This window comes from Brachionichthys hirsutus, chromosome 5 (genome assembly GCF_040956055.1).
Source record: "Brachionichthys hirsutus isolate HB-005 chromosome 5, CSIRO-AGI_Bhir_v1, whole genome shotgun sequence".
In the NCBI taxonomy this organism is placed as follows: Eukaryota; Metazoa; Chordata; class Actinopteri; order Lophiiformes; family Brachionichthyidae; genus Brachionichthys; species Brachionichthys hirsutus.
The window spans coordinates 12,137,345-12,209,433 of record NC_090901.1 but is presented as its reverse complement, the minus strand read 5'-3'; the positions used below and the strand labels follow the sequence as shown (position 1 = coordinate 12,209,433).

The 72,089-nt window shown below is 45.9% G+C and overlaps 1 protein-coding gene across 1 annotated transcript; it reads left to right on the top strand.

Moving 5' to 3' along the window:
• The first annotated feature begins 20,378 nt into the window (after window positions 1-20,378).
• Window positions 20,379-70,138, top strand: cspg4 (chondroitin sulfate proteoglycan 4). Its single transcript, XM_068739788.1, has 11 exons — window positions 20,379-20,454; window positions 50,564-50,727; window positions 51,854-55,399; window positions 56,684-56,872; window positions 57,009-57,284; window positions 59,763-59,939; window positions 65,837-66,035; window positions 66,107-66,238; window positions 66,377-66,537; window positions 67,871-68,054; window positions 68,274-70,138. The coding sequence occupies exons 1-11, from the start codon at window positions 20,379-20,381 to the stop codon at window positions 70,136-70,138; spliced, it is 6,969 nt and encodes a 2,322-aa protein (XP_068595889.1).
• Window positions 70,139-72,089: the final 1,951 nt, after the last annotated feature.

Sequence of the window (72,089 nt, the reverse complement as noted above, 5' to 3'; positions counted from 1 at the left end):
CCAGATCTTTTTAATATAAAAGGATGGCATTAATCAACACCGCTGCAGAATGTCGGATGGAAGCAAACACAAATTGATGCCTCCTAATGAACTGATCTCCGGGTTGAAATGTGCATCAAATAATAAATGTAGACGTGAAGCAGAATAAAACATACAGCCGGGTTTAACCGAGTTTACAGCCATCAGCGATAGATGATGCTTGATCATGCTATAAAAAAGAAGAGTGCAATCGCACTTTCTCTCACAAACCAAAGCGAATGGATGGAATCTAGCTAAGTCACAACGAATTGTCAAGGCTGGAGTGCTGATTGTCCAGACAGATTGCTGTCGAACATGAGCCTAGGTTCTGTCGAAGGTTTCTGCCTGTTAAAGGGAAGTTTTTCCTTGCCTCCGTTGCCAAAGTGCTTGCTCATGTGGGACAAGTTGGGTTCTGTCTCTTCCTGCAGGTCTTTCCCTGTTAATCCTGTAAAGTGCCTTGAGATGACTTTCTGTTGTGATCTGGCGCTATAGAAATAAAACGGAATTGAATTGATTTTAATTGATTGTGCCTCGCCTCTATTTTACAGGAGCCTTTTTGTCCCGAATGTCTCATGGCCTCTTTCAACAACAGCAGAATCGCCTCTGGGGTCCGTTTGGGTCTGTTTGGTGACAATAGGAACCTTTTGTCTATTACAGCACATAAAGAAACAAAACACTTTAGTGATCTCCCTCCCATGAAAAGGCTTAATAACGATGGAATGAGCCGCCTGGTGAAACCAGAAGTTTGAAACCGCCTGTTTCGTCGGTGAAAAATGGCAAACTTGTGATTTATTACATGACGGCAACAAAAAAAAAGGGAAAAATAGGCAAGTTGGAAATATTAGTAGAAAACATTCAGTGTGTCTGAACTGTTGGGAACAGATGCTAAGATTGTACCGGATGCAAGGCTTAAATATTTGTCATTTACATATTGCGTTCCACGTCACAGCAGATCTGCTCCGGTTTGACTCTCTTAGGCTGCAGCATCTCCGGAGTGTCTGGGAACGCCGCTGCCTGCCGGAAAAACATGTTCCACCGTCGTCTCGCTTCAGGAGCAACGTTGACTTCTTCATCTTGCTCATATGGCCGTTGCTATTTCACCCGACCATTAATTTACAGTGCTGAAGTGTTTAACTGGAGGGCAGAGGTCAAAAAGAATGGCGGCAGGGGCGCTGGTTGAGATTCCATGTCTCACTCAAGGACACTTTGGCACAGCGGAAGTTTGTGTTGGAATCAAAGTGGGTCTAATAAGCTTATTTTATCTGGTTCTAATGAGCAATCTTTTAAATAAATGCTCTTTTAATTCAGCTCAGCATCAACTGAAGGAAGGTTAACGCCGATCAGATGGTCAATATTTCCTTTGCCCTCAGTCAGCAGATTAATTTGTGAATGAACTTTCACATTTCTGTGAAAGTTCAGAAAATGTTACAGATGTCAGACAAGTCGTTTATCGTTCCTGAAAGCGGCGAGTCTCTGTGTTTAGCTTCTTAAATGCCACGAGGCCTAAGACGACGGCGTGGATCCGGCGCCGTGTTCAGACGCGTTTATGATGACGCCGCCCAACCTTTTCACAATTCCAGAATCCAGAAGGATTCGGACGGATGCCTGCGTCTTAATGATAACGGCGATGATGAGGAAAATGCAGAATAACATGATCGCAATCCTGGTAACGGATGACAAGAAATCAAACGAATCCCGCAGCTTTGAAGGGGAACGAGGCGAGCAAAGCAGACCAAAGGCGGGCTGCCGACCCGTCACTGTCAGCCGGACTTCAGGCGAGGTCCGTGGAGGTGCTGGAATGATGGTTTTTCTTTGACGTCGAGTATTAATAACTCCTATTTCTGACTTATGATCAGCAGTTTTTACAGCAAAGGGTTCCACGAGAGCCTGGCGCCAGATTGAAGCGAGTTGCTGAGAGTTTCACCTGTGCGTTATCCACAATGCGTTGTGATTGTATCTGATCATTCCCAGCCGGCGCTGATAGGAAGCTGGGAGGCAGCAAAGGGTGGATGCTCCATTCCGGCCCAGGAGAGGCGAAGAGCTGCAGTCCCACTCATCCCAGCTGTTATCGGTTCAAGTCCCAACCACCTTTATTTAGACTTTATTTATCTGGTTACATAGAAATTAATAAAACGTTGTTTGTGCCATGAAGGCAGATTCTGCTCAGGAGGTGGGTGTGGTCTCCTCCATCCCCACCCCCCTGTGATTTGCATGCGGTCCACTTCTCCCTGCGGACTGAGCGGAGCTTTTATGCTGCACGCCCTTCCTGGTGCGTCCCCTTCCCGGGTTTGGGACCGCCATCCAAACCACAAGTGTAGTGTTTGAAATCTCTTTCGTCGTAATCTTTACTTACTCAAGCTGAATATTTCAGGCAGCACGTGTCTGCGTTTCTAATCTTAGCACATCTGCCGCCGCTGCTGCGGAATCCTTCACAAGTGACATGAAGGTTTTTACGCTTGAGCATCCAACATCGTGCAGAACATCCGGCCTTCTTTGTGTGCTCTTATTGCCCGCCGCGTGCGGAAAGGACTCGCTGTTTGTTTTCAGCCTCCACTCCACAAACATGGTCAGACAAGCTGGCAGGGATGAAGCTGCGATCCAACCCAAGGCTGTAAGGAACCCGACTGGGGCAGACATGAGCGATGCACCTTAAGGACATTCTTATTTTCCTTTTACAGTCGGACTCTGGAGGCGCGTCTCTACGATTGGCTGCAAAAGTCGTTTCACCTCTTCTCGCCTGCAGCTGTTTTCTCTCCATCTGCAAAACAAGTTCTATGCTTGAGGGATGGTTAAGGAAGTCCGGTCAATGGTGGGGTGCTTAAAGAGAAACTGAGCAGTCGATTCTGCTGCACAGCCATTAGAAGGTGAAACAAATCCTCCACACTGGACGAGAAATGGAGCCTGGAAACGCAGGCATGTTCGTTTCTGGGCATCTCAACGACAGAAAGCAGAGAATTCCGGATAAATCTCCGTCCAAATTAAGGAAAAGCAAAGCAGCCCCTGAAGTGCAAGCCGCCTGTTCGCGGGAGGACAATAAAGATCCTCCTCTTTCCCTCTCCCTCTTTCCTCTTAATTGTCTTTCAAGTCCTTCCTCAGAAGACTCCGAGCAAAGAGAAAAGGATTAACAGAGGAGTTATCGACCAGTTTCACGTCGAGGCGGAGAGTCGAGGCCGACCATTTGTCTCCAGCTCGGTTTTATCAGGCGTAAAAAGGCCAGCAATTACTTTTCCTCTGACTTCAGGGAGATCAGGAAAGAGGGCTTTGTAATCCTCACCGGTGCACAATGGAGGAGGCTTCTGGTTCTAGCTGCAGCGGCTTACATCGGAGTTCACTGCTCGTGCTGTCGGAGGCCAGTCAGCCCGACCCACGGCGAGATGCTCGGTGCAGCGAGGATGAGTTCGGTGCATCTGCTGAAATGATGGCTGCAGACGGCTTCATTTCACAACCGGGCTTGAGACGCAAGTCGTTCCTGCGTTGTTATTCTGGGAGTGAACGGTGGTGATGATTGGCTCTGCGATGAAATTGATCGATTGCTGGAGTCAGACTCGCAAAAAACGAGCCTCCGCCACTGATTTGAATGGAGAAGGCTGTGTTGTCAGGAACGCCACGGAGAACCATCTGGAGCGACGGAACCGAACAGCGTTCCCTGTTATTGCTTCTAAAAGCACCACATAAATATGAGAACTGGAACCGAATACATCCTGGTGGGGGGGGGGGGGGTTAAGCATAGCATGATTTATAAGGAAATGTCATAAACGTGAAGTTAATGATATTTCCTTCATTACTCGTGTGTCCGTGCTGGAGTTACAAACCTTGACGTAAAACCATCTGATGATCTTTTCTCATATTTTGACGGGGGGTTATTTTATCTTCAAATCGGCATCTAGATCTGCAACTTTTTTTTAATCTTGTCGTACACATACAGATGGTGGAAAGATGTCTCGTACATTTAATGTTCATGTTGATGCTCTGGCATTAGTGTCGGGGGCTGCAGCCATGAAAGCCTGAATCTCCTCACTCACCGTATTTTGGTTTATTGTTTGTGTGTGTGTTTCTAGTTTCCACACAGGTATAACTAATCTCCTGTTGAGTTCATTTATTTCGAACTTTCAGGACAGTTGAGGAGCGTTAGGAGTTGATGTTAGATTTATATTATCTTGATCACATTTAAAGCAGATATACTTTTTGACGTGAAGAGAAATTCTGCATCATGATCGCCGCCTTTTATTGAGAGGTGGGAGAGAAGATTCAAGATTCAAGATTCTAGATACTTTATTGTCATTATGCGAGTGTAACGGAGTAAATATGGATGCAGTTAAATCCTGCATAAACGGGATTTATTTATTTTCTAGTCATGTATTTGTCTTGTTTCCCTTTTTATAATTACACACGTTTTTTATTTCATTTGTTATAATGTACATCTCGGGGTGTTTATGATTTGGAGTATTTTGTCCCTCCTGGCTTGCCGTCCTATGGTTTTGGCCCATTTCCTGCTTCCCCTCCCCCAGCACTTCATTCGAACACGCTGGACGGAGCAGTACAAGATCCCGAGATGAACGAATGTATTTTTTTTGTATAAATTCAGGTGTGTAATTATTTATTTCTTTGTGATGCTGATGTTACGAGTTTAATGCTAGTCAACTCTGCTAGCATGGTTTTCATTTATTTTCTGTGGTTTTCATTGTTGGAGCTTTGTGCTAACTCAGTCCGCTAGCATGAAGCTAAGGCTCCGCTTAGCTTAAAATGCTAACCTGTGGTTATATTGAGTTCCAATACAGTTCGTGTTGAAAATGTTTAATTTTATTGTTCTGTACAATATGGGCACTTCATTCGAACACGCTGGACGGAGCAGTACAAGATCCCGAGATGAACGAATGTATTTTTTTTGTATAAATTCAGTAAAAAGGACGACAGAACCAGCTGTGTGTGGACCTGCAATTCTGTTACACAACACAACGCAGAGGCAGAGAGACAACCGTAACATTGGTGCCGTGAATCCCGTGCTTCGTCTGGTCGAAGATCAGCGCCGGACCGGTGGGCCTGTCGTCATCCCTTCGTCGCTATTCAACTGATCAGCTGAGTGTACTTCAGGGTCATGGACACAGCGTGTGAATTTCTAATTTATTAGAAGCATTTGGAGTGGTTGAACCATTATACTTGCAGTTAATTTTTTTATGCATTGTATAGTTTTTCTTTTAGAAAGTGTGGTACCGAATATCGAGTACATTTAAGTACATGGTGTGTGTATGCAGTATACATTACATGATTGAGTACCCATTTTGCTTTGTTTTAGTGTGTTAAGAGTATTGGAGCAGAGTGTGTATGGTACTCTAGTTCTTCGTGATCTGTTTTTTTTCTTCTTCTTTCCTACTGCCCTTATTTGCCTTTCAGCTATCATGGTTGTCCCGCAGACTAATGGCTCTCAGGATTTTCAGTCACCGAGCAGTGTAGGACGGGGTAGAGGATTGTTGGGGACGCCTATTCCTTTTCCTAACGTTAATGCCTCGCTAGGTAGGGGTGTGGGGAGGGCAGTTCCTGGTCCAGCAGTTCATAATTCACACACTCAGCAGGACAGCTTCCCTACTCCTCAGACCCCCTGCACTTCTACTCCCGACGCTACACGTGACATGTTAGGTCAGATGGGTGGCATGGTGCAACACATTGGTCAACAGCTAGCTGACAGCTTCCTTGCACATTTAAGTAGGTCCAGCCCAGCACATGTCTTCAGTGGGCGCTCTGACAGTCACACTCCTGCTCAGGACCTGTCAGGTTCATCTCAGCTCCACGTGGTGAGTCAAAGAAAAGTGAAAGACCCTCCCACATTCAGAGGTGACTCGACAGACAGTGTTACACTTGAGGAATGGATTGAACTCACGCAGAACTTCGTGAGGAAAGGGGGGCTAACTACTGCCGAGCAGGGTGAAGAGATTCTCATCTACTTACGGGGCAAAGCCAAAGATGTTGTCAGAGTGGGCGTTAAGTCTAGTGGGATTGATGTGCGTAGTAACCCAGACTCAATTTACAGCCTTTTGAGGAAGCACTTTAGTTGCGCACAGTTTTCACCTCTCCCTCTACAAGACTTCTATACAACTGTCCCTCGGTCACAGGAAGACCCTTACGACTTCTGGCTGCGCCTCAACCATGCTGCTGATGTCGCTGCAGAGTGTCTCAAAGACCAGGGTAAGCAGCAGAACAGCCTGTCCACTGAGGTCACACGCATGTTCATCAGAAGCTGCCCGAGCGCCGACCTCGCCCTCACCTTCCGCTCTAAGACGATCGACAAGTGGTCCGCTGCTGAAGTGCAGGAGATCCTGAATGAATACCACTCGGAGAAGATCATCAGGGCGGCAGGCATGAGGGATAAGAAGGAAGTGACTGTGAATAGGATGGAAGTTAAGTCCAGCTCAGAGGCTCTGTGCGATGTCCAGCCTGCACTGCAGCCCCCGCGTGCTGCACAGCCCACATCACAGCCCCTCTGTAATGCTCAGCCTCCAGCGCAGTCAACCTCTGCAGACAGCTCTGCCATGGAGAGGATGCTTACTATGCTGGAGAAAGTCCTCATGAGCAATACTCAGTCCAGACCTGTGAGTAGAAGGCCTAGTGGCTTACCTAGGGTTCAGGGTCTTAGCAATGTGCCATGTTTAGTCTGTGGAGATGCCAGTCACTCTGCTTTGTCACACTGCATGCAAAACAAGTTGTGCTTTCAGTGTTTTTCACCTGGCCATGCCAGGAGCGGATGTCCGCAGACAGGGAGGAGTGCAACAGCAGCAAACCAGCCGTTAAACTGAATGATCTGCGTGTAGGGGAGGACCGCGTGGATCTTCAGAGTGAGTCTCCCGCCTCTAGCTTTGAGGCTTTTTCGGGCACTGACACTTTAAGTCAGCTATGCAGTAGTGACATTTCATCAGACAAAACAGTTATCTTTCAGAGCTTTCAGGCAGTCCCTAAGGCTGACAGTTTGTTTTACACATCGGTTTCAGTTGAGGATGGACCCGCTTTTCGGGCCCTCATTGATAGTGGATCCATGGCGTGTACCCTTAGTGAGTCAGCTGAGGCAAGTTTAGTGAAAAGCATCCCCAGCATTGCAAGGCAACCGGCTCAAGATATTGTCATTGTTGGTTGTGGAGGCCATCGGGTCACACCTACAGCAATCTACAACCTCAATGTTACTGTGTACGGCTGCCCCATGTCTGTGCCTGCCCTAGTAGTGCCAGGTCAGACAGAAGAGTTCATCCTGGGCACTAACGCAATCAAAGAGCTGTTGATGCAACTAAGAGGGACGAGTGGCTACTGGAGAGTCGTGTCCACGCCCAGCCATAACCAGAGTGACGAGTGCCGCGAGTTCCTGTCCCTGTTCTCCAACACTGAGAGGTGGAGAGGCGAGTCTGTGCCTGAGAGAGTGGGTACTGTAAAGCTCCAGAGAAGGGTGACGTTGGAGCCGCAAACGGAGCACCTGGTGTGGGGGAAGTTGCCTGTGTCTTCAGTCCTGTCTGTGGGCAGCACAGTCATCGTTGAGCCGACAAAGTCGAGGTCAAGGCCGAAGCAGATAATGGTTGGCAGAGTGATCACGCCACTTTGGGGAGATGGTTCCATCCCACTGAAAGTCATCAATCCAACCAGTCACAGAGTTGTACTTAGACGGAACACCAAGATAGCAGACGTGTCACCTTGTGTTGCTCTGGAAGACCTGCCACACCCTGCAGAGTTCAAGTCACATGTGCAGTGTGCAGAGAGTGGTTCTCCTTCAACACACAGATCACCTGAGGAGCTGCAACGTGCCCTGCGCGACTTGAATCTCTCTGACATCGACTTAGAGTCCTGTGAAGTGTCACCACAATGGAGAGACAAGCTGCTGCAGCTCATCGAGTGTCATGAGTCAATCTTCTCCAGAGACAGAATGGACTGTGGTGAGGCTAGAGGTTTCGTCCATCGCATTCATCTCACTGACAACAAGCCCTTTCGTGTGCCATATAGGCGCATTCCACCCAGTCAGTACACTAAACTAAAGACAGCACTGAATGAGATGGAGGAGAAAGGGATCATTCGCAAGTCGCAAAGTGACTATGCCTCGCCTCTCGTCCTAGCCTGGAAGAAGAATGGCGATTTGAGAATATGCACTGACTTTAGGTGGCTGAATGCACGCACTGTCAAAGACGCTCACCCACTGCCGCATCAGGCCGATGTCCTTGCAGCTTTAGGTGGCAATACATTCTTCTCCACCATGGATCTCACATCAGGCTACTACAACGTGCCCATGTATGAGGATGACAAGAAGTACACTGCATTTTCCTCACCATTTGGCCTGCATGAGTACAACAGGCTACCTCAGGGGTTGTGCAATAGCCCGGCCACATTCATGAGAATGATGATGTCCATCTTCGGGGATGAAAACTTCAGTAGTGTGCTCTGTTACTTGGATGACTTGATGGTGTTTGCCCCCTCAGAGGCTGTGGCTCTCCAGCGCCTTGAAATGGTCTTCTCTCGTCTCTCCAGGCACAACTTAAAGCTGGCCCCTAAGAAATGCTTCTTCCTCAGACGCTCTGTCAAGTTCCTGGGCCACGTCGTCTGTGAGGAAGGCATTAAGACAGACCCGGCCAAAGTTGATGCCATCTGCAAGGTGCAGCAGGTTGATCTGATGGAAGCTGACGGACAAACACCGTGTCCAAAGAAGATAAGGTCGTTTCTTGGAATGGTGCTGTACTACCAACACTTCATTGGGGGATGCTCTGCCAAGGCCAAGCCACTCTTCCAGTTAACGTCGGGGTCCAGCAAACAGACACCTGTGAAACAGGGGAGGAAACCTCGGAAGAGGATGTGTTACGCCAAGCTCACTCCCACTGACTGGACACCTGCATGTCAGAATGCATTTGAGATCCTGAAGTCTGAGCTGCTGCAGAGTGTAGTCTTGGCTCATCCATTCTTCGACCAGCCTTTCATTTTGGCCATTGACGCATCCTTTGATGGGGTTGGAGCTGTCCTCTCTCAAGTCCCTCCTGGTGAAGAGGTAGCGAGACCTGTAGCCTTCGCCAGCAGAACACTTTCTCGCTCTCAAATGAACTACCCGGCTCACAGACTGGAGTTCTTTGCATTAAAGTGGGCTGTCTGCGAGAAGTTCAGCCACTGGCTTAAGGGACGTCACTTCACGGCTTGGACTGACAACAACCCCCTGACATACATCCTAACTAAACCCAGACTTGATGCATGTGAACAGCGCTGGGTGGCTAAGCTTGCGTCATACAGCTTTGATCTCAAGTATGTTCCAGGTCCCAAAAATGTTGTTGCTGACGCCTTGAGCAGAGAGCCGTTTGTTCAGTCTTGTATAAGTCATCGCGTCATCACAGAGCCTTATCTCGCCCTCCTGAAGAATGTCAGTGGGGTTGGTGATGACACTGTCCAGGACGCGTTCAAGCTCAGCAACAACCACCAGATGGTCCTGAGGTCAGGCAAGCAGCCATGCAACACGTCCAGCAGCTGCAGTGGTTCAGTCGAAGCGGATGAGATTTCAGCTGTTCTCGGTGCACACTCCACTGGTGGGTTAAGTGAGGTAGCGAGTGTGGGCTTCACTGTCCCTCAATTGCAGCAGGCTGGTAGCCCCATCCCTCGTAGCAGTCTGGTGAACCAGCAAGGCCAAGATGGAACCATCAGTCGAGTGCTCTACTACATCGAGAGACGTCGGAAGCCTTCAAAAAGGGAGAGGGCAGAGGAAGCCTCAAGTGTACGCCAGCTCCTGAAGTACTGGGACAAGCTGACCATCCGCGATGGCGTGCTGTGCAAACAACGGAGGGATGGGAATATGAACAGACGCCTGTTCCTCTTTGTGGTGCCCGACACGCTCAAAGCGCAAGTACTGAATGGGATCCATGATGAAGCTGGGCACCAGGGAAAGAGTCGAACTCTGTCACTCGCAATGCAGAGATTCTTCTGGGTCGGGATGAAGCAAGATGTCGACGGTCATGTGACAAACTGCCGCCGCTGTGTTGTCGGGAAGACTCCTGAACCCAATGCCTGTGCACCGCTGGAGAGCATTCGCACATCAGAGCCGATGGAATTGGTCTGCATCGACTTCTGGTCAGCTGAGGTGAGCGATGGCAAGAGCATGGATGTCCTGGTCGTTACAGACTGCTTCTCCAAGATGGCTCATGCGTTTCCATGCAAGAATCAGTCTGCCAAACAAGTTGCTCGAAAGCTCTGGGAAGAATTCTTCCTCGTCTATGGCTTTCCAAAGAGAATTCATTCTGACCAAGGAGCGAACTTTGAAAGCAAGTTGATCAAGGAACTGTTGTCTCTGGCAGGTGTCGACAAGTCTCATACTACGCCTTATCATCCCATGGGCAACGGCATCGTCGAGAGGTTCAACAGGACCCTTGGGTCTATGATAAGAACTTTGCCTCCAAAGTCTAAAGCCAAGTGGCCTCAGATGTTGCAGCTTCTCACCTTCTGCTACAACTGCACAGAGCACGAAACAACTGGCTTTGCGCCTTTCTATCTCATGTTTGGCCGAGTTCCTCGTCTCCCAGTTGACATGCTGTTTCAAAGCGCCCTCTCTGACGAAGTGGTGGTCGATCACAGTGAGTTTGTGTCTCGCCTGAGGAAAGACATGCGTGAGGCTGTACAGATAGCACAGAGGCACAGTCAGAAAGAACAGACTCGACACGCAAAGCTCTACAACAGGAAAGTCAAAGGCTCACCACTCGCCATTGGAGACAGAGTGCTCGTTGCAAACAGAGGTGAAAGAGGAAAACGGAAGGTAGCTGACAAGTGGGAGTCCTCTCCATATGAAGTTGTGGCTGTGAACCCTGGCATTAATGTGTACAAAATCAAAGACGTCCACACTGACAGGGTGAAAGTAGTCCACAGAAATCTGTTACTCCCTGTGAGCTTCCTTCCGTTAGACGATGAGCAGGATCTTCAGTCCGCAGACCCCTGTCCACCGCTGTCCACGGACCTCCAGGGCCCTCCGTCTAGTTCGGCAGTCCCGGTAGGCAACCCTCTGGTTGATGATGGCGTAAGAGATCGAACTGCAGACTGGGTGCTCAACAGTCCTGACGACTTGGAGAGGGAGGGGCATCACGATGACCCAGTTGACGTGCCTGACTTGTCTGATCGCGCGTCGGAGCCAGGTGACTCAGCAAGTGGCGTTGCAGTTGGAGGGAGCGACCAGCTCAGTGTTATTCTCCCTGTGCCTGATGACATGCAAAGTGCTGAACCCCACCCCGTGGTTCCCACCCATGATGACACAGTGTCGGATGAGCCTGTTGTTTCCGCTCAGCCTCAGAGTTTAGATGTTGCTATTCTGCGGACAAGACGAGGCAGAGCCATCAAACCACCCAAAAGACTCATTTGTGAAATGAATGAACAGGTCATTGACACTTCACGCACATCCACAGTTGGCTCTTTTATGTCTCTAGTTACCAGCTTGTTTTGAGCTGATGATAGCACCTGCCAGTAGTGCACGTGCAGTAGCAGGTTGTTTTTTTGTTTTTGTCAAGCTACAGGTGTTTTTAGGAGTAGACCTCGCAGTGTAGTTTTCGTTATCAGTTGTCCAGTTTAGCAGAGTTTGAGGTGTAACAGGCATCTCTGTAGTCTACTTTTTAGTATGGGATAGGGCGCCTTCCCGTTTAAGTACTCCCTAGATCGAGGATTTTTTAGTCGACAGCTTTTGACGCTCTTAATGACAATAGTACACTGCAGGTCTTTCTTCTTTTAGCTTTCTAGTGACCCCTCTCTCCGTCTCCTGCTTCCCTCCTCATTCTTGTCTGGAACTTCTTGCTCTTCTTTGGGCGGTTTTGGGTGTACATCCCCGATTTAGCAGGATTTAAGGGGGGTGTATGTAACGGAGTAAATATGGATGCAGTTAAATCCTGCATAAACGGGATTTATTTATTTTCTAGTCATGTATTTGTCTTGTTTCCCTTTTTATAATTACACACGTTTTTTATTTCATTTGTTATAATGTACATCTCGGGGTGTTTATGATTTGGAGTATTTTGTCCCTCCTGGCTTGCCGTCCTATGGTTTTGGCCCATTTCCTGCTTCCCCTCCCCCAGCACTTCATTCGAACACGCTGGACGGAGCAGTACAAGATCCCGAGATGAACGAATGTATTTTTTTTGTATAAATTCAGGTGTGTAATTATTTATTTCTTTGTGATGCTGATGTTACGAGTTTAATGCTAGTCAACTCCGCTAGCATGGTTTTCATTTATTTTCTGTGGTTTTCATTGTTGGAGGGTTATTTTATCTTCAAATCGGCATCTAGATCTGCAACTTTTTTTTAATCTTGTCGTACACATACAGATGGTGGAAAGATGTCTCGTACATTTAATGTTCATGTTGATGCTCTGGCATTAGTGTCGGGGGCTGCAGCCATGAAAGCCTGAATCTCCTCACTCACCGTATTTTGGTTTATTGTTTGTGTGTGTGTTTCTAGTTTCCACACAGGTATAACTAATCTCCTGTTGAGTTCATTTATTTCGAACTTTCAGGACAGTTGAGGAGCGTTAGGAGTTGATGTTAGATTTATATTATCTTGATCACATTTAAAGCAGATATACTTTTTGACGTGAAGAGAAATTCTGCATCATGATCGCCGCCTTTTATTGAGAGGTGGGAGAGAAGATTCAAGATTCAAGATTCTAGATACTTTATTGTCATTATGCGAGCATAATAAAATCGTGAGAAGTGCTGCTGGTGGCGGTGGACAGCATCTAGATGAAGCAGGGGGGGGGCAGCTTTGCTGCTGTGTTTTCTTCTGGCAGTGTGTGCAGCCTTATTATTGCACCAGAAGCAAGGAATCCTTAATCCACAGGGGTCTCAGTGGGAAGGAAAAGCTTCTCCAACAATCCCCGCTCTTGGAGCCGGTGGTGAAATCCGGCGATCAGTCAACCGAGAGCCTCCTGAGGCGCTCGGGCCTCAGTCCAGTGTTTTTACAATGCCCCCCCCCCCCGATGCTCCGAGGAGAAGGAGACGAGGAGACTGAGAGAGGGGATGAGAGCAGGAGACAGACTATGTGGTGATAAAGGAAGAAAGAGACAGCTGAGATCTGCTGGGAGGAAAACAACGTAACTCTCACAAAAACACACACAAACAAAAAAGGTTTGGGCGACGCCTACGCACCCGTGCACACCGCCGCGTCACGCCAATGTGTTTGTTCACGGATAAGAGTGCACGTGGGAGCGTCTTTGCCCCCTTTTCATTTTAAAAGTGTGATTGAGGAGGCACTCGTGCTACGCTTAGCTCCGAACATTCTGGGACGCCGGCTTGTAAAATCAAGAAGGGACCGCCACACGCTCTTACGTTCACTCTCTGAACAAGGTGCAAAAACACCTTCAGCAGGTGGATTGAAATCAGGTCCATGCGCCTGCAGCAGTCCGGCTGTTCGCCTCAGACGAGCATTCTGTGATTCATTCCTATGCCCTTTGTGACGATGGCCCTCGACCTTTCAGTAATTCCATTCACATGCATAACTCGTCTTTTTCGAGCGTCCTCCACTGTCTCGTTCCCAGAGACCGAGAGGACTGAAGTTGCTCTCTCGACCAATCTCATCTGACCTGCATGTAAATGCAGCGGCGTACAGGAAGTGATCCTCCGCTGTGTTTGTTGACGTTGTTGATGTCACTCGACAACGCTCAACCGCCTACGCCGAACCGCAAGAGTTCATCCTGAGAGGTTTCCTCCCATGGAGCGGCTTCTAGTGACTCCATTGGACTCCTTCAGATTGTTGGCCCTTGTCACAATCTATTCATTATTGAAAATTGTCTTTATACAAGTGTGTGCAGGCGAGGAGGCATGAGGGGTGGGCATCGCAGCCTGTTATATCCTCCACCAGGGGGCAGCGCTCGATGCTCTGTGAGGCTCCCCGACGGTTCAGCGTCTGCTTCACATCTCATGTTGAACCTCAGGGCTGTGGGTTTTTGTAATAAAGTCATCTTGCATGACAAGATTAAGTTTAAAAACACACACACACCTACTCGTAGAAGACCGGCGCGTTCTTGGGATTTCTGCAACATACAGAGCGATTTAAGCAGCGCTGCTTTGCCTTAGCTTTCTGACAATGCAAGATGAAACTTATCTTGGCATTGACAATGCACATTTTAAAACCTCATTCCCTTTTCCCACAAAGCGTGGATGGGACGTTCTTTGGATCTGTGGCGGCACATCTAAAAAAAAAAAAAGGCGACCAAAGAGGATAGAATAGAATCCCAGAGAGTTGGAAAAGGAGCTTTATGAAAATAAAAGGACTAAGATTTGTGTCTGAACTGCTTTTTTTTGTGAGAAGTAAAAAGGCAATAAAAGATCATTTTAAAAACTAAATTATTCTGTCTTCCTCAAATACGATTACAGAATGGAAAATAATTAGGTCGTGTAAGTCTATGAGCGCTGTGACACTAATTCCTGCTCTCGATAGGAAAGCCTCAATCAATGAGAAGCTGAAGGAACTGAATGCTGCTTTTTTCACAAGGAAATTCACATTTAATAAAAAGCTTGCTAATAGTCTGTTACATGCGCCATGTAGCGCCATATATAGCCGGCTACATATGGCGCTCAGGATCAGCACTGGACAGCTCCATAGGTAGTCGGCTATATGTCGAGCTGTCCAGTGCTGATCCTGAAAGTGACGTCTTTTCCGTGGCATTGACTCAGGGAATGTTCTTTATCTTGCACACTTTGGTTGTTTTTTTTTGGTTTGCGCATGTTCATGACAAGACAAGGTGGTGGTTTTTTGGTTTTGCATTGATTTTATTATTGATAATCTTTGTTCCTGTGTGCTGATTGCATTTGAATGGAACTTTTCCACATTATTAGATGTGTTAATTTATTCCCATCACAAACTTTGGTTCATAATTATGATTTTTCTCATTTACAGTATGGCTTTATCTCCAACAATTTTTAAGTTACAACCTATTCAAAAAGTGATATCAAAACTGAATATTTTATTGTAATTACTGTGGCGGCTAAAGAGTGAAATAAAAAAATAGTTATTTAACAGCATGTTAAGGAGTAGTTACATTTATTTAACATTAAATGACACTACATTTAGTTATATTTTTTACTGTGTTACGGTTTACATTTGGCCTTTGGAGGGCAAACATAATGCTAATGTGGTCCTTGGAGAAAATTAGTTTGACACCCCTGCTGTAGGTAAACACACGTTCCCATTTGTCTTTCTGTTTGATTTGTTTGAATAATAGCTCAAACGATTCTTCGTGAATTTCCTTAAAGTTTTGCAGAGAGCTTTGAGAACAAGGTGACTACGTTTTAATGTCTCGGTATTAAACTGCAGCCTTGGTGAAGCTCTCAGGGTGCCCATTTTTATGCGCCTCAGACCTTCATCAGCTAAAAACAAAGGCAACCATCCAGCCAGGAGCCCACCGGTCCAGCAGCTGCAGCTTTTTGGCTCTAACAAACAAGATTTATAGGTTTAATTAGAGAATGTTTGACTTGTTATTACCTTGAAACAGTGGTAATTGTGCTAAGCTAAGCTAACCCACTGCTCTCCTGCAATAAAATGTAAATTTCACACTAATAATAAAAAAAAAGAAATCACAGCACTTTGTCAGAATAAATGCATCAACCTGAGGAACGCTTGCAGACGCCGCAAAACTGCGGGTTTGTCATGATGAAAGTTTTGCATTCGCAGCAACTTCTACCAGCATCATGTCATTCAATCGGTGCACCAATCAAGCCGCTCGCTGATACAGATTTTGAGACATTTCTGCAAAAGATCTGTCAGAAATAAGCATTTTTTTTAATATATTAACAATGGGAGGAAAACACCAAAGCGCTGCATCTCTGTATCAGCTTCATGCTTCACATTTGCTGCTTTAAAGCTTCATAATGTTCAGAGCGCAACGGGGGGGGGGGGGGGGGACCTCTACAGTAATAATGTTTACCACACACACACACGCCCATCCCTCCTGCCATTTAGGAAGTTAGGGTTCATATAGCAACGAGCACAGAGGCTGACATTCGTTTCGTTATCGAATGAAACGACGCGTGAAATTCTGAATTTAGTTTTGTGGCCATGCCGACTCTGGCGCACAATTGATTGTTGGAGAGATTTCTGTCCCACTGTCACACTGATGATCTGCCGGCTTTGAAGGAGGGAGAATCCAGCTTTGTTATGCCTCGCAGCGTCTGTCAAGAAAATACGATTGGAAAAGTTTTTTTTTCTTCTTCTGCAGCAAACTGGGCAGATTTGGTGGAATTTAACCTTTAAATTGATCAAAGTCATCATCAATTCATTTTGGAAGGTTGCAACGCAACACCTTAGCTGCAGTGAGCGCAGAAAATTAAACCGACGTTACGGATAGATGCGAATAAAGGAGCGTAATAGCGCAAGTACCTAACATTAGCATCGCCTAACGATGCAGCACAGTGTCAGTCGTTGATTATGACCTGTAGAAAGTCAGGAATGCAACAACAACCCGCTTCATTCATCAATTAAACCTCGTAAATGTGAACAGATGAATCCTATGGAGCGCCATCTTGCTGCATCTCAGCTCTCTGATGGCGTTGAGGGCGTTCTGTCCCGTCTGGCTCCATTCTCGCAGCTTAAAATGCATTTATTTGCATCAATATCAAAGTTGCCAAATGCAAATGGACTCTAATCTTAACACTGTGTGTGACAAATTCTTCAAACACATTTATAAAACTCTGCTATGTATCAGGACACAGCCGGTGAGAGTAGAATGGTGATCAAAATGACCTCCTCGACCCGTCTAGAATGGAGGTGATCATTGAGGCGTAGCCCGGCGCTGTTAAAGACCTGCCCAGCAAACACACACCAGGCATCGATGCCACACTGGGAACGCTGACGTTACACACAATATCGTGAACTTAGTCCTGGAAAAAGGAGCCGTGGTGCTGCAATAAACTCACAACAGGTGAGCGGGTTCATGTTTACTGCAAAGGCAGAGAAAAAAGATGAAAATCCTTGTTTCCCACAGCAGGGCCACCGCCAACGCCGCCGCCAACGCCACTAAGGCTCTTTGTTGAGTAGCCACTGGATTATTACGCCGTACTTTAAGCACACTAATTCATGCTGATCAAAACAGACCGCTGCCATTATCAGCATTTGGCTCCAGTTCTAATACCGAAAGTAAAAAAAAAAAAAAGAATGCTGACATACTTGCTGCGGTTTAATAAAGTCTGCAGCTCTGAGAGCACGGCAGCGGTCTGGCCAGACGGCCGCGGCGATGAGATGATATCTGAGACCGCCTGATGAAAACTGAGAGACTCCTCTCGGCCCAGGACAACCGAGGAGGCGATATTTCGGGTAAAACGTCCCAAGTTATTGCTTTGTGTGAAGATCAACCGGGAGAGAAATGAGGATCTGATAAGAATGTGTGAGCTCAGGAGAGTGACTGAGTTGTGATGCACTGTGAGATAAGTGATGAAATGCACTCTTTATGGATAGAGGTCTTGTCCTATAAAGCCTCATTTCGATAGATAGATAGATGGATAGATGAGGTATCATTACATGGGGAGTCTTTCCTTACTAAAGAAATAGAGCAACCAAAGAGGAAATGTAATACTAACGAAGCTCTTATTTTGGAATACACCACTAGGATTCAATTTTAGATGAACAATGTACAATGTTTCATGTACAATGAAGCCTTTCAGCCTATTTTAGGTTATAAACTTAGCCGTTCTCAGCTAATGACCCTTCGCAGCACCAAATGGAGGCAGTTGGAGTTTTTCACCCAATCAGGGGCTTCTAACTGGACAAGGTTCATGAAAATATGTCATTTCATTCATGTTCTCTTGTTACCTTCTCCAAGGAGGTTGTGTTTTTACCGCCGTTTATCTGTCTTTGTTAGCAGGATTATGAAAAAACTGCTGGATGAATTTTGATGAAAAGAAATCTGAAGCTGGGTATTGGTCATCACCTCGCTGGGATCAAAGTGGCTCCACTTCACGTGCATCAGCTGAAGCGCTTATGTTTAAACGGCGTTGCAAGTTGCGTAAGACTGCCTGAGCGCTCCCCTCCTGCATCAGCCCATTCACACCAGTGGGAGCCTCCCTCCAGGGACAATTATGCATCCCTCGGGAGGTACGCCGTCGGTGGAAACGTTCCGCCAGGGCTCAGAGCATTTTAATTGTACCCTGTGTCATGTTGAAATAATCAAGGAGGCGGTGATAATAAACAGCGTTGAGTTACTGATGCCATGTGTTATTGGCCAGGTTTTCTTTCAGCTTCAACCACTTGAATCCTTTGGTAGAGTAAAAAAAAAAAGACGAGAGGACCGCTTCGCTGGTTGTTTTCCTGGTGACTTAATGCCACTTCAGTCTGTTTTTTTTTTGTTTTTTTTATCAAGGGTAATTCAGAGAATAAACTAATGAATGGTTTCTTTGGAGAAGGATTTGCTCTTTTCTTCACAGAGCAGATGATTGAATTTGAAGTTATACAACAGTGAGATGATTCTTCTGTGCAAAGAGAGGTCTGTAAAGAATGGAGTTCTCTTTCCACCAGCAGGCAGCGCATGTGTATCCATTTAGGATTGTTTTTTCTATTTAGAGTTTGTGAGGAATTGTTCATTTGAACAGAAATGCTGTTTCTAGTGGACGGACCGTCGTGGATTTATTCCACACTGATTGCGAGCCAGGTGGAATCAAAGATCCAGGCCTTCCGAACGAACTTTGAATTCACTCAGCCTCCAATCAGAAAACATTCATTCTTGAGAGACATGCGAGGATCATGTTCATTAGAAAAAAGGAAGGTAAGAGCCGAATGGAGGACAATCAGGGACACGACTCATCACGATTTAAAATCTCCTCCGAGTGTCTTTGACAGCCTGAGACACAAAACGTTCCCGTTGTCCCTGCATTGACACAAATCAAATACGAGTCGCTTCGGCACCAAGTTGAGGTGTGAGCTTAATGATCCGAGCAGGTTTGTTGAACACAAACATAAAGATCGAGTCAATGATCAAGGGAACGACTAAAGAGGACAAAAGGAGAAGGTTGATTCTTGTGGAAGGCACAAGGCAGCCTCTGGTCTCCAAAGGCCTCTCCAATTACAGAGTGAGACAAAAGACAGGACGTCTACAAATCCAGAAGTGCTGCAGTCCGGCCCCCCACGTGTTCCCGTCCTCCCCAGCGAGGAGAATAGATACAGTTTATTACACACGGCTAAATAAATGTCACTTCTGAACATCAGGAAACTATGACGCTTTCTAGGGCATAATGAGTCGCACTGTTTCCCTGTTTCCACCCAGCAACAAGGTCCTGGGTTCAAATCCACCTCGGTCTGTGTGGAGTTTTCATGTTCTCGCTTCACCTTTGTGGGTTCCCTTCCGGGTTCTCCAGCTTCCTCCCGATACCAGAAACAGTACAGGCGACCGGGTGACTTTAAGGCAGGGGTCTCAAACTCGCGGCCCGCAGGATGGTGATTTGTGGCCTGCAGAACAATATGAAAAGTTTAAGGTTAAATATGCGAGTTTCATATGATTTTTTTTATTTTCTTATTCAATAAATTGATATCTCAAGAATGTCTTTTGAGTTTTCGATTGTTAAAAATGCTGAAAAGAAGATAATGTTTAAAAATGTTCTTGAAGCCCCTTTTTTCATAAAAGTAAGGTGTGCTTGTTTTGGGCGAGAGGTTAAGCCGCATTCATCTTTCTTTTTTTGTGGAATACCTGACCTCACCCAGGCTTGGCCTCCTGCGGGCCCCCAGATAATTTGAGTTTGAGACCCCTGCTTTAAGGTACCCCGAGGTGTGATTGTGAGTGTGATTGGTTTCCATTTTGCCGACTGGTCCAGGTTGTAACCCGCCTCTGGTGATCGGCTCCAGCTCCCTGGCAACCACGCACAGAATAAGCAGCGGCAAAAAATAAATGGATGGATGAATGGATATTTTGTTCTTGTTTAAATGTGCTTTTACAAACTTTCACTACATAACAGCTTAAATCTGTGTGTTTGCATGAATGTATCCTGATACTACTGCATTATTATAGACAATAAGCATGTGAGCATGGCAAAAGATGACCCCATGATGATGATTGAGACGAATACCTATACAGAAGTAAACAAAGATGGACGTCAGCAGCTCATCCAAGGCTGAATTGGAAGGAAAAGAACTGCTTGAGGGGTTTCCACGTGTGCATCAAGTTGTGAATGAGTAAGTGCAGGAGCTGCAGGGAGAGGCAGGAGGCGGGATATGGTTTTCCCGTCAACGTCTGCCGGAGGAGAGTGGGGGTGGAAGGAGGGCGTTCCCCTCCCATGATCCCTCCCCAGTACTGCCCCTTCACAGAGAAGAGTGTCCTGTAGCTGGTCCCAAAAACTGGAAACTCATTCAGTCTCTTCTGAATGGAGTGTCTTTAAAGTCAGAGAGGAGGACTTAACTTTCAGCAAGAAACCATGAGAGCCCTGCGTTCGGTCCTGGTCGGCGTCTTCTTGACCCTGCTGCTCGGCCTCCCCAGCCCTGGTCACGGAGGTAGGTGCCGCTATAAATCAGCCCTTTCTGCCACCACCTTCTGCCTCCCTCGGTCAGAGATGCCCATGCAGGGGGGGGGGGGGGGGGGGGGCTCAGATCAGGGCCCATCTGGGGATTCTCAAATACCCACGTGATGAAAACCTTTACTTTTCAGCTTTGCACTGAGCAAAATGAATGAACGCCAGATCAGTGTTTCTTTCTTTTTTTGACTTTCTTGTCTTGTTGTCAGGCCTCACGGTGTTCAGACCATTGTTGATCAGTGGAAGCTTCATTTTCTTGGATGAAACTCTTTACATGAGGGGAAAGATCTCAGCCTAGGCCAAGGTCTAAAACGACATCTGCTGATTTCTTATCCAGTGCAGGGTTTTTTTTTTCCTTACGGTTTCTGCTTTGCTGAGAGCATTTTCCATCAAAATGTTTGCACTGAAACCGATTGACTTAAAGCCGCAGGCAGCGAATTGGAAGCCCTCCGTGGTCGGTAGGTGAGCTGACTGCAGGCAACGATGAATGGTTCTTTCAGAGGGAAGTGCACGGTGGCAGGAAGGGTTGCTCCTTATCCACCCGGAGAGGAGCGATGAACGTGAGAGAGGGAGAAGTGAGGGAGTGAGAGAAGCAGTGTGTGTGTGTGTGTGTGTGCACAGGGCAGGAGGGGATGCTGGGAGGCCAAGGTGTGTACAATGGCTCCATAGAGCCCCGGTAAAGTCGCCAATAGATGCAGCTATGTGTGTGAGTACAGTGGTGATGTTGGATCTGGTGTGTGGACGTGAAAATAGCTTCACCGACTCAACTCTTCGCAAACACTGTTCATGTGGCGACTCGGCGGGATCCGCTTCAGACTCCGAGCAGCAGCTGGGCCCGTTGTCTTCGGCCGGCTGTCCGAACTATACCAGCAAACCCCCTGCATGAGCGTCCCAGTTGCAAGCAAGGGTGGAGAAAAAAAAAGCTGGCACCTGATCTGAACGGCGGAGGAGAGCTTTGTTTCTGTGGCGTGGAATCAAAGCTCAGCTGGAGCGCTGAAAGTCAGTTCTCTGATCTGTTCTCCACGAGCGTGAACAGAGTCATCTGCCCTTCTGTGGGCTCGTCGATAGATGAACCCCAGTGACCACCGTGATGGAGAAACCTCTGCTAAAGAGATGCACGCCGAGGCGTCGCGTTTGCTAACAGCGTGAGGGTCTGCTTATACAGTGGAGTTAAATGTCTTTATCCTCTAATTGAAACGATGGCAGAATGATTGGTTGAATGAATGATTGAATGGTCCGTTTGTCCTCAGCTCTGCTGCGCCGGTGCAAGCAGCACCTCGCCCACTGACCCCGGAGAGCTGCATGCTAATGCTGACCAGCTGTACAGAGAGGCTGATCAGATCCCGGACCCCCTTCCCGCCACAAAATGCCTTCCTCAAGCTGCCGGGGGGCGACTCTTGAAAGCCTGACTGGAGGTTTAATTTCTTCCCCGTGTTTACAACTTGAAATGTCACAGACGGCGCTGCATGACGTCCAGACGTCTGGGAGTTGATAGCTTTTCAGAATTATGGAAGTAAAGGCGTGGATTTGAGTCAAGTGATTCAGACCCGAGTCGCAGATCTGATGACTTCAGAAGACTTGTGATTTCACTTGAGTCTTTTAAAATCAAAAACGCATGATACGTTTCACAAGGCTCAAAGAAAGAAAGAAAGAAAGAAAGAAAATAAATCATGCCGTGAAATTTTACATTATTTCCAATCATTTCTGAATCCACAAAGATTTTTTTGTCCGGTGGGTAAATCTGTATGTCATTTTTTTTTAAAAAAGTGTTGAATAAAAATAGTTGCTGAACTTTACAGATGTGCAATAAATTCATTCGACATTTGAAGCTGCACAGAGAACGGTTGAGCCAAAGTTCAGCGTTTCGGTTTCAGACTGGAGCTAAAGACGTACGTCCGCCCTGTGAGACAGTAACTCAGTCCCAGCTCTGCAGAACGGTGAGGTTTCCCATCCACTCTCATTTTCCATGAGTTTCCCTGCAGCGGAGCAACCAGCCCGTTTACAACGTGATGCTTCTTCTGCCCACATCGCAGCCTCATCAACGATTACCATGCAGCGTGAGCCGAGTCTCACTGAATCGATGCTCCAACCTTCTCTTGATGCGGATCGGGGACGTCAGAATACTGAGGGTTTCGGGGTCGATACATCTTTGCATTCCCAAGCCAATAGCATGCCCGCGCCGCGGCCGTGGATGATGATGACTCCTTCGGCCTACATATCGGGCTCAAGGCTTTGCCGGGGAATTTAAAAGTCTCTGAGCAGCCGCATGACGGCGCTTCTTCACAAATCAAAGGGCGACTAATCCATCACAGCTCTATTGAATTTTTGGACGTGACAACTTCCTGTGCGGCGTCTATAAACCACCCGCAGCTCTGTATATCTTCGGCGGCCGGGACAGCTGCTCCTTAACGACTGCTTTAACCAATGTTTGGAAAAAATTGGCCCGCGTAGTTATTTCCAAACCATAAATCGCCCTCCCATGCTTACATGTTGTTTGGTTGGCCTGGCAATCGGGTTGTTGGTTGCTTTGCTGATAGGAACACAAAGTTTGATGATGTTGTCTGTCGGGGAGTTACGCTCCAGACCACCAGCGCTCCCATCTGTCAGTCAGAGAGCGTGAAAGGTTACCGGGTTTTTTGGGGGGGGCCCTTAAAATAATGGTACATTTTACAAACTCCATATTCCACCTGGCAGATGAAAACGTGTGGCGGTAATAAAGTCAGATGCTGCCAATATGCAGGAGAAAGTGGCTACGGGTTAACAGCAACGGCTGAGACGCACATGTTTTCGCATGCCACATGAATGTCGCCGTGACGGCATCCTGTCGGCGCGGAGCCACAGCAGCAGGAGACGTCTGAGAAACATGGGCAGGATTCTAACACTCTGTTAGGGAACGGCAGCTGGGAAACCAGCCTTCATGCCGTCAGCATTTATCTGCTCTACATCTGTTCGCATATTTCTCTAGAAGCTCGGCTCAAAATGTGCTCGATTCGCCACGAGAACAGTCGGTTTATTATTGCGGCCAGACACATGTAAGTCATGTTTCTGATAGCTGTGCATGAACCGATTTGCACCAACGTCACTGACTTGAGCTGCTCCTATAATAATGGCACACTTGCAAACCTCCTCGCTAATGTTTGAGTGTTTTTTTGCAACATCTCGCCCCTGAATGTGTTTGCATTTTCAATTGCGACGCTTCCCGGAAGGATTTGCATCCCAAGACTTCGTATGAGCATCCAATCTCCCCGGGAGTTTAATGTGTCCATGGCAACAAAGGAATATAAATATGAAATTTGCCTGTGTTTCGTGAAGTGTCTAGAGACAAGGCCTCCTTGTGTTCCCCGAGACTTGGCTCAGAGAACGGTGCGACTACAAGTGTCTGCGCTGAAGATTAATACGTCCAATATTTGCATGGGGAAATGGATGAGATTAGTGCTTCTGCTGGTTGCATCGGTCCCACGGACACTTTGTGACCCTCCTCTCACCTCGTAGTTTAAACACAAGGCAGTGTCAGGACAGAAAGATATAAATGGGGGCATTTGGAGGAAATCCAAGCAAGAAAATCAGAGCGTTTATAAATGCGGCACCGAATGCACGGCCTGCATCCCTGCTCTCTGCCCACGGAAATCCATCCATGTGAGAATGAAGCGTCCATGAGCGAGAGTGACATGCCGTTCATATTTTTCATTCAGCATGCAGATTCTAAGTGCACAAAAGGCAAAGGAGAGTTCTTCCTTCCTCCCGATGTCCATGTCGGAGTTCACATCCGACCTGCAGCAGCAAGGCGGGCAGCCCCGTCTGCCCAGTGATGACAGTGTCGGCCCCATAATGTCAACGTGCCCTTGAGCTACTGAGGCCATGTGGGAGTGGGCGCCTCTTAGAGGTGATCATCTCATCCTTCTTTCACCTTGGGCACAACGCGGGTCTTATTTTCTAGTTGTTGATTTTTTGCAGTTATTTAACTGCCGCCCTTAAACGCATCACGTACCCTTCAAAAGAGCGCAATGGGGCAGGAGAAGCCGCCGGTCCAGGAACCATACAGCGAATAAACAAGTAGTGATTGCTTTTGTAGTTAGAGGCAGGAAAGACGGGCCAAAATTTCCAAAATAAGGCTGCAGCCAGTGGCGAACCCGGGCTATGTGAGGGACAGGGGCAGTAAAAGTGCTGAAGGGCACCAGCTGCATGCGGTGGTGCAGAGTCTGAATGCATTCAGGATGAAAGCCTGCCACAGATTGAAATAGTTTTATATGTGACTCAGATCTTTCAACTGCTGCACATCTGTAATTAAAGCTTATATAGCATTTTATCGACTGGAATTTAGCCTCGAGAACATTTCATTGCATTTTCTGTTCATTAAAACGTGGCCGGTGTAATAATGTAATAAATAAGGGTCATTATTTAAAGCCAGACCAGCATGTGAGACTGTTTGTGACGGACCAGATGCACACAAACACCTCAGCTCAGTTTCGCATTGTCGTTCCCACGTCACATTTAGCTTGGGTGTTTACACAAAAAGTCTTTCCGTACGTAAATACAGACCCAGATTCTGTCCCTAGGTGGGAGGTCAAAGGCGCTCCAGTGTGGTTTCAACCCCCCCCCCCCCACTGATAAAATTGATGGAGGTGGGAGGGGTTGTTGCAACACATTTGTGACGGATGGCCTCCACCCAGATTTCAGGTCTGCATGCAGCAATTTGGGATTTGAAGTTGTTGTTGAAGTGCGATAACGTTGTCGCCGGGCGGTTTTAGAAAAGCAGGAGGGTGAGGGTCAATTTAGCTTTTAGCATTCCTTGTAGTTTGTTTGTGTTGCAGCTACAGGTTGCAGCGATCCTGATGAGGTTGTCACATTTTATCCGTTCATGGTACAGAAGTACCTCAGAAGAGAACTGTTTAAGTCACAAAGTACAGAAATATTCAGTCTTCATCCATTAGAGGATGCGTGACGACCGCTAAAGGCTAACTTCATCATGCTTCCAGAGCTTCTCGAGCTCCATGTCCCTCCTCTGCCCAGTGTGTGTGTGTGTGTGTTTGTATGACATGCGGTGAAAACACACAAATCCAACCATATTGCACCTTCCTGTCGGTTACTGAGGAGGTGTGAGAGCATATCCATAGTGAAACAGGAGTCAGGAGACTTATTTCCTCGTTTCACTTCTTTGTTTCAGCTTCTGCTGCTCCCTCTCTTCATTCTCCGTGCAGCTCACTCGCCCACCGCTGCCGGGCAGCACAGTCCAACCCGCAATTAAACCCAGATCATTGAGGATGCGATTCCGGTCCAATTCAAATTTTTACAAGTTATTTCTTGGCACATGCATTGCAGTTTCTTCACGTTTCATTACAATCGGCCCAGTAGACCCCCCAAATCCAAATCCAAGCAAATCAACAAACCGAGATAAAAACATAATAAACACAAAGTAAAGGCCAGGCTGGTGGGAACGACGCTGGTTTTACAGGCATTTAAAAATAATTGCAGCCGAGACAAAAGGATAAATAACCTCGAGTCGGTCGTGATTAATCATCTGGAGACCATGACTGCCTGCAGAAAGTTGAACGGGAATCCATCTGATTGTTGTTAAGATCTTTAAGCCGGGAGTGGTGGCGATCCTCGACATTCCAGATGATTACAGAATATAGAGAATCATGAGTTGAATTCAGTTATTATCTATTACGATTACTATGAATTATAAATAATAATAAAAACAATCCAACAGAGGAGGAATGCCAAAAAAAATAAAACCTGATAATATCATACCCAATATACCTGTGAGGCCTGCAGTGGGATATTAAAAATCAAAGCGTGCGCCATGACCCTGAGACACACAGGCTTAACCCCCCCCCCCCCCAAACACACACACAAACACCGCAGCAGCTGAACACTGAATGTTTATTTTTGATAAGAACTGTTGGGGAGTTTAGTGCCCAAAAAATTAAAACTCCAGAGAAAATTCTCATCATCACAGAACAGCCCAGCTTTCAATAAGCAGGAATTATGCATGAGCAGATGTCTCCTCCACGGCGTCCACGGCTCCATTTTCCTTTTTTCATCTTTCCAGAGAATGGGCTCTGTTATCGTTTGTGACCAAATGAAGAGGAAATCAGCTTTTATCCAGTGAAAAGTGAATAGCAGAATATCTCCCCCCGCACCCCCCGAGGGCTTATGTGAAATTACTTTTCATCCCAACAACAGCTCTCAAATGATTTCCCTCTTCATCATAAAAATGATCTATTGCTAAAATCATCAGTATTATCTTATTAAAATCCATGTGACGTAAATTCCGATGCAGGAATAATGGGTGCCTTGTTTCACGCCGCATCACATGTAACTCACATGTCCCAGTCAATGGAGCTCAGACTGATGCAGCCACTGGGATGGCACTGGGAAAAGCAGAGGGAATCATGGGAAATGATTCCAGTGGGTTATGTCAGCAAAAGACTGTGGTCTCCACTCCAACATCTTGAGACGGCCCGGTCGGCTAGCAACGAGCCCAAGCTGGAGGATTTCATCGAAATCCCCCCCCCCACCCTGCTTCTCTTTCCTAATATAGTCAATAAAGTTGCGGAGAATGAGCGCATCGAAACTATAGCCAAGACTTAAAGAATGCTCTTCTGCAGCGACCAAGAGGCCAGATGTGTTTTATGATTGCTCTCCCGGGCTCCGGAGGAAGCTGGATTTCTAAAGCATCTTCCACGTTCATGCGATGCATGTCGTATTTCACACGTATTTAGTTTCGTTCGACATACCAGCATCCCTCGTGGACGCCGGTCTGCCGCTCTGAGTCCGTCAGGGACAGCGGCGGCTCTCACATGAATATGACTCACTGTTTGAAATACAGAGGGAAGCAGTGAGTGTGGGGACTCCCTCCAGCCAAAAGGGTGCATGACTCATAAGCACAGGGCTGAAGAGGTTCATCATGAGACATCAGGCTAACTAGTAGTTGTATTGTGCTTCTAATTAGGCTTTGACTCTGATATATCGTTCGACTCGACGACAAGATTTCGTTTCAGCCTCAAGCTGCTGTAATACTTTATGAAATAGAAACGTTGTGACCCAGTCGTCTCACAGATTCGAGCAAGCTCCTGTAGAATAGACCATACTGTTTTTAATTATTCTTTTAAAACAGCTCCCACTGTCTATTTTTTTTATTGCACCAGTTAAATGGATGCATTTTAAGTTCATACTTTTGAACACATGATCATTTTTTAAAGAAATTAAGAGCGAAATGTGTTTGCAGACGTACTCCTTCACTTTCACTTTGGCAAAGCACTAGAAAAGCCTTCGGGGAGAGCAGACCTCCACCAAGCAGCTCATTCCCCTTCAAATTTAATTTACACCGTCCACGTGGTGATCTGGATCATCATCAAAAGGTTCTAAATTGTTCTTGGTATCTTTATACGCTAACCATGAAAAGTAAAAGTGAATCGGAGTTGATTTTTGAATCCATAAATGGAGTTTTAATGTTAAAATGTAATATTTTTTCCTGACCTCATTCTGGATCAGATCCAGAAGACATTGGGCATGGTAGTGCATATTGGATTTTTTTCTTTTTTTTAAGCCTCCATTATAAGTAAATGGGAAAGTCCTGATTTTTTTTTTATCCGGATCGCTCTTTTATGGGATCTAATTTAGACCAAGACCCATTTTCAGATATATATTTTTTTCATCAAGCAGTTTTTCGGTAATCTTGCTAACAGACAGACAGACAAACACCATCAAATACCATAACCTCCTTCGCCGAGGTAGCGACCTCTTTTACTAAATTGTCTGAACTTTGTTTCGGTTGTGTTTTTAACCTTTCATGAAATCACCAAACCTTGTTATTCTTCTACTTTCACTGGCTCATCTTGAATTTGAATACATTATCTAAAAATAAAAAGGAGTCCTTGTTAGGAGTCCTTGAATGCCCCAAAAATGGACTCTCAAATCATCAACGACTAGATTGACTAGCATTCTCTAAATCTTCATCAGTGCCGCTGACGGTGTGGTTCTGGGTCTATGCCAGACAGCCTCATTTACAGTCCAGATTCTGACAGAATCGAAGGGGGCTCGGGGGTCGGGGGTCGGGCCATGCCTGGGGGCAGGCAGATGACAGACTGGAATAGGTTGCGCCAGATAAATATAGCTAGACGGGTGGACAAGCAAAACATGTTGCTTCACATGAGGCTAACGAGACCTCGGAGGGCGAGGAAAGGGAATCCGGGGTGGGGGGAGTTGTGTGTCTGTGTGTATGTGCTGTGGTTCACGCACACACCCCAGCCAATGTCGTCATGCCATTACATGAAGCCTTAAAATAACCAGAGGAAATGATGTGTTATCATGAAGTTCGCTTTGACTGACTGTATGACCTCTTGCGTTTGCATGAAGCTGAATCACACGTCAGCAGGCTGTTAGGCGACCACGAATCATGTGTGGTCAAGAGGTGGAACAATCCAGCGTGGAATCGACTTTAGATTCGCTACATTTGCAGAGTCTCATGTCTGGATATTCAATGTTCAGCTAAAGCTGAAAATATTTGCTTACCAGCACCTCTCAAGGCTAAAAAAACGGTGCTGCCTGAGGTGGCGGTCGCCTGGCGATCGGCTGAAGGAAGAGGCCTGCAGGGGTGGAGAGGTTGAAAGGGCTCCGGCGTTGGCGGTCCCCAAAGCAAAGACGGAGGGATGGGAGGTCGGAGAGGCGCTCAGTCAGCCGTGAGAAACTTCAATTGGCAAAACCATCTGATCACTCAGGAATTAAAGGCTTGATATTAACTGTACGGACAAACGGGCACCAATTTGTCACCTACAGCTTTTAAGGACTTTTACTTTGGTCCTTCAGCGTTAGACAATCCTTAGAGGACTCCACCGCTAAGTCTAGCAGCTCCTTGACTCAAGCTTAGCATGTGTCAATCAGATAATTACTGGTATTTATTCTGGAGACAAGATGTCCTGAAAAAGATCCACAAAAATTAGATTCTTTAACTGAATTCTGGCTTCAACAAGCAGAAAGGAAAACATCTAGACGACCTTGTGAAATAAAGACGGACAATCTTGTGAAATGAAGACAGCCGGAGAGATGAGTGAGGTCCGAGGACGAATAGCAGTTTAATAGTTAGCTATGGAATCTGGTGAGGCACGCTTGTCCCATCAAGGGTCCTGGGAACAGACCCCCCCCCCCAGAGATCAGCATCCTGTCACTTTACAGCTTAAACGCCTTCCTTTACTTCACTTCAAAACCATTGAGTTGATTTGAACGTGCCTGCATTGGTCTCAAGTTCGTTCTTTTTCTACGGTCTTTTTATTTCTTTATAAATGACTCTAGATATCTCCACCCTTCATCGCGCCCTAATGATACTCACAAGCAGCTCAGGTGTTCTGATTGAACAGGAATGCAGTTCTCTCCTTGTATAATAACCTCTAGAGGCTGTAGAGCTCATTTGCAGTGAGAGGGAGCAGAACTGCACCAATAACCATTGGATGGCAATTAGTTTAAGGCCAGCCTGAAACTGGCCCGGCTCTTTCTGGCTGACTGGTTCTCCAATGTGCTTTAATTTATTAGAACAATTAGCAGGCTCCTGGTGTTTATTTGTTTTCCTAGCATTAGAATGCATAAGCAATGCTAAAGCAACAATTTGTTGCACGAGGGGTTACGACCATTATGGTGTGGATCCTTTAACTCGGCGTCACAACATGGACTTTCTTTCGCACCCATCAGTCCCACTTCGGACGACACAGTCTTTCGTCAAGGTGAGTTAAAATGGGAGGAGAGTCTTTATTCAGGTCGTAGTTATGAGACATCATTAAAGACTGTTAAGAAAAATAAGAATTGTGAAGCGAATGATTTCTGCACAACTCGATTCATTGGTCATTCGGACTGTTTTGGTGGAAGTCTCAACTCTAAATCGCCCAGCAGCTGTTGTTGCAGAGAAATCATTGTGCCATTCAATACGCAGCTACTTGTGAGAACAATTTATCTGGCAGCCGAGAGCGGAAATAACTGCATTCACTGCCGTGCAAAATAGTGGATTTCTTCCCAGACATAATTCAACGTGGCTGTTGAACGTCGCGATCAACGCGGCGCTACCGTAAACCTTCGTACGACGGGCAAATATTAAGGAATTAAGATAATAATCGGAAACAAAGCAAACGTCTTATGCAGCAGAATTAATCCGTTTAATGACAACACTTGAAATTGCACCCAATCGAGAATGCGCCTGAACAATAGATCATTGATTAGATGTAATCATGAACGTCTTCAGTCGAGGCTTGACAATCCAAACACAATCAGGCCCACTTCAGGCTACCACTTCTGCTTTCTGCCAAACATGAATTGCCTCATGTGCTTGTCAAACGCATGCTGGCATTGTCGTAGCGAGAAACCTTCAGCGTGTCTCGCAGCTGAATTTCTTTTGAAACACACTCCGCTTGCCAAGAATGTATGCACAATGTTCTTGTGGGGAGCGCTCACCTCCAGATAGCGCCACACAAGAAGCTGCATGCTAATATAAACAGGATTCTGGGATCTCTGGATATTTCAAATAGTGCATAGCTGCCCAGAAATGCTCAGCCATGACCTGACACCTGTGTGCATGCAGGCCAGCGTTCCTCACGGATGCAGGTTAGGAGATGCTGAGGTGCGTTCTGAGGCTTTTTCATACTCAGTCGGGAGTCCATGCGAGGAGCTGTTTACTGGGAGGCTCCCTGAAGAACCAAATGCAATCTAGGGGACGTTTCCTGTTTACATCTCAGCAAATATAAGCAGTGAGCAGACGTTGGTCGGTTTGGCAATGTCGCTTCTGCACTTGTGCTGTTTACGCAAGAAAGGCTTTTCAAAACGCCAATCCGGATTGGTTGTGTTCTACCAGTCACCTAGCACTCGCTCTATGTCTGGACCAATAATCATCTTCTTCAGTCTGGTTCAATTAGCTTCAACTTACTGCAGATCCGGCCACAAACCGAGGTCTCACCAATCGTATACACTTAGGTCTGTTGTTTCGTACCAAAGTATGAATGCATCAACAAAATCGGATCACAGCCCGCCAGCCTTATGGAATCGATGCTCAAAAAGATTCCTTGGGAATTCATGTGCCAGGGTTCAGCAGCTGAAATGGGATCCAAATGCAGGATGCCAGGCATGCAAGCTGAAAAGATATAAAGCTGAAAACCGGACGTCTGGAACAAACCCAGGGAGGAGGACAAGACAAACTGAAGAGAGAGTAAAGCAGACAGGCACAGGGAAAACCAGAGAGGAAGAACAGGAAGACCAAACGCTGCAAAATGACATCAGTCAGGGAAACAGAGCACGGACTCTCCCTTAGGAAAGGCCTCCGAAGGGACACGGAAGGATTTTTGTGATGCACATGGGCTGGATAATTCCAACTGGTCCAGCCTGGCCCCGCCCTCCTGACGTGGGGAGGGCGGGGCTTTCATTTAAATAACTTTCAACTACTACACCCCTTTAATAAAAGGTACTATTCCATTTTTAAACATTTAGAGACACATGGAGACTTTCTAATTATGAAGAGAGAATATAGCTGTGAATCGGCATGGATCGGCTCCCTAGAGGACACCTTATCGGGGCCGGTCCACTTGCAGGGCATCCACATCGCATGCAGGTTTTTTTTTTACAGGATTTTATACCATATTTTATCAACTACAGATGCATCCAAGAGGATTTTAATTTTTTGCCTTTGTTTTCCCAAACATGGGCCAACCACAGAGATTATTGCACCACGGCGTCCCGCGGAAACCAAAACGCTCAACAAAGAGACGGCTGTGTTCCCCAGTATTCAAAAGGCTGGCTGGAAAGTGGCGCCGTTAAGCGTGTTTATGAAAACGCATCATTCACGCATTCCATACTTTTCATTTCGGATCCATCAATTCCTGGTAAATGGAGTTGAACACGTGAATGCCATCTGGATGGGATTAGATCCCTTTGGCAGGATTATTGAGAATCTGTGCGTTTTGGAGCAGCGTTCATTAGCAGTCAGAAATATACGGGCTTCATTTGGCCCCTGGAACTCAACTCATTGCTCATTGAAATTCTAATAAACAACAACTGTTGTGAGTCCTGTATTACATTTGCCATGTTACGCGCATGTTTCAAACACAGACATGTTGAAAAGAAGGCTTTAGTCGGGTAAACTTTAAATTGCCACGCATGTACAGACGGCAACGTACTTTGCAACGTGACAAAGATGCTGCTTCACTGCATGTTCCTGAGCACACACATGTATGTTGCACACATTAGCTGCAGCTAAAGCAACGGCAGTGTTCATTGTGCATGAACACGGACCAACCGATCCCTACTTTGAGCTCCTTCATTTTACTGCAGCCTGTCATTGATCGCGAGTATCGGGGTTAGCGCCGCCACATCAACCCAACTGAAGCGCATTATTAAGGTCTCATGGTTCGGCTGGGGCATAGAAAGCAACGCCATTGGACCAAGACCAACGCCCTGACGCTACGCCAGCGCCTTCTGGTGAAACATGGGATCAGGAAAACCTCCAGAAGGAACTCTTTTCCCCCAAAAACACATCTTCTGATTTTCCCCAGAACCTCCGCCCCCCCCCCCCCCCCCCCCCTTCCTGGCGGGCGCACGCCGTTCTTTCAGTTTCCGTCTTTCTTTCCATTCGTCCTTTCCTTCACTGCACTTAGTCAACACTGATTGAGGACACAAAGACTCCCTGTTACAGTAGCCATAAGAAAACGAACTTTTTTGTGCCATTTGTTTGGTTTTGGCTTTTTTTTTATTTTCAGGGAGGCGGTTTTCCTCAAAATCCTGGATTGGATGGTCCCTCCCTTTTAGCGAAGGAGTCACCCTGCAGTTTATAAATGCTTGAAAAAGAGCCTTTATAAACTGCTGAAACCACCTCAGAGCTTGGCAGGGTTGGCGTGTGAGCGTGGTAAAATGGAGTCTGCATTCCATGTCATCGGCTGCAGAAAACGGCGAGCGGTGCCTCTGGCGATGTGTGTTTGCCACAAAATTCACGGGTGCAAATTTCCCAAAGTTTTCTGTCTGTTTTTCATGCCGCAGAAGCATGAACATTGGATATTCTCCACCCGGATGGTGACGAGAACCACGCCGATAACGTTTTCAACGGTTAGCAATACCCTGCCTCGCATTAATGCCATTCGCCTCCGTCACACAACCAACACCAACTGCAGCGTATGTGTCTTGCTCAAAGGCACCTCATTTGGAGTGGGAGGAAACCGCGTCTCTCAACCCCGAGCTTGGCGGAGGATTCAAACCGACATCCCTGCAGCCATAAACCTGTGCATATGCTCAGTACTTAATCAGGAGGTTCTTTATCGGCATCAAAGGCTGTGTGTCTGCGCCTTATTTCGCCTGAGTGGATTGACTGGAGCGTGTCTGTGGTTCATCGGGAGAATTCTGGGAGTGTGTTTATCCGTGTGTGTGTGAGTGTGTGTTTGAATGCGAGTGTTTATGTGTGGCCTTCTGAAGTGCACATTCAAACCCAATAATCAGGCCGGCATTTGGTGCAGCGACATTGCTTCTCTTTTATTTTGAAGGGTTTCGTGCTGCCAGCTGTTGCGTCATTCAAACTTTAGGTGTAGTTATTTCACAATTAAAAGTGAATCGTAATCAAATGCCGAAGTAAAATGTATAAATGCAGTACAATAATGACATTATTTATATATATATATATATATATTGCCCCTTACAGAACGTGCTGAGTCATCAGCGCCGGATCCGACGCACACCCTCTTTCATGTGACTCAAAGACAGAGGAAAGAAAATGTAATGCAGCTTTTACAAACAGGCCTTAAATAGAAGGCTGGAAAAGACAGCCGCATTCGCAGCCACGATGGCTTGTTAACCGTTAATTACGCCGTCATCACTGAGTACATGCACATTATTCAATTAACTGGAATACAAACTGTCTCTGCAGGTGGGCTGCCAATATTCAGAGAAGTGAGACTCCTTATTTTTAGCAGAAAATGAACGCATGCACAAAGCTGTGATGAATCGTACCTGTAGTAACCTCTCTGAAATGAGGAAATGTTGCTCAGTAATTTTTTATGTTTTTATTTTTTTTGATGTGATGCCTGCTTCCCCCAGCCCGAGGCCAGTGACGAGGATTTTCCGCCTTTTCCACCCTCCCTCAGCATCATCAACACATGTTGCTTGGGGTCTTTGTCTAAAACAGACGTGCGATGAAAGTTCAAAAGTAGCGGTTTATAACTTCTCAGATTTGTTCCAGGATCCTTCAAAGACTGTTAAAATCCAAACCATCTGAACATTTGTGGAATCAAACCGACCAAATTGAGGCTTTTTTTGTTGTTGCCGTTTTCCTCTTTTGGTCTGGGTTAAGATTGGGTGCAAAGAACTCGTGTTGTTGCAAAAGGAGACAGCACCCAAAGGAGATAAAAAAAAAAAAAAGATATCCAAACGCACGATGGGAAACATTCTAATGAGTCTTTATGAATGTCTGACCCTAATAAGGGTATAATCGAGTTGGGAGCTATGAAATCATGTGTTCATCCATTAGTCGAAAGAAGACTCTTCTCAGTCTCTCTGATTAGTCAAAGAAGCTCCCAGGAGTGTTGTTAGCAAAAAAAGCATCGGAGATCGTATTTAAATCCGGAGGAATTTTAATTACAGTCTGATAGCTTTGGATCGGGTTGGCTCGTGTTGTTTGGGGAGTGAATTAATGGTTCCATAAGCCGTTTTTCATTTCATCCGCCGGCTCCGGCAGGGAGTAAACAAAGCCACAGGACGATGTGATCCTGCTGCTGATCGTCATTCATATTTGTGTGGATCAATTCACACAGGTAGAGGGCGTGTTTCACCTTTGAGTGCAAGCCCAACAATTCGTGTTCAACATGCTTTCAGAGACATGCTATTTATTTTTTACCATTTGAATAAAAAAAATAGCAATCTAATAGGAGAACATCTAATTCCACTGTTCATCCAAGGATGGAAATATTGCCGCAGATGTATTTTATACGGTGAAGCAACTGGATTTTTATCATCTCTGTTTGGACGTTTGTGACTCGCTGAAAGGAAACGTGCTGCCAGCTTGAGAGATCATCCAGCTCTGTCAAATACACAAGAAGCCCATCCTCAGATTTATGATTATCTGGCATGCAGTTTGATCATCCTGTGAGGTACGAGGTATAATATATGCATGTTAAAATGGCGCGGCGCATCACTTCTCACACGTACCGACGATCTGCGGCGTCTGTTTACTTAGCTGGGAAGCACCAGCGAACACATCTGCTGTGGGTATGAGTTATTACTGTAGGAGGCCCCCCCGTCTCATTCCCCACCATGTTTACAGGTGAAAGTATAACAGCTAAAGAGGATGGAAATTCTTGTGACCTCCTGCAGAAATTCCCCCCCCCCCCAAACAAGGCAGATGCATGATAATTCCCTCTCTGGAAAGAGTTCAAATGGTTCCGTGCCGCCAAGTAACAACTAATGAATCACAATGAGTGTCCCAAACACAGGTGTGCTGGGGGGGGGGGATTTCTGCAGGAGGTCACAAGAAGCGCGAGTATCAGAGAGAAAGCCTGCCTGAAGCCTTGTAATCCCCTCAAAATCTAACCTTAAAAAGGGATTATTACCATTTTTCCGACTCTTGGAAGTTTGGCTCCTTGATTGAGATCATGGCTGCTGCCACAGTTCGGAGAGGGACTCGGTTTCTGCCGAGAGAATGACTTTATTTGAAGGCGCTTTTATTTTGGCGGAGGCCTTTCATGCGCAACGGTGTGATTTTGGATGAGTTGAGGGAGTTAAAAGGTCTCGCATGAGGACGCGTTGATTAAAGGTGTTCCAGTCAGCCCTCTTTTTTTGGCGACACAATCCAGCTCCTGCTGGATCATCCCGAGCTGTCAGCATCCCGGGCCGTTATAGAAATGGAATCTCTCCAGCAACCTCTGCATCCACTTCCATTCGGGAGTGCTTGGATCGCATCCAAAGGGAGGCGCCTCGGCTGCATCCTAATAAGGATGTGAAGGAGCAGCAACTCCACTCCGAGTTCCCTCCAGATATACGATCGATTCTCTCCGTCTCCGAGCCCGGGCCTTTTCATCCGACGGAGGAAACTCAATTCGGCTGTTCGTACAGGAGATCTCGCTCTTTCGCTCTAAGGAACGGAGTTCGACTGGTAAATGAAGCATTCCAGGACTAGCGCCTGCAGCGCTGCTGTTGCAGAAGCAAACAGCATTGCATATTCCCAACCCTCAGAAATAAGAACAAGAGGTCTTCAATTCCTTTTGCTTCAAGCAGCAACACGCCCACAGACCGACTTGTTTACGATGCCACCCATAATTTTCTCGAGGGACGTTTTAAAGTTTGCAGCTTTTCTACTTCTCACTGAAATTGTGTGTTTCTCAAGTCATTCCCCTTTGAGTTTGGACACAATGAAATTATGGTGGCGCTTGAGTTCGGTTTAACTGTCACCACGACCGACGAACTCGCCCTCCGAACATCCCGATGTCATCTGAATGAAGTGGCACTCGAAGAAATTGGCACTTTGACACACGCTACGTGGCATTAAATAAGCCACGAATGAGGCGTCACGTCTTCCGGAGAAACTTCACTGGCTTGATTTATGCTCAGTAGACAGTTTCAGTCCCGGCTGTCACTTCATCGAAGCTTCAGAGCAAAGAAAAATAAACAATATGAATTATATAAAGTCATCACAAAGTCTGGGGCGAAGACCTTTTAATGAACCATTTACATGTTTCAAACACACTTTGTTCTTAGTTTACTGGATGCAGACGCAGCTTATTGTCTGTCCTGGTTTGCAGAGAAACAGAACACATCATTACGTTTATGCTACCAGATGTAGGCCATGAGCGTAAGGCCGACAATGTTTAAAGACGCCATCCTGAGCTTCTGTCTCAAGCGTTGAAATCCGAATGTTTAATTCTTGCTTGCCAGCGCTCCCGTTACTCCGTGTCGATGATCTTCCGTCGACATTTCGCTTCAGTCCCGACTTCAACGCGGTCTAACGGTGTAGTCGCTAATCCGCCGAGCAAAATGAGTAGAACGCCATCAAGCGCCACAAGGAGATGAAGAAATGTGTTCATAAAGCTAAATATAGAGGCGGAGCTGTCAGCCCTGGGTGTGAAACTTCCGATGTCTGCAGAAATCTGCGTGAGCCATCTGTGCCAGTGGCATGTTTAGTGCAATGAAATTATTCACCCGGTGTGGAACGTCCATCAGTGCACATAATTGTGCCGTGGCGAGATCAAACACTTGTCAACCTGTTTTGAATTAGCGGCTATGAAGACAATGCACCGAAGGCTGAGGAGCATCAGCTCTGAAACACAAAGAGATGAAGTGAAACACACACAAAAATCCAACCACAACGATAAAAGCAGATGTTGAGAGCCGAAACTCCTCGTCATCTTCTGCTACAATTGCTGCTGTAACTCAGGCTTATGGAGGCTTTAAATCCGCTGCCTTTGAAAAATCATGCATCTGTTTTGTTCTCGAAAGTGATCTACTGTCTGCATTTCAACCTTTAAGGTGGCCAATTCAGGCTCTTTCTACGCTGCTATGGGTTTAGGGAAAAGTTTTTTCCTTTGCATTTTAGAAAACTTCTGCCTTCATTCTACAACAACAACAACAGTGAACTTTGTCCACATAGATAGACCCAAAACAGCTGACAGCATTATCAATCCATGCCAGAGCTGTAGGTGGCGATGTAACTTCTCAAGATCACTTCCGGACAAGTTGCATTTTTTCCGTGGCGGTGGCGTTTTCAAAAGTTTATTTACTTTTAAAATGTTTGCATGTTTTCAAAAGTTTATTCACTTTTAAAATGTTTGCATGTTTTCAAAAGTTTATTCACTTTTAAAATGTTTGCATTTTCAGAGATCCGAAATGTTGTTGTCTAAACAAAAGACCGAACCGCAACAAAAGTTGACCATTTTTGGAGGAAAGTCGTATTAACGCCTAATTAGTCACACCAGGCTGGTTGCCAGGGGTTACCTCGTTAAAAACAAACGCACCAAGGACCCATCGGATGAGTTACCAATAATGGTCACTAAAGCAGCCGGTAAATAATGAAAATGTCATCAGCATGAAGTCACTAAAGGGATGAATCATGGTGTTCTTTTTGAGACCTTGCTGTTCATGTTGGTTTTGTGTGTGTCCTTCACAATAAGAGTCTAATGTCAATACAAAGTGTTATGACTGGGTGACAACAGAGATTAGCTCGAGTCTGAGAACAGGATCGGTCTGGATAGAGCACAGTCTTTACTTGCCAGGTTTTCCACTCGGAGAACAGAGGGGCAGTTTGGACCAGGCAAACAATTCACAAAAGGGCAGCAAAGCAGGAAGCAGGAGTTCAGCGAATCAGAGCGCTCGATGAGCGCAACAGCAGGTACTGAGATGAACCGGTAATCAGAGACTAGCCAGGCTAAAGAAGCACAGCTAAACTGAGCACAAATAAAACACAAATGTAGATTGGACAAAACAAATTTGATAATTATCTTCAGAATCCAGATTCCGGTGACGTGGCACCAGGCATCGAAACCCGTGGCGTTAACTGGTTTGTACATCTTATTACTGGTCGGATGTTTACTTCGTGTCCAACAGCAGCTCTTTCCAAGTCGCTGTCATCCTCAAGGTGGGAGGGACCACACGGGAGGGTGCGTTTTACTCCTCCACCGCAATCTGCCACGCTTATGGTCTTTTGAGACACGGCGCTGAGAATTTAGTCAAATCAGCAGTGCCCATTTGAAAATTGCACAAAGGAAGATTATGAACAACTTTTCCAATGAAATGAAGAAATAACAGTGCAATCAGTCAGAGGCAATGAGGTGCATTACACGCAATTACATCTGTTAGAAGCGGTTGGAACAACAGCCCATCCGGGCTCCCCCACTCTTGTTATCATCTAAATGCAAATTGGATGTAATAAGGGCCTTGTCTGAGTATCTGCTGAAGTTGTGCAGCAGCTCACATGAACAGCAGCGACTAAGGAGGATGTAGGACCAATCGGCACAGGCGCCACCATTTATTTATTGACTCAGAAGAAAGCGTTGATCTATTCCTGCTTCTTTTTCAGCAGATTTTCATCATATTGCGGTTTATTTTTACGTCTTTTTGCGACACTGTGTCTTCAGGAGGTGGCCTTCACCAGCAGAGATTGGACAGTTTTGAATTTGATTTCAATTACATTCTTCCCCCCCCCCCCGAGAAAGGTGGAGGTGGAAAGTTCCTTTATGAGTTGAGAAAAAAAAAAAAAACTTAGGTGGGAAATTCATCATTCAAAAGGAGCTTTAGAATGAACTTAAGCTCAACTCACCTACATCTGCATCTCCTTTCATCTGACAACACACCAGTGTATCGTCTGTGAGCCCATGTCATTGATAAGATCCTTGCTACTCCCTCATGTCTGGTCTGTTGGATTTTAAGGAGGATGCAGACAAACTGGATCTTTCCCAGTCCGATTTTATCCGGCTGGGACGAATACTTTCTGTCTCAAGTGCTGCACAGTAAGTGAATTAAGTGCTTCCAGGTGAATCAGGGCTTGCCATCCAGACTAAAGGTATTTTGACCTTAACTCTTTCAGTGCCAGCCATTTTCAGCTCAGCTATATGCTGAGTTTTCCCCAGTGCCCCAGTTTTCGCCCATTTTGCCCGAATTTCCAATCCCCACAGAATATTCTTTATACTCTGATGAAGCAAACACCGAATCATATCAAACAAAAGAACAAAGTTTCGTCTTTCATCAGGAAAAAAAGTGTGTTCCCACCATTTTCCGTTCTGGAGTTATTGGCCATTGAAAAGAGGAAGATTTCAATGTCAGGGTTGGCAGTGAATGTTTGGGTTTTAAAAAACGTCTCTTGATGTTTGGCACTGAAAGAGTTAAGTAAAAGTGATTGAGGCCTTTAATCTTTACTTTGAAGGGGAACAAATATCCAGAGCCCTCATTTTGTAAACTTTAACAGATGGTTGTAAAGAAAGACATTTGAAGCAGCAGTCATGGATTGGACGTCCCACATCTAAGTTAAGTTCAGTAAACAGCGCCTTGTTTCGAGGATGCGCGTTGCCACGACGTCCCTCCAGGCCGACGGCGGTGCGCTGGGCAGTCACTGTCACCGAACGCTTTGGCAGGGAAGCAGTTCGGTTCGCCCGAAGACATTTCTGTCACCACATGTTCCAAACCCTTACCACAGATGTAGCCTGAGTGTTTAGCCCAAACACAAGCAGTGTTTGCATCAGATTCCGATTCTATATTCAGGCTTATGTGCCATGCATAGGCAAGAAGGATGTAATTCAGATGGGGGGGATCTGTAAATGTAAGAGAGCAGAGCTTGTTCCGTTTCTTGACTGCTGCCAAGCAAGTCAAGCAAGAGAGTGAGGTCACAAAAGTGAGAAGAAAAAGACTGGCAGCGTATTCATTTGAATTCTATTCCTGCCAGGGAAAAAATATATTATACAAACGCAGGTAGATACAAAGAGTGGCTGCGTCGTTCCTTTTCTTCAATGTTTAAGAAAATTTCATGTGTTTCCTGTTGGGCTCATCATCTTTTTCTTCTTCTTCTGCTGCTAAATCTCTCGTCTCCTTTCCTTTTAATGCTGATGATCGATTTAAATCTGGATTGGAATTGGCTCAGATACGCCAACACATCCCATTGTTTCATATGATTGAGCTTCTCGTCCAGACGCTCTTCCCTATCGGCGTCTCTGGCCAACACATGTAGCCTCCCTGCCTCGGATCCCATTGAGCCTCTGCTGAATGTGAAACAGAACTATAGTTAAGGCAAGACAAAATATCTACTGGGTGAAAATCACCACTCATCTACAGCCACCAACCCCTCTTGGAACTTAACACAAATTTTGTTGCGTGGTTTTAACACCTCATATTAACATGGATGTGCATTTAACCCTCATTTCTCTCATCCTCATCATTCCGTATCTGGATTGGATGAGGATGGATGTGCCAAAAACTGTGGTATCTGATGCGCTGGGAATTGAGCCCGGGCTCGATGTACATTCATTAGTCTGTTTCAATGTCAAATCCCTGAAGCACCCCCCCGCCTCCCCATTTACCAACCACCACCATTTTCCACTGCAACCATTGCCATCCATCTTTGACAGAGCTAATTGTGGAAAAATGAAATGGCTGTACAAGTTAGAGCCGGAGCAGCGTTCCCGGGCTTTCCGTTATAAATGTGGACTGTTAATTTTGGGGTTGAAAAGACAAGCGAGACGAGGATAGACTGGCAGGAAAAGGAGATGTGGCAGGGAGGGGGAAGAAAGTCCTAAGTTCTCCTGAATGAGAACTGGGATGGACAAAGGAAGAAAATTGGCTGGAGGGTCTGGGTGGAGCAGGGCGCGCCCCATGAACGGTAGCCCGGTGAACGTCGGGCTGACTCAGCCGGACGCCGTTGGGGAGTGACGGTTAGGTTGTGAGACGTCGAACTCCTGATGGGGAGAGTGAGCTGGAGTGTGTGTGTGCATGTGTGTGTGTGTTCATGGCCATTACTATACGCGCCTGGGTGAGCGTGGGTGTTTATGTCTGCACCGTGTACTTCTGCCTGGGCGTGTGCCCCGGGACGGTTTAGAGTAGCGCCTGTTGATGGAAGGCTTTTAGAGCGAGCATCTGGATAAGACATTTATCTGCATCGGCCGAAATTCAGCAGAGGTGTCCCCAGGGTCTGGGGGCGGAGGTGAGATGGTGAGGCGGTGAAGAGGGGGGGGTGTCAGTCTGGGTCATTCCGGTGGTGTGTACCTTCAGCTGGTTCTCATTACGGGGCCAATGCGACACTGATCTCACGCACATTGACTTTGCAGACCCGGGTTAAAACCGGATATGGGTTTTCTGAGGCCCCTTCGCTGCAGCTTCTGTGTTGCAGCTTGGCTTCTTGGAACACAGAGAGCCTGGGGGGGGGGGGGGGATCCATTTCTAGATGTGTCTCACTGTAAAATCGGCCATGGAAAATGGCAAAGCTATCAAACTGACAGGGTCTCTGGTCGAGACACGAGAGCTGAGGACCAAAAACTTCAGATTCTGGTTTCATTCCATTGAACACATTTTACATGCTTTTAAAAATAAATGCTCAGGTGCTTTGTTACCATGGCAGCAGCAGCAGCTACATATATCATCAATTAACGCCCCAACGGCAGCGACACATACGTTTCAGAGGCACCGTATGTCTTTTATCGCTTCATCTTATAATCAATGCACAACCTGCTCCACTTTCTTCTTGCCTGATTGCATTTCTTGTTAATCCCTTCTGGATTGAGTGTTCCCGAGCACCGGCCCCCAGCTGACTGAGGTCCAGCTCCTGAATCTCCCTCCCCTTTGCCGACATTTATGGTGGGAAGATTTATGGCAGCGAGCTGCTGCTCAGCAAAGTGTTTTCCGGCCAGCTGAAAAGCCAATGTCATGTCGATAATTAGCGGTGAGGTCACGGATGCTTGCACTTGTGATCATAACAGGAGTCATGAGGCCAAGTGAGCGCCGCCAAATGACGCCATTAACACGCTAGGCACGACCGCTAACGCTAACGGAGGCAGCGGCCAGCAGAAAATCTGTATCACACAGACCAGACGAGAAACATGCCACTTCAGGTGCTTTCAGCGGTCGCCATGGCGAACGGGTCGAATGAGGGAAACAGTCAAACGCACACTGAGCACTTAAACCTCCAGAGTGCAGTTCGCTCAGCTAAAGTGAAGTAGCAGGAAGAACTGCAGAGTGGCCTCGAAGTCGCACAAGTCATATTTCAGAATTCAACAAATGCCTAACTCCTCTGTTGATTGTTTGTGATGTCTTTTGACATTTAAAAAATGTGTTTTATTTGGGGGGGGGGGAGCATGTCTGTGTATGTTCCCATTCCTCCAGGTGGAGGTAAATCACAAAGAGCAAATAAACGAAGCATCAACTGGACTTGTTTGGTTGAAGACATAAGATATTTCACCTCTCATCCATTGGGCGGGGGGGTCAGCTTTTTAAGCCTCAATAACTGTGTTGGATTATGGAGATGGCGCCTGATGGAGCTAGCCCCGCCTTTTCTCCAGGAGACGGAACCTCTACTGCCCTGTAAAAAAAATACGACCATTTCCATTTCTGATGTGGAAGGATTAGACAAAGCGTGTTAAAAATAAGCTTTACAGGTGTCGGTAGGCCGATTTCTGAACTTTGAACACAGCCAAGGCGAGCTGTCCCCCCCCCTCCCCCCCCCTGCTCTCAGACTTTAAGCTAAGTTAAGCTGATCACATTCTGGCTCCATGCTCTACAAGTGGAGCACAAACATGAGCGAGCATATTCGCTATCAGCGGGAGAGTCAATAAGCTTTGTTTTCACGCATTCCTTTAACGGAAAGTGGCAAATCCATGAAGCTTGCCTTAACATCTCAAGACGGGGGGTTTTAAGCATTATATTTGCATCACTCCATTTTGTTGCCTCGGTGGAAGTACGGACTGTAAGGAGTGCCCTTCTTAGTCTCTATTCACCTAAACGGGACAATCCAACGTACAGGAGTGACAAAGCTGCATCAAAGGAAAACAAAAGGCTCTATATTGGGGCCTCAAATAACCGAAATTGACATAATGTAGTTTAATCAACCGTACAAATCAGTCGATAGAAAAACAGGACATGGGCTTGTGTTGACATTTTAAATACTAGAAGCTCAAGTGGCCATACAGTACTTAAGCACTGTCTAATTTCCTTTGCCATTAGCTCGAACCGTCAGGGCTGTGGAACAGATCCAGGACTCCAGCCAGTCGTGCATTACATGCAGCGCTTGCAATTCGTGCTTGTACCTGCTTTCTTTCTTCTTTTGTGAACTGGTGTAGAATAAAACTGCAGACACACCCCTTTATGACCTTTACATTCGTAGCGAGAAGACAAGTGTGAGGGTGCGCCACACACTTTCTGGTCTGTTAGATGAGAAACGTGGTTGTAAAAGGTTTTATGTTTGATCGTCGATATGCGATTTCCTTTGCTTTTCAGGTTTTCCTTCCTGACCTCGGGCCCTTAACACGCTGTTCTACTCAACATTCACGTGGAGAGGTTTTACGCACAGAAATTCGTTGCCAGTGTGTTAAAACGTCCACCAGTTCAGTCCATAAACAGCCTCATTCCAGCTGAGGGGAAACAGGGAAAGTCACAGCTATATGCATAAACAATTACTTGTTTGGACTTTGCTTCAGGACTCTGCCGAGTCTCCAGCCAAAGAAAGTGCGTGTGTTCGTTTAGAAGAGGTCAGTTGGGTGAGGAGGGTAAGCCTATAGAGTGAAACCTTTTGGGTGAGGGAGGGGGGGGGGGATCCGTCTGGTGTCACAGATATTATTTTAACATGTCCCACCCTCCAGGACCGCAGCGGTCCATGGCTGCCGCCGCTCCGCCGAACCAACAGAGGCATGCTTTGTAATAGCCAGTCATAAACTTCAGCAGAGCGCTGCGCCGTGTTTGTCCTACCACGTTGTTAGGCGGGTGAGATCATCGTCCGAGGTCAGCCCCGCCAAACACGTCTTTTTGTCGAGCGTGGCCAGCCAACGTTCGTCACGCTGCTGCTTTGGCTGCCGTTTTGGGAACGATGTTTACCTTGCAGCCCAAGTCCATGAAACTGTCCCATTGTGTGCTTCTGAAGCAGCACAATATCTCTTTGTTTGCTGTCGCCTCAAGTAGAGGAAAGTTAACGTGAAACTAAAACCCAGCCAACGTCGGAGGGGAAACGTTTCCACTGGCAGCTCTGCAACAGAGCCCCAGACTGCACAGAAGATTTCATCGTCTCTACAAAACATCGAATTCCAGTGATGTGATTGGATGCTGCGTGATGGAACCGCTCCTCTGTAACCTTTGGCCACCTCCCGATTTCCTATTGTCAGTCTCATCTCCACCCAGAGGAGGAGGACGGGAAGAGGTAGCAGATTATTTTTTTTACAGTCAGTGGTACTCTTTAGAAAGCAGGAGTTCCCTATTCATTTTTTTTCAAAGCCTTTCAGATCCCTTCCTGCATTAACATCACAATCCCAGACAACACTGGGTCTTTCACATCCTTTCCATGCTCTCCCCTCCCTTTTCCTCACAAGTCCATTTTCCTAAACTAAAATTACATTACACAGCTATTCTCCTTTCACAGCAAAAAAAAAAAAAAAGTCATAATTTCTCCTCGCTCCTGCCACCCCTTGTCTGTTGTGTAAGTGTGAGTTTTACAGAGCGGGCCTTACAAGTTTTAATTATTGTTCAAGAGGAGGATTCCCGCTGTGGCTCCATTTTTCTTTTCCTCCATGTATTGTACCTCCTTACTCTTGAATAGCTTATGAGGGTGTCAGAGGGAAGCAGATGGGGATTTGAAAGGGGACTAAAATTATTATTTGTTTGCTGACATGGTCTGGTCTGAGAAATGGCTCTATAAAACCTGTAAAAACGTGTCCCTGGTGACTTCTGAAAAGTCGCTGGGGAATGCGGAGGCCCTTATAAATCGGTGCTGTCAAGGTATGTAGAGTTGTGGCTCAGCTCTTTACTGTTTAACAGTGCTGGAGTTGGCAGTATTTTCCACGCCGTTCTATCGAGAGTCGGGCTTGTGAAGCTGCTGCATTTAAATGAGCAGCTTAGTGTGGTGAGAATATTAGCTGAGAAATTATCTTTCCGATTATTCGGTGTCCGTAGGTCCAGCAAGAAAAGAGGCGTGTAAGAGATCGGCGTGGTTACATGAAGCGTGTTCTCCAACAGAGACATGATGAGAGACAGATAACGGGTACCCTGGAGGCCGTAGTATGGGGGGGGGGACACAGCGATCACGTCAAGGTCACACGATAAAGTTTTTGTTTTTTAAATACATTCTTCTTCTCGTGCCGGCAACACATTCCAAACATGGTTCAAAGGGCAAACAAAAGACTGAGAAAGTGATGGAATGGTTACAATCCACCTGGTTTTAACATTCCATAGGCAAAGAGGTTAACCGATAGCAGACAACGACATCATGCAGACCAACGCACCGACAGACTCCGATGTTCAAAGCCACAGATGGAGGCGACGTTCACCAACGCAAGGTCCTGTGAACGAGGCTTTTAAAGAGACTCTGGAACGCTGGCTTGATCCTGAGTGAGATAACTCATCACCAAATACTCCAATGATTATCAATGAATGTTCGACTGACGCGCTAAACTACAGATTACCAGCCGAATGTGGTCAGCTATCAACTAGATAAATACTAAATATTTGAAAAGTAAAAACACTTTTCAAATCATCATGTTTAGAAAAATAAATACATTAAAAATGTTACCTTATGGCTTCTGTCAAATTTCACAACAGTGGATTTATCCAAGCAGAGCAGACTTCTGATGTGCAGAGACTACTGATCCATCTTCTGATGATTAAAAAATGAATGTTTACACCACCGCCGCTGACCTTTGTGAGGGATGTAAATGGTCATTACCCAAATGGCTGTGCTGCCATATGGTGAATGCACTTAGTTCCAAATGCGCTCTATTCAGTCCATGGTTAATATCACCCTATTGTTCACATAATTATATCCAGAGGCCTTTATGGTCTGTTGTGGAAGGGACAGCCCAGATAAACCATTATTTATACTCGAGCTAACCGTTAACTAACCATGACTTGCTCCAGTAGGTGGTTTGTTTGTATCCCATGGCATAAATCATTGCAGACAAACACACACTGGTTATCCCAGAACCTTTTAAACAAGCATACCATATCATTTCAAAGAATATAAGATGTATGAAGGACTTTCAACGGAAACAAGACCGCAAGGGCTTTTTTGAAACGTTCCTCTTAGACAGGATGTTTGACTGTACTTGTACTGTAATACATGGTACTGTGTGACTGTACTTGTACTGCTCTAACATTCTATCTAATAAATATATTCATCATCATAATGACCGCCATGTTTGCAGAATAACAGCATTATATGCTACGTTGTATGCTTCAGTTGCTTCAATACTGATTGGATGCTTAGGCAAGAATTTAAACTTCACTGTGACGTTTTGGCGACCAATGCAATCGGACTCCCGAAGGCCCAAGACTCGTCTCTCTCTCTCTGTTACGCCTTCAAAATCTGACGGTGATTCATCAGCACACACAAAGTCACAAGAAGCAAATCTGTGGGAATGTCAGCAGCCTTCCTTCTCTTGTGGTCGGTGTGCCTTTCTTCCTCATGGCTTTTGGACATTTGTTGCTATAGATTGAGACCAAAAAGGGATGGTGAAGAGGAAGAGGAGGGGGAAAGGGATCGAAAGACAACGGGTTGCTTCATTCAGTCCTTCTTTCAGTCGACTGTGAAAGAGAGAGAGGAAGACTCCGTTTCCTTGAAGCATTATGAATACAAGGGCAGTCAGTCATCAAATTATAGCCATCTGCATTGGCATGAGACCAGGCTCCTGCTTGATGGACAATAAGGTAGTGTGTAGAGGGGCGTGGCTGCTACAAGGATTGTTCACTTAAGGTCGTCTTCACACCTGACCAAGCGGGCCCGGTTTGGAGGGGGGGGGGGGGTGAAAGTCTCGACAGTGTTGCATTTATCACTTGTTTCGGTTCTACTTTCACACCGTGATTTTAAAACACACCAAACTTTCTGAGCAGCATCACGTGGTTGAAAGGGCGATACAAAGGAGGAGGGGAAATCCCTCCCATGTGTTTCTCTGTGTGTTTCAAATGCACAGAGAGTTTGGTCCGGTGAGCTTTTACGCTGCATACGAACCAAACCAGGGTTCACTTGCAAGCGAACCAAGACCCACGTTTTTAAGCAGGCCAGAGTTTGCTTGTTCTGCACAAGAGTTCGGATGAGCTTTCACGCCTGCCCAAACGAAGTGGATTATCCAAGGAAATGAACTGTGGTCCATATAAAGCGGACCAAAGAGCCTTGTGTGAAAGCGACCTTGACACCAAGTATGGAAGAGGATCCATAGCTCCAGCTTGCACTCATAAGGAACAGGGGCGATCCGTTACAGATAATGATGGTCTGTCAGCAAATATCACCTTGGCAAGCTCCCATTATCAATGGTCCTCAGTCCCTGCTAGATGTCACGCTGCAGGAGGAAACGGGAAACGATGCACATTGAGATTTTATTCCATCCCTTCTTGCAAACCTGGTAGATAGAAGCAAGGGCACAGATATGAACAAGAGTCACAGATCAGGGCTTTTATAGAGATAGCATATTGAAAATGTGCTTTTTTCTACATGAAGCCTGTTATCTGCCTGGGCTTTACACAGCTTAGCTGGGGAACCAATGAATTCCAGGTCCAGGTACACTGCAGAGAGCGAAGCTATTGTGTGTATCATTAGAAAATATTTTTTTCCTGAAGGCAACTGCAGCAAATTTGAACCAGAAAATCCCCAGGCAGAATTGTCTTGGCATCGCTCTCTCCTTCAGCTTTTTATCCCCATGCTCAACGAACAATCCAACAAAAGCCCAGGTTTAAGAAGCATGGAGCTCATTGCGATTTTTTTTGTTAATGCAATTGCCGGTAAGAAAAGCATTTTCTCCCCTAATTTTTCAGTGTCAGCCTGAAGGCTTGTGTGTAATTAGCTCCTTCAACTGGAATACCTTAGTCTTACCACAAACTCTCTGAACTCTGTCAGGAGAGCTTCTCATTGTCGCCGTAAGGCGCGAGCAAAAATAGCCTCACAGAAGGTACAGCTTGAAATGAACGATGCAATAAAAATATTCAAATCAGTTCTATAAATTCTATTTGCAGGTTCAGCTCCATCTCATTAGTTTCATTCTTGATTAGTAGTTTTGTTGTTATTATTCACTTGCCCTTAAAGATTTTAAGGATTGATTAGCATCTCTGTTTGGGAGTAATGAATACTCCCAAACAGTATTGAGTATTGAAGTACAGCTAAGTGTGTGTGATTGTTGCTGTTTTCTTATCAGACATATATATATATATATATATATATATATATACATATACATATTCTAATTACTTTGCACCACATTTGCATTGCAGATTGGCGTTTCTTCCACTTTTCCTCAGTGGTATTGTGAACTCGCTACTAGATTTACCCCTTAAATTAGCTTGTCGTCGTTCGTTTTCACTCATTGGTGACTTTCAAGGCAGTGCTCTCAAAGTAGCTTCCCTAACTCGGCATATTGTATTAATGTCGATGCAACACAAAAGGGCAGCAACACGCTGCCCTTTTTAGACATGCACACACTTTCACATGGACACCGTTCATGCCATCGAAAATACCATTTCCATTTATAGCCATGAGTGTGAATGTTTATTGTCGTGCTTTCGCCTCTATTTCTTGACCTACTCGTGCATGAGAAGTTATGTTATGAGACGTTTGTCTCCTGGCATCGAGCCTACTTCCTGCTTAGCCTCTGGATGCTGCTGTTCATTCTGATGGAATATTTTGGTATTCATGACCTCATAGGAATGCTCTAACTTTGAATATTGAAGCAGAGAGGGACATTCCTTCATCCAAAGCAATCCAAAGCTTGAGCTTTGTGTTGTCAGAAGACTTCCAACGAGTTTCTATCTCTTGACCTGTCATCAAAAAACCCCATGCCTCTATCTCCTTACTAAGACTGTGGGAAACCCATGCTCATGTAAAAGGGTGTCTTTGGAGGTGGTCCAGTTTCATTTCAGAGCATGTGCGATGGGAGGTAATTGACTTCCTCGGTGGTTTACATTTTGTCAAGAGCCCTGAGAGCACACTGCGAGGCAGGTGCCTGAATTTGCATATCACTGCCAACGAGACAGCTCTAGCCTGGGAAATCCTACACTCCGTGACTCTATCTGCTCGGAAAACCTCCATGGGGTAACGACTGATGTCTCGGGGAGAGAATCCCTTTGAGGCCAAAGGAGCTGCTCTTCAGCGGAGGCAGCTGGAGGACACCTGATAATATAGAAATCCACACCCTGCAACGTAATGTCAGACTCAGAAATGCACATCTAAGTCTGCAAACTTCTACATTAGAATTCAGAGTTTGCATCCAGTCGGTTGTGGATGAGCAACGCATGCAGGCGTCTTTTGTGTTGTCGCAATGTGCTTTTAAATTACTGTTTTCTTTTTTATATTTTTTGTGTAATATTTGCCAAAATGACAAACAATATAAAAGCATTTTTTTGGCCTCATTTAAATGGCACAGTGAAGGAAACTGTTTCTGTACGGTGACGCACCAATCACTGACCATCTTTCTCTTTTCCAGAATCCTACTTTGGGGACAGCTTCTGCACTTTACAAGCCTACCAGGATGTCTCCACCTTCCACCTGTCGCTGCAGATCAAGACGAGTCGGCGAAGCGGGCTGCTGTTACTGGCTGCAGGGATGGAGGATTATCTATTCATTGAGCTCCAGAATGGAAAAGTGCAGGTGCGTAGTTAACAAAGTCAGGAGGGTGGCGTGTGTTTTTGCACTGCAAGACAGGCAAACATAGCGAAGCCTGGTCAGTCGCTAAAAAATACATTTGCGATCTCTTAGATTGTGATACAGTTACCTTCAGTTTACTTTATTTATTACTGCATTCTGCAATTTCAGCAATACTTAAACTTCAGCACTTAAAGTCACACTAACCTTCAGAGACATCGGTGATACCCAGAGTAACCCAAAGACGGTTATTAGAATATCAAACTGCATGCTAATATATATTCATTGAATTCACACTTTGGGTGATTTAAGACAACAATTGTCTTTGGTGCAAAAACAACCTGAGAGTGCAATATTTTTCCTGTGACATTAACTGCAGATATAAGGAGGAGAAACAAAACACGCGATAAATATGTGTATAAATTGTCCAAAATGTCAAAGCAAACCATTTTGTTATTGTGCGCTTACTTCCCGATGCAGAGATGTTGTTTTGGTGAACGAGCAGAGGACCTGTTTTACGCATTTAAAAAAATGACAGTCGTGTTATTATTTCAGCTGGATAACAACCTATTGATTCATCCTCTATTATATTCCCCACAAACGACACTTAGAATGGGCTTTGAAGGCTGTTGCTTTAAATGCTGTTTGGACAAGATCTCAGCTTTCAGATGACATGAATACATGAACACATTTCATAGGTGCCACTCTGAAAACAAGCAAAAACAAATTCTGCTGTCTTTTCTGGTTTTCTCACTGGAATGAAAAACCATGACATTTTACATCTAATACAATTAATTGCGTGACAGTTTCCAAAAAAAAAGCAGCAGTGTTTGTATCATGTGTGGTATCACAGAGATTGTTGCATAAATTTCCCTGGGAAAGGTCTCTGCAATTCATATGTGAATATATACATATATATCTATAATATACATGTTGTATGTAATATACACATAATTACCTTACCTGTCATCTATCTGTTCCTCCAAGCGACTGAAGGTATTAACTTTATTCTCGTTATGATGAACATGACATGGATGTAATTCAGTATTGACTAAACTATATTTTAAATACCACATATGTCACAATAACCATTTATTAGCATATTGTAAGTGTTTCATTTTGCTTCCCATAGGCCCGGATGAACATGGGGGCTGGTGAGGTGACGCTGTCTTCATCCCAGGGAGTACAACTGAACAACCTTCTGGACCACAAAATCTCACTCTCTCTGCAAAATGGCAAATTCACGATGATAATTGATGAGCTCTTTCCGACTTATGTTCCTGTTCCTGATGGGGAACAGCTTAACATTGACCAGGGCATTTGGCTCGGAGGAACAGGAGATCTGGACACTCCCTACCTCAGCAGTGCCATCCCCCCTTTCCGTGGCTGCATGACCGACGTCAAATTTGAGTCACATCAGTTTGATATTCTGAGCACAGCATTTAAGCAATGCCAAGACACGAAGGAATCCTGCAGTACTGAGTTTGAGGCCGGTGATGGGGAGGCAACTAGTTTCAGCACTCCTGATTCCTTTGTGTCATTCCCAACCTGGAGCGGGGCCAGTGGTTCTCCGAGGGTCATAGAGTTCTTAATGAAAACCACCATTGAGGATGCTTTACTCGTTTTCCACCCTGGCCGAGAGTCTGATTTCATTGCTATAGGTGTTGTTGAGGGCTACCTAAAAGGGATGCTGGACCTCGGCGAAGGCATGGAGATACTAGACAACACTCAGGTTCAGCTGGACGATGATCAGTGGCATAGAGTTAAGGTTCAGGTCAGTTACGAGACTTTTGACATCATTGTAGACAGCCAGTCTTCCTCCCTTCCTCTTGACGCCTCACAAAAGTTGGACTTGGTTGGAAACTTATATTTAGGAGGTATCCATGGGAAAATGAAGGATGTCTTCCGTGACAGCGGCTCCTTAAAACAGGTAGAAGAGAAAATGACCGCCGAATCCTTCATTGGCTGCTTAGGAGAAATTAAAGTCAACCAGAAGGATCGAAGCCTGCAGGACGCTTTAGTGACCAAAGACGTGCACGTAAAATGTGAAGGAGAGGACTACGACTACTCAAGCTACTATGACATCGATACAACCACTTCGCCGCCTGTCCACTTCCCATATGAGGATATGAACTTCAACGAACAGCATTGCTATCCAACCGACGAAACGCCAGAGATGTTCAGAAATGTGAAGAAACTCCTTGATGTCACCCCGTTGTTTGTGCCCGAAGGTGGGGAAGATCTTATCCAGATCGGGAACCTCAACCCCACGTTCAACCTCAGCGCCGCAGGAATGCGGCAGTCCGAGATCATCTTTACCCTCCAGGATGATCCCTGGTATGGTTTGGTCGATATCAACACAAACACAAAGCGCACACAAAAGTTCACTCTTCTTGATGTTGTCAACAATAAAATTAAGTACATGCACGATGGAAATGAGAGACTTGTAGATCGAATCCAACTGCAGGTGGTTGCTCACACCAGCAGCTACCTTCCAGCATGTTTAAGAACTCCTCGCCAGTATGTCATCCCAGTAGAGATCCTACCCGTCAGCGATGTGCCACAACTTAATGGAGGGGAAATACCCATCGCAGAAAATGGGAGGACTCTTTTCACTCCCAGCCTCATTCAGATGCGAGACTCTGACACCCGCTGTGATGAATTAATAGTAACGGTAACCTCTGAGCCTTCCATGGAAACTGGTTACTTAGAAAACAATCAGCAGCCTGGCAGAAGAATCTCAGAGTTCACCTGCAAAGAAATGAAAGATGGGAATATCTATTTTGTTCACAAAGAAGGAAGTCCTGGTCGAATTTCTTTCGAGGTCTCTGACGGAGGGTCAGCAAGTCAGTCATCTGCTTTTGCGTTGTCCGTCACATCACCACATATCACTCTTGTCACCAACAATGGGCTTCTCGTTTCTCAAGGAAGCAACGCAACCATAGGTATTCAAAATCTGGCTGTCATCGCTAATCCTCGTAATGCAGATATTACATATAACATCATGCAACCTCTCTTACTCGGAGAACTGCAGGTGTTGGATAGTGATGGGGCGTACAAGCAGGTGACATCTTTCCATCAATTTGAGCTGGATCAACGGCAACTTCGATATGTCAGCACAGACTCCAGCGACCAGGAAGATGTCGTGGTCGAGAGGATCCAGTTCGATGTCCGCATGGGACAATTCTCACTCTGGAATGACAGCTTCTCAATCAAGATCGTTCCAGCACAGGTGAAAGTTTCCAACCTGGTCGCATTGGAGTTGCAGTCAAGAGAGGAAATTCTCAGACACGCACACCTTCAAGCTGAAGTACGTGGGAAAAACTCAGATCCGCAAACTATCAAATACGTCCTGGTCAAGCCTCCGACACTCGGTAGTCTCCGATTGTTGGACAGAGAGTTGGCTGAGGACGATACCTTCACACAAAGGGACATTATGGACAGCATTGTTAGCTACAGAGTTCTCGTAAAGAGACCTATAGATAGCACAGACCAGTTCCAGTTCAGGGTGTTTGCTGATGACCAATATTCCCCTCTCTACTCCTTCCCCATTAACATCTTGGCGAGTGTAGATGCTGCCGTTCTGACCAATAAGAGGCTGGTTGTCTTACAGGGTGGTGAACACACTCTGAATAAAAACTATCTTTGGATGGAGTCTTCAGGTTCCACGCATTTTGTATATCGCATCATTCAACAGCCGGTGCATGGCAGACTGATAAGAGACTCCCCACCCGGGCAACCTAGGTTTGAGGGGGCAATAAGAGTTTTCAGCAATGAAGACCTGCAGCTTAACAGACTTATTTACACACACGATGGCTCCGAGACCAGCAGCGATGAATTCCACTTTTCCACATTTGATCAAGCAAAGGAAAGCCCAGACGATCAGGACACAGTCGAGAGGGTTTTCAGAATTTCCATTCAATCCAAGAATGACCACGTTCCTGTGAGGGTTGTGGATGAAGTCTTCAACGTAGTCCGCCACGGACAGCGCCTGTTAACAACCGACATCATCCAGTTTAAGGATGATGACTCAGGTTTCAACGACACTCAAATTGTCTTCGCTCGCGAGGGAATCCTCTCGGGCAACATCGTGTCAACGTCCAATCCCTCGCAGTCCCTTTTCCGTTTCACCCAAGCCGATTTGCGCGATAAGAACGTCCTCTTTGTTCATCACGGTGCAGACCGGGAACGCTTTTCGCTGCAGGTGTCGGATGGTTTCCACAAAACTACAGCGCTGCTTGAGATCCAGGCAACGGAGCCCTATCTGCGAATAGTAAACAACACAATCATCGTCATCGATCACGGAAGCACCAAGACGCTCAACACCACCCTGCTGAGCGCTGACTCCAACATGGACATCAGAGACGACGGTGAGATCAAGTTCCAGGTCACATCGCCCCCCAGCGATGGCAGGATTATTGTCAGCGGGATAGAGGCTTCGGTGTTCACCCAGGCGGACTTGAAAAAAGGCGTTGTGTCCTATGAGCATAACTACGAGAGTCTGAGGTCCAAGGACTCCTTCGCCTTCACCCTCCAAGCCAGAGGACAGTCAGAAGAGGGCACATTCAGGATAAAAATATTCAAGCAGGGCTACCTGTCTGAGCCTGAGGTGATAACCAATGAGGTCATCATTTCCTACGAGGGAGAGCACACCGTCATCAGCCAGGAAAGTCTGAAGGTAATGTTACTTCAGGTTTACTACGTAGACTTTAATGTGATCTGGAGCTACAGGTTACAAATCTACTCTTTAACTTAATTCACTTTTAAAGTGCACTTAAATGTAAATTTGTTTCAGCAGCATTTAACACGTTTTTCTTTTTTTATTGCATTGATTGTGTAACAAAGAGTTCCTTTGTCGATACGAAATAGACATTCCACAAGTCACCCGGTCCTGTTTTGTAACCTTCTGAATATGACTGTTTTTAATCTGGTTTATATACTAAATTACAGTCTATTAAGTTTGGAAAACAGAGCAGTAAGTACCCCCCCCCCCCCGAGGAGCTACCCCAATCCCCGCTGTAGTTTATAAGATGAGCCTGCCTGCACTTCATGCTGAAGGTAATTAATGAGGTTTGAATTGTCGGTCCATTCATAACACATTCTCTATATGCATGTGTGTGTGCATTCATCAAATAAGCAGCGACAACTCTGCATATAAAGTATTCATTCTTTTGCAAACTTCTCGCCATAGCAGACCCGTTTTAATGCCACAGCATTCACCCGACACGTCCGGTATGCATCCTACTAAAAAATACATTTCATAAAGCCTCGATGGAACGGCGAGACTTTACGAGAGGCAGCACATTAGTTGGACTTTTAGCTTGTCCCTAATATTAAAATGGAAAATCGTGTGATCTGAAATATTATCAGAAGCAAGCCTGACTGCTAAACACTCAGGCTCCAGCGTTTATTAAATCTTCTCGACAGGGGATGGCCATAAATATGCCCGCTTGTAAATCCAGGACGTGACTTTCAGATATCACTAATGTCTAGTTTTAGGTTTATTGTCCACTCTGTGTTCGTACTGTTGTAATGTTATACTCACGCCATTAGGGTTTTGATCACGCAGTGCCCTATTTTGGTAGTTTGCGTGCAGCAATCTTGTTTATTGCCTTTGGCTTACAATGCCGTCCTTGTGCTGGAGGGAAATGTGCGCAGGGGGCGTCGCTGCCAATTCTGAATGAAAACTGTTTTGAAAAGTTTTATATGATTCCACCAAATGTCACTGGAACAGTTGCGCAACCATCTGTGAATCCTGTCAGCTGCGAGACGTGTCTCTGTTTCATTGGTGGCGTGAGGACGCCGTCGAGTAGAAGCCACAAAACGGCTTTAGATTTCAAAGCATCTTCCTGCAGCTTTTAGAATCTGTGCAGCAGGATTACTTCTGCAAGGTCATTATTGTGTGTGTGTGGGGGGGGGGGGGGGCATGGTGATAAATTAATCACAAAGCTTCTCCTTTTAGGTGGATCAAGCTGATATTCTGCCCACAGAAATGGTGTTCACCATTAAGCATCCTCCTCGTCTGGGTCATGTGGTCAAACTGACAAACAGCTCAGACGGCACGGCGTCGCCCGTCCTCGAGTACATTCACTCCTTCACGCAAGAGGACATCGCTGAGGGACGCATTCTCTACGTGTCTGCATTCATCCAGGTTTATTGTTGCTTTATTTGCTCTGTGTAATAAATGCTCCTCGTTGTAGTCCCGCTGTGTAAAGAAATTGAGGCAGAAGCTCCACCTCTGGTCTGTCAAAGGCGACAGGTATGAACGGATCGTCCGTCTCTTTCAGGGCCGTGACGTTTTCACGGTGGACGTCAGCAACGGCTTTACAACCGTAGAGGACTTGCACGTCTCTGTGGAGACTGTGCCCCGGCTCATCCCCGTCCAGACCTTCAACTTCTCCGTGAAGGAAGGCCTCAGCAGGGCAATTAACGCAGAGGTCATCAACGTCTCACATCCCTTCTACAGCTCGGCAAACATCGACTTCTTTGTGGAGGAGTCGCCGCAGCATGGCGAGATCCGGTATCTGGACGGCGACGAGCTCACGTACTTCACATGGGAAGAGGTAGGAAGTTATCGGATGGAAAACGCTCCAGAATTTACAGATGGTTGGAACAAAAAGCTACCAAGCATCCTGAAACAATCGCATCTGCCGGACCAGCTCTTTCTCTTTAGCCCAATATGAGTCATACATAAATGACCTAAAACTACATTTACTAAATGACTGTGTAGTAAAACATTCGATCCACTATCTAGTTAGTATATAATTTCTTTAATAGCCTCCATAGAAACACAAGAGCTTCCCATAGATGCCTGCTCTTATTATTCTGTTATGTCAGATTTCTCAAAACCCAATAATCCATATTTGTATCCGGTCTTAATAACTCCAAGGAGTATTAGACTAGATCATGAGAGCATTACTATGGAACTTTCCCAATTAGTACTCGGGAGCTGTTTTGGATTTGTTGTGTTGCACCAGATGGAGAGGGGGAGGGGGGGGGGGAGGATCCGGGAGCCGCTGCAGCACAGATAGCTGGTCTCCCTCCGTGTGGTTCAGAGGCCGCAGCTTCAGGAAAATATTACAAATACATGAGTAGTTACCGGTGGAAAAACCATCATGCACGCTGGGGGAACCACAGTTTAGTGGCGCTAGTTAGACACATATCTTATAATAACTCCTACATCTCAGCTCCGTTTTTTTGCTGATCCATTGTGGAAAAACTGACGCTGGCGTCGGAGCGCCTGGAGCCAAAATAGACTGGCCCGGTATGCTCCTATAATAATGTGTGAGTGCACACAAAACTCTCGCGCCTTGCTCCCTGCCAGACTCACGGAGTCTCTCAAAGATCCCACTGTGTCCTGGAATTGCTCGACTGTACAGCAGCGATTACTCTGTTACCAAAGAAAGAATATGCAGATATCATCCACTGGCGGGGAAATGAAAAAGACGACCCAAAAACGTTTACATGCTGCTTCTTTGAAAACTTTTTTTTGGATTTGTTTGCTTTTACTAGGATGCAGAGAAGAGAGTGGAACAAACTTAAATCTCCCAACATATTAAAGAAGCTTCCAAACCTCTTCGAAACCAGACCCTAATTGTTCCACATTTAAGTCAAATCTGTTTCGACTTACTTTTTGCATTGCTGTGTTTTCCTTTTCATGGTTCAGTCACTTCTTGCATTTGGCTTGAAACCAGCAGCAGTTCCCTCAGAGGGCGCTCGCTAAAGAGTCCCACAGGAAAGAGTTCGTTTCCACTACGGCGAGACAAGAAGGGTCAACTTTTTATTTTAGTTTTTGCCCATTTGTATTGATTATATATCAGAAGCGGAATGAAAGCATGCTAATGTGTCACTCTGGTGGAGACACCACCGATGAAAGCTGAAAGTTGGACCTGATAAATAAACGGTTGCTTTGGTTTGGACGATGAAGTCATGTGCATCATGCGGTGACGAGGTGGGGGTCCAGCTGGAGGAAATCTGAAACACCTCCAACATCCGAGATGCATTAATCCAGTTCCGCTTTCCTTCAGGTCCCAATTAGCTCGTCCATCTGTGGGAATCTATTAAAGCCCACACAGACATCTTTGTTTTTTGAGACCCAACCAGAGGCAAACTCGGCTTTGACATCAAACAATGGTGGAAAATAAGATAAATTATGCAGCAGGTATCAAATATTGGTTAAAGGCAACACGTACAACAACCGCCTGCTGTTTACCGGTTCTCCTCCTCATCCATATCGATGATGGGGGGGGGTTGTTAGCCCCAAATGATGCTAGTCATATGGGATCCATTTGGGCCTTCCTGCCCAGGTCCTCGCCTGACGGCAGTTTACCGGCTTTTTGTCCAGACATGGTTCCAACGGTTGTCTTTGCGGACAATAAATTGCTTCTCTGACTTTATAAAGATCTGAGGAAGACGGTTCCTACACAACTTAGTTGATCCAAACAGGAATGCAGGACTGAGATGCGACCGCATACGATGCCTGGTGCTGAGGTTGCTCCTCTGTATGCAAGGAGGCGGAGGAGTTGGCTCGGCCCGGCTGCAGGTGCTGCTCCCCTTCCAGCTCACTTGACCCAGGATGACTGATTCCTTTGTGAAGCCGGTTTCCCTCAAGGTTTTGTCCCACCAGGGACATTTGTTCCTTTTCCTGCAGCTAAGGATCCGATTGTAGCCTTTATCGCTCACTTTTAAAGATATATTATCTCCTCGGAATAAAATAAAATAAAAGATAAATTGTCCAAAAGCAAAACGCTTGCAGGTCTCTTGAGGTGAGAGCAGACCCAGAAAAACGCAACAGCGAAGTTGCTTTATTGTCTAAGATCAGGAGCCCAATGCCAGTCTTAGCAACCAGACTCCTTCAGCGATGAAGATGAAGATGAGAATCTGTGTCATGAGTTTCTGTCCAGGTGAAGCTGAATATGACGGTTCCATGCATGTGAAGAGAAACCGCCCCGTTGCAGTATTTTATTCTCTTTCCAGCCGTTCACCTCTGATACAGAACTGAATGGAAAAATATGTCCCCTTTATTTTTTTGCCCTCTCCAGCTAAAACTTGGACACGTCTACTACACGCATGACAGCAGCGAGACCACGGAGGACAGCTTCACGCTCTCTGCCTCGGCCTACGAGATCGAGCGCCGGAGCCTCCCCGTCACCATCGCAGTGACCGTCATACCAGTCAACGACGAGCCGCCAAGAGTGACACGAAACACGGGAGTGGAGGTAAAAAACAAACAAACAATTCCTCTGTCATTCATGTTGTGTTGCTCTGACCCTTTCCTCCAAACTGGACTGAAATGTTTCTGTTTCATCGTCTATACAGCCACACGTTGACTCGGAATAGAACCTCCCTGCAGATCTATGTCTGAATCCACTTCATGGATTCATTTTCTGCCTCAGTCGCAGCATAGAAATCAGAATTGGTGCTTTATAAAAGTCCAAAACGGGTCAATTCAGTTTAGTTTCGAGGCATACCTTCATTTTTTTTTTTTTTTTGGCAGGAAGTGTGTGACCTTAATGGTGTTTGCCCGAATTTAAAGTCCAAGCCACTAGAAAGGCGTCGTGTCGTGAGGATTATCTCATCGTCGCAGCTTCAGAACCGCGGTGTTAACAATTAATGGGCCGTAAACTCTGAATGAACTCTGCAGTCCCCTCTCAGCGATATCGGATGGGTCAAAGCCACGGTGGCGGTCCACCGCCATGAATCATGTATGAACCGACAGTTAAATTCACTTCACTGAGCGAAGTACAACAACAAAAAATGCTGGGAGTTTGTGTGGTTTTTTTCTCACGCAGACAAGAGATCAACAACATCACTGCTTCTGCTGCAGCGTGTTTGTCTTTATAAAGCGCCGTAAAATAGGAGTGAATTTGCATATTCTCAGCGTGACTGCTCTAAAATGTGAAAAGTAAACCATGCATGCCACGCAGGAGCCCCATGATGCACTGCTGTGTGCAGCCAGAGCAGGGCGAGCATCATTTCAGCCACGAAAGGCATTTTAATGCAGTCTCAAAACCAACCCGCAGCCATAAATGTGACATTTTAGAATATGAAATGAATCATTTGGTATATTTCAGGCTGTAGCAGAGTATTATTTATTTGCAGTGTGGCTGCATCCGGAGGATTTAGAGGTTGTTATAACTGCCGCGCCACGATTATCATGTGTAAATCACATTATTTTATATATATATATATTCTGTGTCATCGGAGCAATAAAGTAAAATGACAGCAGATCTCATTTGGTATTATTCCAGCACTTGACTGGCTGTCATTAGATAATAATAGTGAAATTACAGGCTATAGTTTAACTCTAATTATCTGATCAATGCCTGTCCCCGCCCTTTCCTGGCCGAGGCCACGCCCCTCCATCTAGCATGCATTCATCAATTATACACTTTTTTTCCAGTAGCCTAGAATTGGCCCGTAGCTTTTCTCCCTCTCAAGCTATTGCTAAACAATTCCATCACAGCTACTGTAAAAAAAAAAAAAAACGTCAGTTCGGAGTCGTTTTAGAGCGTGCGCCACGCCTTCGCTCTGATTTACGGATCAGTCGTGAAAGAGAAGTTTTGAGGCTCCAGTGAAGTCGAAGGGGCGAGCACCCAGTTGGAAAAAGCCAGCAATAATCAGCTCACAGAGCTGGAAACCAACTGTGTCATTCAAGCCCTCCCTGCTCCGCTTGCGGCTCCCCGTCTCCCTGGCAACCCGTATTTTTGGAAAAGCCAAGATGGTCGACAAGACCGCGGCTTTCTAGCAGCGTGAGGGCGGCAGCCAATCCCTGCGCCTCCTCTGCTGCGGCTGCAGAAAGTAACGCGATAATATATGGATGTCTGTCCTGACCCAGTGGCGCTGGGATTGATTTAAAGCAGGAGGTGTGTGTGGGTGTACGTGTGTGCATGTGTGTGTGTGTGTGTCCTCACCTCTGCAGTCGATGATCACACACGATGAATAACGTCAGTGTGATTAGGCACTGTTCAGGCACACTATTGATCCCGTTTGGGCCGGGCTACAGGCTACAGCTGTTCTCCATTAGAGCTCACACTCGGCCTCCGTTAAAGCTCACACTCGGCCTCCATTAGAGCCCACACTCGGCCTCCGTCTGCTTCTCCCTCCGGGTTTGTCTGACTTTCTGAAAGTAGCTCCCTTACTTTTTCTCGCTCTATCTAGCCGTCTATCAGCCTGTCTTACCCCCTCTCTCCTCTGAATCTTTCATATTCTTGCAGGACTGTGTTTCCATCCGAACACTTTTTAAGTTTGTCTCTGGACTAATTGCGTGCTTGGATAATATAATCCCTGGAGAAAGGTCACAGAGGGCATTTGGATTGTTCTGATAGACGCCGGGGGGGCTGGACTGTTGCTTTTGTTTCAGTCGAGGCATCAATCCTCTTATTTACTTTGCCGCTCCACACTACGGAGTGACACAAACATCTTTGTACCCGCCTGCACTGCAAAACCAGCCAAGCGTTGAGCTGCTAGGGCAGTTTTCGGGATGGGGCCTCAAACATGTGCTGCCCCCCCCACACACACACACACTGTCTCAAACAAGCCATTTGCCTGTGGCTCCTCTGCCATCACTGCTTCCAAATGAAATTCCAGCCATTGTGTTTGATCAGATTTCATTTGCAGGCAGGCTTTTTGCTGCTAAATGCATTGATTGTCGTATGAACCAATCATTTGCTAGGCCATTTTCAGATTACCTGCCCTACATTGCCTGTTGCCCCATGTGAAGCGGGCTTGTGGTGCCATCTGGTGTCGGAAAGTGTGTACTACAGGCTTTAAAATAATTTTTCAGTCTCGTGTTTTTGGTCTCATTTTATCAGTATTGTGTGATTGCTATCATCAGTAGAATCATTTTCATAAATCAAACAACTCAGAGAAATCAATTAAAAGATCCTCATATTTCCTCTTAAAAAACACTTGATTTGGAAATGTCTTGCAAAAAACACTGAAAACAGGCTCGAAACAAAAGCAATCAAGGTCTTTTATCTAAAAGTCTTCAGGCATTTTAATCTGTCAGCCCCCCCCCCCCAATTCCAATTAGCACTTCAACAAAAACAAAGATAATTAAATTGTCAGAAGTTAGTGACAGAATATTCTGAAACATTTGTCTGCGCCCGTCTGGATTTGTCAAAGCAGTAATTAATTTTACAAACATCTTTGTCAGACAAGGCCATTTGTTTAAATTAAAGTGAGGAGAAGTGGAAATTTATTTGTATTAATATTAATAAACTGGTTTGTGCCTCAGGTTCTTTTGAATTTGTATGTCTGGAATACTCCAGCGGTTTAGAGAACTTCCGTTTGAATTTAGTTGACGGGAAGCTTTTGTCCCCGTGGTTCAAACATTTTAACCACATGTGTCAAACTCAAGGCCCGGGGGCCAAATGTGGCCCTCCAAGTCATTTTTTGTGGCCTGCGAGAGCTGTGTGCAGACATTTGTTTTTGTAAAATGCTGCATCTGTCACACATGTTCTTAACAGCCCACATTTGTTGGTTGTTCTGCAGTTCTGCCCCTCAACTGTGACAAAATAGTTTTGAACAAAGTTAATGCCATAACTTGTGTTGGATGATATTTTTATTTATTTATTATTTAATATTATTTACTTGAATAAGTTTTATTATTGATCGATGGAGTCGTGTGGTTTTCTTAACCTGATCAATTGAAATGATTTATTTTATAATAACAGCAAGTGCTGAAATGTTGATCCCGGCTACATATGGCACTCAGGATCAGCACCGGACAGCTCCATAGGTAGTCGGCTATATATGGTGCTGTCCAGTGCAGTGCTGTTAAATAATTAAATAAAATAAATAGTTCTTTAACAGCATGTTAAGGAGTAGTAGTTACATTTATTTTACATTAAATGTCCCCCGTTCATTTATATCCTGACAACACATTTACATCAAGGCACTGAGATCAAATACCTTCAGCTGGAGCCTGCAGGTGCTGCTGCTGCTGGTGGTGGTGTTGGTGAAGTGACAGTGATGCACTTGAGAGGGAGAGACATGTCACATGTCTGTATAGCGGTGTGGCTCGATCCGACTGTCTGAACGATCTCACAGGTATCGTTCCATTTCCAGCAGGATGATGTGACACACACACACACACACACACACACACACACTCTCCTGCCTGAGGCATCAGACATCAGACTCATGAGAGGTTCTTGATCATCTTGACAGGACCCTTCTGATAATATCCGTCCCTGCTGGCCCAAACCCAAACTGATTAGCAGGAGTCTGGCGTGGACCCGTCCTGAAGGAGTTAGCTGACTTCAGGTATCAGATGTTAGGTTCTGCCGGTGACGGGTCTCAATCGCTTCCGGCCCCTTCAGCATCCCTCTTCTGCACCCCCCCCACCCCCCATCATCGACGGCTGCACAGCAAGCGGTTAAAAGACTCACTCACTGCAGGTGCGGCTAAAAACACAGAGTATTTTCATGTAAATGCAGATGAAACAGAATTTATGTGTACCGGTAATGTAGGCGTTTAAAAAAATGATATGGCCTAATAATTTTATTTGGTCTTTCTTTAGCTGGAATCCTCCTTTCTGCTGATTTGCCTCCACAGCCGAAGCAAAATGTTATAAGTTTTCTTTTAACTTTCATTAAATATTCATTTTTATTTGTCATGAGGAATAAAATGAACTTCATTTTAGCACTGAAATCACAGGCACATGTTTTTCCACGTTAGCAGATTCTAACGTTCACATAGCTAACACTCAACTTTTCTGCTCGCTTCACCTTGAGATTAGAAATATATTTTTTAGGGAAAAATGCATGCAAAGCTAATGATATTCCCTAGTTTTGTACTGTACTACTAAAACATTAGCATGCTGATACACCACACTTGTGGACATGCTAAATATTAGCACGTCTGTGGAGAAATCCCATCATAAAAGCATTCTTTTCTTTTCTGTTTTTTTTTCTCAATGGAGCGGGAATTGATCGAACACGACTTTAACGGGTCGGGTTTGAAGTTTTCCTTTTCTCAGCAGGGAAACCTTCCGATGTCATTCCTCACACATGCAACCTACAGATTAAATTACAGAGGAATCCTTATAATTAGCTCCGGGAATTTCGGAAAAATTCAAGCCGTTCAATGGCCAGTAGCTAGCTGTATGTGTTGAAGGCCTTCTTGTGCCGAGACAGACTTGACTCTTGATAAAGGGAGGTGTCAGCAGGTTTCCCAGATCAATATTCACCTGTGACTCCTGGGCACCCTCGGCCCACTCCTGGCTGATTTGAGCTCTTTAAGGACGTCCTTCTAGAGATCAGGACAATTTATTTCAATTAATACTCCTTTCAGTCATCCAACCGTTAGAAGTCCATTAAAAGCCCCTCCGCCCGGACAGAGTCGTTCAGCTACACCGCCGTGCTCCATCTTCTGATAACAGGAGCTTCGGATGCTGTTATTAAACTGCCTCTCATCATTAACTCCGCCGAGGCGGGAGCTATGTAATCACCGGCGTGGGTTTGTTTTGTTTGTCTGTTTGTCTCTCTGTTAGCAAGATAACTGAAAAGGAAACAGATCTCGATGACATTTTCAGAAAATGTTGGGAATGTTACCAGGAACAGATGATTAAAGTTGAGTGATGATCTTCAATATCTCGGTTGATTATTGACCCGTCATGTATGGTGGGGATCCTCTAGCTCGCCCCTGAATTCACCGCAAGGTTCTTGGAAGTTCGGTGGGCTATCTTAGCACCTTAGAACCAAGTTCCAGTCATCGTTTTCAACATAGTTGGACAAGGGATTACGGCTTTATTTCAAGAGGAGACCAGGTGATACGCGCCCTTTGCTGTGAAAGTGTGGCGTGTAGAACATCGAGTGTGCGACGCCGGCGGCATTTTGAGACTAAATACGAAAACAATTCAGAGATGAGACGGATAAAGCGGCGTCTGTAAAAACAGCGTTAGTAAAAGAGGCATGTTTGAAACTGAAGCTGTCCGCCTACAGGCCAGACATCGCACAGCGGCGCTGTGATAGACAAGAATCTATCTTCTTCTTTGAAGATTATTTTATTAAAGAAGTGTTGACACTCCAAATGAAGTCGAACGACTGGGATGAACTCCCCTGAACATACCTGTTTTCATCCTACTTTCCCTCTGTGTGGTTTTTCACAGGTCCTCGCTGGGGAGGAAGCGGACATCACCTCCAGTATGCTGAACACCGACGACGCGGATACCCCACTGGAAGAACTGGTTTACCACGTCGAGGCGCCGACCAACGGGATCGTGGCGCTGAAGGAGGCGCCTGAGGAGGGCGTCCTGAACTTCACACAGTCTCACATCAACAACGGGGAGGTCATCTTCATTCACGAGGGTGAGAGGGCAGGAAGTAACTCGCCTCTGCGCTTTGTTGTCCTTGTTATTTTACCTCTTGTGTTCCTGCAGGTGACGATTCTGGAGGCTTCAGCTTCAAAGTGACGGACGGACAACACACAAGTCCTCTCTACCAATTCGTCGTCACCGCCCGGCCTCTCACCATCACCATGGTGATGCGGGACGAGCTCACGGTTTTCCCAGGTAAGATGCCAATGTCCTAAAAAACCCTGTAACCTCACAGAACTTCAGTTCTGCAATTGATCAATAAAATAATTTTAACCACTGTATGAAAAATGAAGCATCAGCGCAGGAAATGACCTCCATGCTCTGCTCTCCTAGGAACACGGCAGCCAATCACCAGCGCCAATCTGGGAGCGGTGACCAATGAGGATGGAAATGAGATCAGCTACTCGCTGATTCGTCCGCCGCGTTTGGGGAGACTCATCCTGGCCAAAGACCGAAACCAGTTTGAGGAAATAACCCATTTCTCACAAACACAGGTGATTCATGAGTTCCTCTCTGTGAACAACGCTCCTTCAGGAGCCGATTAATCCCATTTTCCCTCTTTCCCATAAACGTAATCTTAATTACGATTAAGGCATTAAATGTAAAAGTTAAAAATGCATTAAAGCACACGATGATTAAAATGACGCTTGTGAAAAAAAAAAAGAACCATCCAGGTCTGCCAACAATCATAAATTACACCTCTTCTCTTTGGGAAATGAATCCTTTCTCTTTTCAGGTTCAACACTCATATTAATATGAGGTCTGTGTAACTAATCCATTCTACAGACACACTTTTTACGCCCCTTTCATGCATATAAATCATCCTTTGAACACAAAAGGCTGCTGAGGAGCACGCCATCCCTCCAGAGTTAGAACATAAGTCATTTAAATTCCGTTTCTCTCGGCTCATTTGAATACATTCACAGGTCTGTTATTGTGTTACTGCGTTTCCCTCAGCATTGACTTTGATTTAAAGACTTGGGGGCAGTGAAGTCTGCAGTAAAGCTCACTCAGTCTGAACCAGAGATGCTGTTCCTGAGAACAGCTGGGAAAAAAATGACTGGCAGGTGATTTGGTTTGAGTTCACACTCTGAAACTACGACTGTTTGCATCTCGTCTCGGGCTGAATACGATTTTTCCTGAGCTTCGTCAGATAGTTTTAGTCGTCTTAACCAACCAGGTAAACGATGCAGGTGCTCACCTGATAAATCTTCTGCATCAAAAAAAATCTGCTTTTCTCCTATGAAGTAATATTAAAGTGGATGGAGCTTCAGCATGTTTACAGATGAACGTAACCTTTGACTTATCCGTCTCAGCCATCGTCGTATTTCCCTTCTCCACCAGCAGAGGTCGACATTGCTAATGCACTAAAAGGAACCGATCTCTGTCCAAACTCCTGCTGGTATTATTTGCATATGTTTTATAATTCTTATCAATTGATCGTGTTGTACCGCCATGCATCCATTCCTAGCATCCGACCATCTATGGATGAGCACGCGAACGAATCCTTTCCCTGTTTAGAAAGGAACAAAGTTTAACAGCTAGTTAAACGCGATGAAGGACTGAAGACATGTTTCGAGTTTGTGTTTGCGGATGCACGAGTTGAATCTTGTGAGAGAAAACTTTCAGACTCAGCGGCCTCAGAGGCCCGTCACATTCCAGTTCCCCAGCACGGGTACCAGTACATTTGAGCCAAACCACTGCTGCAGCCTTAGAGCTCCCATTTCACTGTGTTGCCCGAAAACATCAAAGGGAGTGAACGGGCTTAAACTAAAATGTGGTTTGAACATCTCACCATCGTCTGATGTCGTTTCCTCTGGCCCACAGCTGGAGGCGGGGACTATCTACTATGAGCACCAGATACCCGAGGAGCCCTTCTGGGCGCTGGGTGACTCTATGGAGCTGACGCTGTCATCCCAACCAGCCCCGGAGGTCCGTCACATTCTGCCCATCACCATCTCTTACTATGCCGCTCACAGCAACATTTCCTCACAGCTGTGGAGGAACAAAGGTAAAGGACTGAGCAAATGAGCAAAATGAATAAATTGAGCGAAGGCTCGGAGTTGACTATGCAGTGCATTAGTTTCATTTTATTGCAAATGTAAGAGTGTTCTAGTATCGTCCCTGTAAGATGAAAAAGTTGAATTTTAAGTCAAGCAGTCTGAGCATTCATGGCCTTTACATAAACTTGAAATTTTAAATTGTGTCTGTTTTTATCATTTGTGCTCAGGTCTAGAAATTGTGCAAGGCCAGAGGAAAGCCATTGATGATTCAATTCTGAATGCCTCCAACCTTTTGGCAAGCCTACCTGAAGATCAGCGCAGATATGCGGACGTGGTTTTTGAAATCAAGCGTTTCCCTGAGCATGGACAAATCACTCTGGGTGGTCAAGGCCTGCCACGAGATGCCCCAACCTTCATGCAGGAAGATGTAGCTCAAGGCAATGTGGAGTATCTCCATGACGACTCAGGGGCCTCCACTGACAGCTTCTATTTCAGGGCTCGTCTAAAGTCTGAGGGCCGCGAGTTGGCATCACCGGCCGAATCCTTGGTCCTCGAAGAGGTTTTTGCCATCTCAGTTAAACGGCGTGGCTCCGAACCGCCGGAACTCGTCACGATAGATATGCTCTTGGAGGTTCTTCAAGGCTCTGTGACCATCTTGACTAGGAAGCATCTTAACACTCAAGATGAGGACAGCCCACCAGACGAGGTGCTCTTCAAAGTGACCAAAGCCCCGACCAACGGTCGCCTGGTTGACTCGCTCACAATGGAGCCCATTTCTGAGTTCACGCAAGAGATGATCAATCACGGACAGGTGGGCTTCTACAGTGATGGCAGCCTGGCTGATGGCTTTGTGGAATTCATTGTGTCAGACGGAGGACATGAAACGGAGCCACATACGCTTCACATTGGCGTCCTGGCTCACACCCTACTTCTTGAACTCGCGCCTGACATCAAGGTGAAGCAAGGCAGTGACGAAACCCTGGTGACTGAAGAGATGTTAAAGGTCTCAACGGGGGGCCCGGTTGAGGAGGATATTCTTTACAAGATCACAAGTGTTCCTAAATATGCGGCCGTCATGGTGGACCGGAGGACTACATCTGCCTTCACCCAGAAACAGATCAGAGAAGGAAGAGTCAGCGTCCGCTTTGTGAAGTCCACTTCCCCTCGAGACAGTGTGGCATTTGTAGCTCGTAGCCGAGCTGCTAACGTCTCCTCTGTGCTCAACATCACCGTCCAGCCTCTGGCCAATATTGCTCAGGATCCTCTCTTACCCCAAGGTGCTCTTGTGCAACTGGACAGTAAGCTTGTGGATGCAACCGCCCTTGCCAACAAGACCAGAGCCAACCCCACATTTACGGTCATCCAACAGCCAAGGGCGGCCCGTTTTGTGACGTCTGGGGGTCCTGATGCAGGCCAGCCAGTGGACACATTCAGCCAGAAGGACCTGGACGACGGCCGTGTAGCTATGGAAATCCTAAATGGTTCCTCTGCATCAGCTGATAGTATCACTCAGGATGAAGCCCGCTTCCTGCTCAAAGCTCATGGGGTTCCACCTGCAGAATGTGTTTTCCCCTTCCAGACGGTTGCCTATAACGCCTCTGGGATCTATCCTGCCACTGTGTTGAGGACTCCCTTAGAAGCCACCTCAAAGGACAATAACGACCTCCCTGAAGTGGGCGGGTCCCCTCGTTCCACTCCGGCCAGCCCCCGCTGGAGGGGCAACATGGACTGGCCCCATGGCGATGCCCCCACGACAACAGCTGGCTCAAACTCCCACGGAAAGCCATATGTTTCCAGGCGTAGCAACTTCTGGTCTATTCTCATCCCGATCTTAGTGATCCTCCTTTTGCTGCTGGTAGCGGTTTTGGCCTACTACCTGATCCGTAAAAACAAGACGGGCAAACACAACGTCCAGTCGGCGGCATCCAAACCCAAGAACGGAGAGGTGGCCGGCACAGAAACCTTCCGTAAAACCGACCCAGCTAATAACATCCCCATGTCCGACATAGACGCCAAGGATGCTGACCCGGAGTTGTTGCAGCATTGTCGGACAACGAACCCGGCCTTGAAAAAGAACCAGTACTGGGTTTGAAACTCTTGCAGACAGGACACAGTGGAAGCTGGATCCTCAAGTGTTTGAGCCTCCTCGAGTCCTTCCTCTCAGTATTAAAGATCTCTTGCCACACCAGATTAAAAGAAATGAACGACACCATTGGGTAATTACTTATCTGGAACATAACTGTGGAGAAATTCTCAGGCTATGAAACACTGAATAGTTATTGGCGAAGAAAGAAGCGGCTTCCTATTGAAGGAGGCTCTATTTATTTTAGTTTTGTCATTCCTCTTAGTCAAAGGGCGCAAATAAAGACATAAACACGGAGAGTGTTTACAAAGGTATTCGGGATGTGCTCTGTCGTTGTATTCGTAGGACATTGTAGTCCAGTATTATTCATTTGCGTGGATCGGTAATTTAAAATCCCCTGATTTTAGTTTTTTGGCTCATCGGGATAGCTTTGTATATACATATATATAGATAGATGATGAGGTGAATATATGCTGCGTTGAGAGGATATCGTCATTGTGTTTTTAAGGTATACTGTTGTAAAAAATTTCCTCAGGGCTAAATTCAGTTTAAAGGAAGAATACAACACTTTTGAAGGTCACCTTGGACAGTTAGCCGAGAGATTGATACCATCCTTAATATTTGTAAAGAAGATACTACAGCAGTTAGCATAAGTGCTATTTCTCTTTTCTGTCTGTTAAAAAATACTAACTGGGGCTAACTAGGGCCGTTTAGCTCTATTCCCGCTCTCCAGTCTAAACAGTTCAAAATGGAAAAACCTGTTGCAGAAACTTTCCCAGATTTGATTGAATTTAGCTCAGAGTTTTTTCGCCGTTTGTCCTACGCCGTTATTTCTGCTTGCTTCCAGAGTGCTTGTAAATATTCCCTGGGCCGACGCAGCACTGAGGCCGCAGGCGGGAAGCTGCTTCCGTAGCTGGTCCAAAACACATTTGCACCGGCTAATCTGGGGGGCCGGGGGGCTGAGGTCATCTCAGACTGGGATGTTCCCAGGTTCCGAGTCTGCGATTAAGAATTTGTAAAAATGTTAAAAATGTGTGTTTGATCCATTGGTGAGATGGCTTTACAGATTTCCACTTTTTTTAATGTCCAGACTAAGACTAATGTTTTTGACAAGCCTCCATCATCACTCATCTGACTGTCACAGAATCCGACTGTTGTTCAAGAAAGACTCAACATTCTTCTCCTTCTTAGTCACATCCTGAACGTAGGAAACTCATCCTCCAGGGCTCTTCTTCTGTAGAAATTGTCCAGGTGGCTCAAAAAGGATGTTTTTTTCAGAAAGATGTGTATTTCCATCAAATAAAAATGTTGGATATCAGGTGACATCACATCCGCATCAAACCGGTTTATATATATAATCGGTTTAAATATGTAAATATTCATAGATTTCAGGTGTCTATAAAGATCCAGGAAAAAAAATAAGTCTTTATTCAGGGGTAAGTCGAAGTTCTACTGCAGCAGCACCTCTGAAGTTGTTCTCAGCACTAATAAAAATAAAAATGTTCACGCAACAAAACTTTTGCTCATTGTTTGTCTCTCTTCAGCACCAGACTTCCGGTAGGTGCCTCTTACGCCCGTCTTGCCCTCTAGGGGTAAGACAAGAGCTTTTTGGTCATTTTTAGTTCATATTCATGCAGTGATCAATATTATAACATGTCTAAATGTCTTGCTTTGGTCACATATATTAAATTTACAGTATAAACTTTATTCCATGGGCAAAATGTGCTTTCTTACCAGCGCAGATGCTATGAGAGCATTTGACCACCAGGTGGCGATAGGATGCCAACAGGTTTGGAAACAGGATCAAGTCTTGCAGCCATTTGTCAGCATTTAACAAGTTCCTCTGCAGCTGTCACTCTTTCCAGTGAGTGCCCTTTATGTTCAGTGTTTGGCGTAACTGCTCCCCTTGCCTCCCCCCCCCCCCCCCGGGGTCACCGACCCGACGCCGGCCTGCATCCGT

Excerpts from the sequence above, each read along its gene's own strand:
- cspg4 (XM_068739788.1), top strand. The coding sequence starts at position 20,379 with ATGAGAGCCCTGCGTTCGGTCCTGGTCGGCGTCTTCTTGACCCTGCTG. Across the intron at positions 55,400-56,683 it reads TCAGCCAGGAAAGTCTGAAG|GTGGATCAAGCTGATATTCT; the intron begins GTAATGTTACTT and ends TTCTCCTTTTAG. Across the intron at positions 59,940-65,836 it reads CACGAAACACGGGAGTGGAG|GTCCTCGCTGGGGAGGAAGC; the intron begins GTAAAAAACAAA and ends GGTTTTTCACAG.